The sequence below is a fragment of the Ursus maritimus genome, unplaced genomic scaffold (genome assembly GCF_017311325.1).
Source record: "Ursus maritimus isolate PB19 unplaced genomic scaffold, ASM1731132v1 scaffold_22, whole genome shotgun sequence".
In the NCBI taxonomy this organism is placed as follows: Eukaryota; Metazoa; Chordata; class Mammalia; order Carnivora; family Ursidae; genus Ursus; species Ursus maritimus.
The window spans coordinates 22928728-22998766 of NW_024424675.1; the positions used below are offsets into that span (position 1 = coordinate 22928728).

General features: G+C 47.8%; 2 protein-coding genes across 5 annotated transcripts in view; both read left to right on the forward strand.

The window, feature by feature from the left end:
* The first annotated feature begins 17257 nt into the window (after nucleotides 1-17257).
* Nucleotides 17258-43557, forward strand: DNMT3B (DNA methyltransferase 3 beta). Of its 3 annotated transcripts, XM_040638163.1 has the most exons (21): nucleotides 17258-18195; nucleotides 19145-19206; nucleotides 21294-21401; nucleotides 22555-22680; nucleotides 23351-23560; nucleotides 24469-24627; nucleotides 26732-26839; nucleotides 27744-27888; nucleotides 29564-29689; nucleotides 29839-29883; nucleotides 31490-31569; nucleotides 31878-31990; nucleotides 32330-32513; nucleotides 33115-33199; nucleotides 34152-34297; nucleotides 34797-34887; nucleotides 35198-35346; nucleotides 36186-36271; nucleotides 38876-38945; nucleotides 39692-39810; nucleotides 41383-43557. In XM_040638163.1, the coding sequence occupies exons 1-21, from the start codon at nucleotides 17916-17918 to the stop codon at nucleotides 41522-41524; spliced, it is 2634 nt and encodes an 877-aa protein (XP_040494097.1). In that variant the 5' UTR covers nucleotides 17258-17915; the 3' UTR covers nucleotides 41525-43557. The 3 variants fall into 3 exon arrangements, with proteins under 3 accessions (XP_040494097.1, XP_040494099.1, XP_008701435.1); XM_040638165.1 differs by lacking the exons at nucleotides 38876-38945; nucleotides 39692-39810 and having other exon boundaries at nucleotides 17258-18231; XM_008703213.2 differs by lacking the exons at nucleotides 38876-38945; nucleotides 39692-39810.
* Nucleotides 43558-48636: 5079 nt separating this feature from the next.
* MAPRE1 (microtubule associated protein RP/EB family member 1) overlaps nucleotides 48637-70039 on the forward strand; it is a 28927-nt gene continuing 7524 nt past the window's right edge. Inside the window, exons 1-5 of one of the 2 annotated variants that reach the window (XM_040638166.1) lie at nucleotides 48637-48766; nucleotides 54119-54242; nucleotides 64058-64203; nucleotides 66417-66624; nucleotides 69325-69446. In XM_040638166.1, the coding sequence (XP_040494100.1) occupies nucleotides 54122-54242; nucleotides 64058-64203; nucleotides 66417-66624; nucleotides 69325-69446 (597 nt within the window). In that variant the 5' untranslated portion in view covers nucleotides 48637-48766; nucleotides 54119-54121. Of the gene's footprint in view, nucleotides 48767-49299; nucleotides 49321-54118; nucleotides 54243-64057; nucleotides 64204-66416; nucleotides 66625-69324; nucleotides 69447-70039 lie in introns of those variants that run through there. The other variant, XM_008703210.2, reaches the window with a different exon arrangement.

Consider the following 70039-nt stretch of genomic DNA (forward strand, 5'->3'; position numbering starts at 1 on the left):
GCTGGCTGTCTCTGTCGAATAAATAAATAAAATCTTAAAAAAAAAAAAAATGAACATCTGAGTCAGTTCATGGCTAAAATAGCAACATCCAAAATCCCTGCCATGGCTTATTGGTCCTATAAGACCTGGCCCCCTATTTCTCCCCTCCTCACTCCCTCTACTCCAGCTACACTGGTGTCCTGGCTGTCCCTACCACATGCCATCCACAAGCTGAATCCTGACCAAGGTCTTCCCTGGCTGCATCAGTCCTGTCTCCAAATTATCATCTTCCCAAATTGACCCACACCTGATAGTCTCTTATTTGCTTATTTATGTTCATTTTCCGACACTCCCTACCCAACAGGTAAGCTATGGGCTTCCTGTCTGAATTCCTAGCCAGCTGCCTGCTACATAGCAGGTGCTCAGTCAAGGTCAGGCTGTCTGGCTGACTCACTTTGCACAAGTCCCTCTCTACTCTGGGCCTCAGTCCCCTCATCTGAAAAGGTGCCCCAATTCTCCTCGCCCTGACTCCTCATGGGGTGGCTCTGAGGCTCAAATGAGGTGATAAATATAACCCAGGAACTTTGCAAAGTAAAAAGTTCTATGCCCTCATGAGAAACATCATGCCATTTTTCTTCCACCCGTTCTCCTGGCATTCACCCTCCTTTCCAAATGATAGGACTCAGAACACTTGCTCATTGAAACCCTCTCCTTTTTTCTTCCTGAAATTAGGTGGTCTTCTGTCTCCAGAAATGTCTGCCATGTCCCAGGAAACCCAACCCTTTGGCATCTAAACTAGGCCTCCCAGCCATTCTCAGTGGTACAGACATCTCTTGCCACGTGGTAGGTCTTGGCTTATGGATCAGGAAATAGGCCCAGCAGCCCTCCCCACAGGCCCACCGGCTTACATATTTCTTTCCCCTAAAGGCATACCTCAGATGGTGGGGACGAGCCACAGGCCCTCTTGAGATATCCCCTTCTTCCTATACGGACTGACTGGAACCCAATTTTGGATGCTTGTGCCAGAGGACAAGAAGTTCCTGCCGCTCATTCGCAGGAGGCTGTCCCATCTCACTTTCACATTTCTTTAACCTCCATCCAGGTTCCTGGGTAGGACAAGATCCATTAGGTTTAGAAATGTTTGCAGCTTCCAGAGTATTTGCCATTTAGTTATTTGCAAATACCTGGTAGGAGATGAAGGGAGAAAGCTGTGGTTTTACTCAGAGAGCTGGAGCCTGGGAGGCAGGAAACCCGAGTTCTTTCATTCATTCAACAAACTTGTACTGAACCCCTCCTGTGGGCATTGGAAATAGAGCTTGGAACAAGATAGACAGATGTGGTTTCTGCCCTCATGGAGAATGGTTATAGCGTGTGTGTGTGTGTGTGTGTGTGTGTGTGTGTGTGTAACAAGAAAAAAAAAAACGAGAAAAAGAAAGATGTAAACAAGGAAATATCCAAAACAATGTGAAATAGCTCTGCATGGGGTGCTTCGGTGGCTGAGTTGGTTAAGCATCTGCCTTCAGCTCAGGTCATGATTTCTGGGAGTACTGGGATGGAGCCCCATATCTAGCTCCCTGCTTGGCAGGGAGTCTGCTTCTCCCTCTCCTTCTGCAACACCCCCCCCCCCCATGCTCACTCTTTCAAATAAATAAATAAAATCTTTAAAAAAATTGAAATAGCTCTGCATGCTACAATGGGAATGAAATTGGATAGGAGGGATGGAGTGGGGGGGCTGTTAGGTGGGGTGGTCAGGAAAAGCATCTCTAGAAGGTGGCCTTTCGGGAGAGGACAGAAGGGTGCGAGACTGGCCATGCAGGGTTCTCTGGACAAGGAATGTCCAGGAACATGCTTGATGTGTTTGAGGAACAGCCAAGAGGTGAGAAGGTTGAGTGAAGTGGGGGAGGGGGGAGGATAGGCGAGGCCTGGAAAGGCAGGCAGGAGCCAGCTACTATAGGGCCTTGTAGGCCATCCTGTCATCATTCATTTTTCTTTCATTCGTTCATTCAACACATATTTATTAAGCATCTTCTGTGTGCTAAGAGACACGGAGACCCTGCCCTCACAGTCTAATGTGTGGAGAGACGCAGAATAAGCAGACAAACAAATATGTGAAATACCGGGTGCGATAAATATTAGGAAGTACAGTTTTCCAACAGTTCAACACCCTTTAACGGCAGAGGCACTTGAGACCTAAGAGTGGGGCTTCTCCTTCTGCTTTTGATGCCGGCTGGACCTGAGAACCCAGGCAGCCAAGGACCGGGCCGCCTTTCCCGTCGACTCTCCTCTCCCCTCCCCTCAAGATGGCTGACAAAGGCCCAGCAGGGTGGGAGGAAGGAAGGACCGGTCCGAGGGTCCAGAGGGGGTAGACTGACTGGCTGGGGCACGGCAGCGCCCAGGTGGCATTGCGGCTGGAGGTGGGGGGAGAGGGGAGACTCCGCTGCTGTGTGACTCCAGTGGGGGCGCTTCCCTCTCTGGGCCGCGCATCCAGACCTGAGCGTGCGTGTCCTGCTCAGAGTGGGGGGCGGGGAAAGGGGGCCCCCGACGGAGTCCCCGTGTATGTGTGTGTGGGGCGGATGTCGGCGAGGACCCCATCAGGGCCTGTTAGCCTGGTGGGTGATTTAACAGGCGGAGGGGGGGACAGGAGGCGGCGCCTGTGGAGGAGGGGCGGAGGGGAGGCTCCGAAGTGATTTCAAATTTCCCTCGTCCCCACCCCCCGGTCCCCCCCCGTGCCTGGGGCGGGCTCTGAGTGGCTGCGGCGGGGGCGCCCCCAGGCGGGGGCGGAGCGAGCGCCCGGCCGGGGTTACAAGGGGCCTCGGCACCGCCCCCTCCCCACCCACTCTCGCTGCCCGGTCTGGCCTGCGCTGCCTCCGCGCAGCAGCCGCCCCCCAGCCCCGCGGCCGCTGCCCGCGTGGACGCTCCGAGCGCCCCCCGACGGACGCAACCGGCCCACTGGCAGGCCGGCGAGCGGGCGGCCGCCGCGCCAGGCCGGCAGCGCGGGGGTTAAGTGGCCCAAGTAAAAGTAGCTCGGCGATCGGCGCCGGAGATTCGCGAGCCGAGCGCCCTGCGCGGCCGCCCGCCGGCCTCCCGCCAGCCAGTCCCGACCCGCGGCTTGACCGCGGAGCGGCGCCCGAGCCTGGTTCTCGGCAGGTGAGCGCCCCGTGGCCCCGGGGAGGCTCGTCAGTCCGGGGGTCCGGGGGCTGGTGGGGGAGGGGACAGCGGAGGGGTCCGGGACTGCCAGGGGGGGACCCTCTTCCTGGGACGTCCGGGGGAGGCGGCTCCCATCCGGCTTGAGAGCCGGCATGGTAGGGGAGGAGCGGACCCCTGGACCACCTGAGGCAAGAAGGAAACATGGGGAGGGGAGCTTGTAACTTGAAGGATACGAGTGGAAGGGATACTCATGCTGTATTCCCACGACCCCGAGGGAGAGAGGTTCGTCCCCAGGGAGGGAGATACGGTGACCTTCTTGGGGTCTAGAGTCGAGGGGAGGACGTGTCCCTCTGGAGAGAAGTGGAGGAGGTGGTTTCGGTCATTGAAAGGGGGTGCCCTTACCTGGCCTCGGCTTCAGAGCGAACCTCCTTAGAGGCGGGGGAGAGTTCAGCCAGGAAGGTGGGCGTCCGTCTCATATGACTTGGACCTGTGGGTTTCAGGCGAGGGGCCGTTTATCCCCCCTCCCAGCGATAGAAGAGAACTACTGGTTGTGGGTGCGGGCGAGCAGGTGGGCCAGCGTGTGCGCCAGAGGGGCGGTCTCTCGGGGTCCTCCCTAGATGAGCCACCCAGGCGAGGCACAGCGGGGCTGCCCTCGCCCTGTGCGCACCTGGCCGGGGAGGAGCCTGGTCGGGGCGGCGCCGCCCTGCCGCGGTCACGCTGCCTGCCCTGGGGGCTCACTTTCCATTTTCCCCCTCTTCCGGGATGAAGCTGGTCCCACTTCCCACACTCCACAAATTGTGGTCTCAAAACCTGTAGTGCCACCTCCCAGAAGAACAGCTTCCCTACTCTTGTGATTGTTGGAGGGTAGGTGTTGAGTCCCACCCCGCAGGAGAAAAAGTGGAAGCCAAGATTGACTGTGCGGTGGACTTAGCAAGTTAACAACAGGGAGCCGCTCTTGGGCTCAGGCTTTCCTGCTGGATTCACTCACCTGTGGCAAAGAAGGGCAGCCGTCTGGGCCCAGCCCTAGGCCTGTGGTTCCACCTCCACCTGGCCTTTCCCCCTTTTCCCCTGGCCTGAGAGACCGAGCCCTTGTGCTTCCTCACCCCCAGGCTGAGAGGGCGCATGAAGTAAAGACAGTTAAGGACAGAGTGAATTTCGAACCGTCTCCTGATTCAGGGTGCTGTGGGTTTGGACTGGGAGGCATATCCCTTCCGGGGCCCTCAGGTGGAGGGCCCCAGGACACTGAGCTACCCCTGGCCTCCTCCCCCACACCTGCTGTGGCTTCTTGAGGCTACCCCGCCCCCCCATTGGGTTCCAAAGCTGCCATGATTTTTCCAGGGTGGAAATGATGGTACTTACTCTGTAGGGCTGGTATACAGTAATCAAAGTCTGCCACTGTTGGCATTGTTGTGAGGTAAGCTGGCTGCCCTCTTTAGGGACATGCATAGGTCTTTGCATGTATTTAAATCTGTCCCACCAAGTCCATTTCCCTCTGTGCCTTATAGATATTACATCTGTTAAATAGGAACAATCTTAACTAATATCCCCAGGTTGTATAAGAATGAAATCAGTTTTATGCATTATTTAACCTCTAACCCTCCATGTTCATTAGATGTCTGAGGGGTGTAAATAGCCCCTACCACACTGGGTTTGAGTAAGGGCTTGATGGGATAGTGCTTGGCATAGCAGGTCATGAATGTTGACATCTGTATTAGTTAATCAATAGCCCCTCTTTTTAGGGTAGCCATTAAGAGAACTGGGGATAAAGGGAGGGACCTCTGCTGGCCCCGCCTATCCTGCCTTCCTCTTAGGTACTCTATTCCTCTCAGCTATGAAAGCTTTTTCCAAATCATTGTCCTCAATTTGGAAGTTGGCAGGAAGGAACGCCTTTGTTCCCTTTTCAAAGGACCCAGGGTTTTCTTTTATGGGTTGGGGCCACTTTTACCCCCCCACCCCCCGAAACCTTGAGGCCTACCTTGAAGGAATAATTGCAGAGCTAAGTGAGATCCTTTACCTTTCCCTGTTGGGGTGGAGAGGGCCCAGACAAAGGGGTTGGGGCTGGCTGCATCCTGCTCCTTAAAGCCATAGTCATAGCCCCCCCTTCAAAGGCTAGAAGGGGAGGAGAGTTATCTGGGAGCTGCAGGGGGCGAAAGGGAGGAGCAAGGGAGGTGGGGGTGGGGGAGGCTGCTTTCCTTCCTTTCCTTCCTCCGGCCATGTGGGGCCTGCAACCCAATGGTGCCTGTCACCCCTCACTATTGCTGCCTTAGGGACCTTCCGATTTGGGGTTTGGGCAAGTTCTCCTTTCGGAAAAACTTAACTTTAGGATTCCTTTTGTCTGAGACGCCTCGGCGGCTCAGTTGGCTAAGCGCCTGCCTTTGGCTCAGGTCGATCAAGTCCCACATCAGGCTCCTTCCCAGTGGGGAGCCTGCTTCTTCCCCTGCTTGGGCTCTCTGGCAAATGAATAAATAAAATCTTTAAGAAAAAAGGAGGATTCCTTTTGTCTCCAACCAGCTCTCGTGCCAGCTTTCCTGCCTTCATGCTCAGACACTTTTTCGGATTTCATCAGAGCTGGTCCCTGTTAAATCCCTAACTCCTCCCAGGTCCCGGGTCCTATACCATGACAAGTACCCCCATCCTCCTCCAGCCCTTGATAGGTACAGGGCCTTAGCTGTGGCCAGAATCATTCTTGTGTTAGATGTTTTGTTTTTTGGGTTTTTTTTTTTTGAATTGTGAACTCAGGTTGATTTTTCAGTTTCTTGGTGGACCAGAGAAGTGCAGAATTCCTCATTTCATTTGCAGACCAACCTTTCCTTTGTAAAGTGACGGGCAGATTTGTCTCCCTTCTTGTGGGGACTGATCTCTTTTGTAGCTGATGGGACCAAGGTGCTGAGCAGTCCACTTGCTTCCGCACCTTGGTGGTTAGTGCTTTACAGAACACTGCACATCTACCGCCATCCCAGGGCAGTTCCTCCCTCCAGAAGAGAAAAAGCCCACCGCAGGTGTTCACATGTATCTGGCCCTGGCTGCCGGAAGTGGCCTGGTGAATGTAGAGGGAGTCTGCACATGATCACATTTCTGGAGATCCTCGATCCAGTCTGAAGTGGGGAAAAGTCCACACCTACCCAGTGTAGTTAGCATCAGGACTAAGTGGAATCTAGGTCCTTTTAGTTTAGTTCATTCACAAAATAGAGGGGGGCCCTAAGTACAGTTGACCCTTTAACAAAGCAGGGGTTAGGGGCACTGATCCCCCCTACCCCCTCACTTAAAAATCCAGTTTAACTTGACTCCCCCCAAACTTAATAGCCTGCTGTTGACCACAAACACTGTTAACACATATTTTGCTTGTTACATATATTCTGTAATTCTAAGAATAATACCTAACTTTTAATTTTTTTTTAGTATTTTTAGGCTATGCAGTTCATCTGAGATTTTTTAAATTGTTGGCGAGTCTCCAAAACATTTTTCAATATATTTACTGAAAAAAAATCAACATTAGACACCTGTCGTTCAAACCCTTATTGTTCAGGCTCAGCTGTATTGCAAAAAGCCTGTTACCACTGGATTATATTATCTGTCTGAGGCACAAAGGGGCTTGGGCATTAGAATCAAGTCTGGATTCATGTACTTATTCACTGCATTAATAAGTCACTGGCTTGATCCTCAGTTGCTCCATCTGTACAATAGGCCAACAATGGTTGGCCAATTGCAGGGGATGTTTAAGTCAGCCAAGTTGCTATAGATTAAAAAATTCAGTAAGTGTTGCGTGTTATGGGGGCCCCTGGCTGGGTTAGGCAGAAGAACATGTGAATCTTGGTTTCTGATTGTGAGTTCAAGCCCCATGTTGGGTGTAGAGATTACTTAGAAAAAGGAAAACAAAAAATATTGCATGTTTTGTAGTAAACACTCAAATATTGGCAAGTGGTTGTTATTTACTTCCTGAGGGAAACATCCTAGTTAGCATTCTTGAGTTTTTTCCAGGGAATAAGCAAAGAATGAGGAGGCCCTGCTTTGTGTAGGGAATTGAAATATTTCAAAAAATGACATTCAAAAAAATATTTGAGACAAGCGAAAATCAAATTTACCATCATCCGATGCCAAGAAGAAACTAGACATCACCTGTAATGTCACAATCCCAAGGTAATCAATGTTTTGCATTCAGTTTGGGGCCTCTGCATTTCCATGTAGACAGTACCAGGGGGCCTTTCTAAGAGAAGGGACCTGAACCCAAGGAGAGGACAAAGTGGCAAGGAAAGGTGGCTCAATTGGTGAGGTCCTTAGAGAGCACCGTGGTCACCACTGGGGCTGCCTTACCAAGCAGCTGGCGGACAGTTTTGGAGAGCAGTGGGAAGAGATTCTCTGGAATCTGCCACCATTGGCTTCTGCTATTTTTTTTACCAGCTTGCCTGATCAAAGTTGCCTCACTACCCCTCCCCACCCTGAAGAGATTTTCATTTATTAAAACCTTGCTATCTGTGGGCTCTGCCTTAGTGCAAACCCCTGCCTTGCCCTCCCCCTTTTCTTTCTCTGCTTTAGTGTTGTGTCTCAGGATCAAACTCTTAATTTTCCAGAAAGTTGTCTTTTATTTTTTATTTATTTTTAAAAAAATTTTATTTGAGAGAGAGAGAGAGCACACAGGCAGAGGGAGAGGGACAAGCAGACGTCTCCCTGACTGCAGATCCTGACTCTGGGACTTGATCCCAGGACCCCGAGATCATCACCTGAGCTGAAGTCAAGACACATTATTAATTGACTGAGCCACCCAGGTGCCCTGAAAATTGTCTTTTATTGTGGGAGGGTGGTAGCCATTGAAAGACTAGCAGGGAATTAGAAATGATTTCCAAAACTGACTGAGAATTGATAGGTGAGAGAGAGTTGTCTGTGGCTCAGGGTTCTTAACCAATACATTTCCATTTGAGGACAGGTTGATGGTGACTGGTTGTGGGAGGAGGTCCAGCAGGAAGAGGCCCAACATGGTTGGGGGCTGCTGAGGTTGAGAGAATACATTTCTTTTTTTAAAGATTTTATCTGTCTTATCTATTTAAGATTTTATTTATTTGACAGTGAGAGACACATCAAGAGAGGGAACACAAGCAGGGTGAGTGGGAGAGGGAGAAGCAGGCTTCTGGCTAAGCTGGGAGCCCAGTGTGGGACTCGATCCCAGGACCCTGGGATCATGACCTGAGCGAGAGGCAGATGCTTAACAACTGAGCCACCCAGGCACCTCAAGATTTTGAGAGGGAGAGTGTGTGTGCACCAGTGAGGGAGAGGGACAGAGGGAGAGAATCTTCAAGCAGACTCCCCGCTGAGCTTGGAGCCCTAGGTGGGACTCAGTTTTACCAACCTGAGATCCTGACCTGAATTGAAACCCAAGAGTCAGCATCTGACTGAGCCACCCAGGTGCCCCTCTCCTCTCTTTCTGTAACTGTCATTAATCAGATGTTGAGCTCCTGGCCTGGTGGAATTTTCTTTGACCATTTGTTCTTCTCTCAGCTTCCAACCCCTGTATTTTAACTTTTTTTTTTTTTTTAAAGATTATTTTGGGGCACCTGGGTGGCTGAGTCCTTTAAGCATCTGCCTTCTGCTCACTTCATGATCCCAGTGATCCAGCCCCATGTGGGCTCCCTGCTCAGTGGGGAGCTGCCTTCTCTCCCTCTCTGCCCCTACCCTTCTCTCAGCCCCCACTTATGCTCTCTCAAATAAATCAATCAAAATTTTAAAACATTATTTTAGACAGCACCCATGAGCTAGGGGAGGGGCAGAGGGAGAGAATCCTCAAGCAGACTCTCCCTAGAACTTTGGAACCTGATGACGTTCTCTATCCCAGGACCCTGAGATTATGACCTGAGCCCAAATCAAGAGTTGGGACAGTCAGCTGCAGTGGCCCCTTTTTTTTTGTCTTTTAGGTTTTGAAGAGCTCTTGTCCCAGAAATTCCATGTGCAGTGGTGTCCCCATTTTGTTTTTTGGATACATCTTTTATGTCCCTGAAGATATTATTTCTGGTGTTTAGTTTTCTGTCCAATGTTTCTGAGATGTTGTTGTTGTTTTTACTGTTTTCATTTCTAATATTTAAGTTTTGAACTTGATCTTCATGATTGAGAAGGACAAAAATTGTGTGGGATTTGAACTGGAGCATTGCTTTGTGGGACAGTGACTTGCCCCTACCCTTGGGTCTCGCAAAATGTGAAGGATGCTTTCTGTTTGTTGGGTGTGTCTTCTTCCCCAGAGCAGAGGGATCTTCCAGTGGCCTGCCTGGGAGGTGGAGGCCTGGCTGCAGCGTAAGGGTCCTGGAGAGTTCTCAGCCTCAGGCAGGTAGCCTGTGTTTCAGTCTGGCTGGAGGAGGAGTGGTGGCCTCCAGAACAGGCTGACCTGTTCTTCCCATCCACCCTGCAGCTCCACTGTCTGAGGTTAATTGGGTCTCTTTCTAAGCATCTGTTACTCTTGCAAGTGGACATGCTTGGGCCACAGCTGGGATGGAACCCAGGCTTCTAGCTCCTGGAGAAGGGATGACGCCTTCTTGGTTGGTGTTCCAGCCGCCAGCACAGTACTCATGCCCTGGTGTCTGGCTCCATGAACGTGTGCTCTGTGGCTTGACTAAGGCATTGCTGTGCCTGAAGCTCTGGAAGCCGGAGGAGAAGGGTGGGCAGCAGAAGGAAGCCCGCTGACCTGGCTGTGGTGAGAAACTAGGCTAGAGTGGGCAGGTGCTGTGGCAGAGATTTTCTGGGTTACATGGGAAGCAGTGTGCAACAACTGAATGATAGGTTTTGGAAAATTCTGAGCAAATGTGCACAGAAGTATCGGCAAAATCTTGTCCTATTGAGCTCTTGGCAAAAGGGTCTCAATGGTGGAAGAGCACTAGGTTTTGGGGTGAACCAACCTTGTTGTCTCATCTATCACCTAGCCTTTTCCCTACCATCCTCCTCAACCAGCTGGAAAGCTCTGTGAGCACGGGCTGTCTGGCCTTTGTCTGCCCGTGATTCTCAGTGCCGAGCGTGACCCCTGCCGCATAGCAGGGCCTCCTGTCTGACGCGTGGGTAAGAGTGGCCTTCCCCAGTGTCCGGATCTGTCCTAGCATGGGACGTATTCAGCTGTAAGCAGAGTACAGAGTAATTGCTCAGTATTAAATAAGATGGTCATCATTATGTAAGGCCACACAGCTAAGCAAGGAGGATTGAAATGCTGTTAAATTTTGAGACATTTGTCCCCACCTGGCTTGGACCCAGAAAAGTGGCAGGATGCACAGATGCTGTTGCGTTAAGACATTCTAGAGGACCTGCTTGTACCTATTACTTGGTTGGCAGGCCGCCTCCATCATCGAGTTGAGATGGGCAAACCCAAGTGCATACCCGGTACTTCAAGCTAGTTTTTTAAAAAAGTGGTTTATGTGAGATAATGGGTTTTTGTGAAAAGATAATTTCAGTGTGCAATTCCTTTCTGAATCTCACATAGTTACAATATATTTCTTGTGATGAGAGCTTTTAAGATGTGCTGTCTGCAGCTTCCAGATACACAAGATTTTAGTCACCGTGCTGTACATTACCTCTGCAGGACTAAGGACTGGGGATTCGTACCTTCTGACCATCTTCACCCATTTCTTCTCCTACTTGATATTCCCTAGTTTTTCTTTGTATTGTGACAATTTTGTCCTTTTTTTTTAAAAAAGACTTTTATTTATTTGACAGAGAGAGACAGCGAGAGAGGGAACACAAGCAGGGGGAGTGGGAGAGGACGAAGCAGGCTCCCAGTGGAGGAGCCCGATGTGGGGCTCGATCCCAGGACCCTGGGATCACGCCCTGAGCCGAAGGCAGACGCTTAACGACTGCACCACCCAGGCGCCCCTGTCCTTCTTTTTTAGTTGAAGTAATCCCTACACCCAGCCTGGGGCTCCGACTCAGCGACCCAGAGATCAAGAGCTGCATGTTCCGTCTGAGCCAGCCAGGTGCCCCCGCCAATTTTGTCTTGTAAAAAATATATATATAAGGACTACTCTCTGGCTATAGTAGAGGTGATCTGTAAGTCCTCCCATGCTGAATTAACTAGAAATGCTGTCTAAATTTATTTGCATGCTGAGTTAGGCTCCCTAGAAAAATCTGGGACTAGAAGAGGGAAATAGAAATGAGCAAACCTGTAAACTAAGGGATGTTTGAGACATTTAAGGAGAAAACGGAAACTTTTCAGTAAGGTTGGCAGGCTTGCCCTAGCATATATAAGCGCTGCTGCTGCTGCTTTTTTTAAAGATTTTATTTATTTGACAGAACACAAGTAGGCAGAGGGAGGGGCAGAAGCAGGCTCCCTGCCGAGCAGAGAGCCAGGACATGGGGCGATCCCAGGACCCTGATGCCCAACTGACCCAGCCACCCAGGCACCCCATGAGCGTTTATGCTAAAGCTGTGATGATTAAGAGGGGCAGCAAGGGATAAATATCAAAAGGAAAAGTGAGCCCGGAAATATTCTGCATATATAGGGGAACTTTTTAAGAGAAATGGAGTTGGGACATAAGCATCATTACATGTATTTGACTTGACTTTATAGGGAAAAATGAGATGCCTACCTCCTACCATATACAAGTAACTTTATTTAAATTTTTTTTTTCTTGAAGATTTTATTCATTTATTTGAGAGAGAAAGCGCACATGAGCAGGGTGAGGGGCAGAGGGAGAAGCAGACTCCCCGCTGATCAGGGAACCCGATGCCAGAGTCAGTCCCAGGACCCTGGGGTCATGACCTGAGCCGAAGGCAGACACTTAACTGACTGAGCCACCCAGGCCCCCTTACAAGTAACTTTAGATTGACTAAACTTGAATGGGCATTTTCAAAGGAAGAAATGTTTCTTGGACAGCATCCGACTGTAAACGTAACGCGGGCATATGGTAGTTCACTCACAAGCTACACTCCCAAGAGACCTGACTTTTTACAGTTCGAGAAAAAATGCTGGAGGAACATGGCTTAATGCATATGTTAACATTAACCACTGCGATTGTGTTATTGTACGGACTTTGACTCCACACAGCTTCATCTCCTAGTTGGTACCTCGCTCACTGTCTGTCACCAGCATCACACAGTACGGCTGCATGGGATTTAGCTGGTTGCCTTTGTTGACCGCTTTTGCCATGACAAACAGGGCAGTAGCGACCATCCTTGCACATAGGTCTTGGTGAGAGCTTTGGGCTGGGTCAATTGCTAGCCGTAGAATCCTGTGTGAGAGGATATGGACACTCGGCATTTGGGATCATATTGTTGGGTTGCCATCTCAAAGGCTGAATCTCTGTCCCCACTGCCTCCGTATGTGGACAGTTGAGATTTAAGGCATTGGTATAACAGGAGTAGCCTACTGTGAGGGACAGCACCAAGGGGGTGGCCTTACCGAATATTGGTCTTTCCTTCCCTTACCCCCTGGGGGAGAGGGCAGAGGGTTCTGTGGCTCTAGCTTTGCTAAGGGACACATGGCCAGGGGAGGGGGTGTGGCAGCTCTCAGAATCCTCAGCTCCTTAGGCTGCCCCACCCATCATTGTCTGAGTTACCAGTGGTTTCCTCTTGCACATTTGCACGCCCTTCCAAGAGTCACCCAAATAACTGTAGGGGAACAGGGCTGAGTGCTTTTGTTTATAGGGCAAAAAGCTTGACTCGAAACTCCAGTTGAAGTCGCTGTGTCTTTTCGGATCTTTCTGTATGCCTAGTTTTTTCTTTTTAAGATTTTATTTTTCAGGAATCTACACCCAAAGTGGGGCTCAGACTCACAACCCCGAGATCAAGAGTTGCAAGCTCCACCAACTGAGCCAGCCAGGTGCCCCAGTTTTTCTTTTTCTGTGAATTAGCTAAAGGGTAATTTAATTCCAATGCACCGAGGAACATCTAGGTGTTTTGTTAGTATATTGCTAATGGGAGCAATGCTGTAAGGAAAAGATTCCTATAGCTAGTTTTTTACACTTGTCCAGTTAGACTTCTGCATGGATCAATTGTAATAATTCTGATCAACATACCAATACCCAAGGTTTGACTGTACAGTGACACTGGTGCATGCGACCATGGCCTAAAGGCACTGAGCAATCCTCCACACTCCTCCTGAGTCACCCAGGATGAAGCGATGCCTCCCTTTGAGAGGCAGAGCTGGGAAGTCTGGTGAGATGGCACACAAGAATGTGGGCGCTCCAGCTTCTCGGGTTGTATCCTCTGCTCTGGGATCCCTAGCGCCAACCACCCAGGGCATTAGGTGGGGTCATTTCGTTTCACAAATGTTAAGACCTTGAGGGCTTTTTCATTCCAGCTTTCCTGTGAATCTGGCTATTTCTGGAATTTAGCAAAGATTCCTAAAGATCAGGCAAAGGCCCTGAACCCTGGGCCGCTGTGTCCTGCCACCAGCCAGGTGGGCAGCCTCTCTCCAGCCCCCTTACCTTTGTACTTAACTGTTTCTGCTGCCTGGGTTAGCCCCTTTCTCTCTCTCACCTGGGCGAGGTCTCCCTCTCCAGGCTTCACTTTCATAACTGCCCTTAGCATATTTTAAAATGTCTTTAAGGTCTGGGCTGGTAGGTTAGGCCTAAATCTCCATCACTCAGCTGCTGTGCAAGCCTGGGCAAGCAGTCTGCCCATCTGCTTCCTCAGCTTCACTTGACTCATTTGCAAACTGGGAGACCCTGAGAGCAAGCACTCTCTTTGGGTGAGATACATAGTAATTGCTCCATCTCAACTATTTTGGAATCTTGGACAATGGGAACAGCTGGGAAAGACTTGAGCAGTCGAGGTGGGGAGGATTCAGTAGTCTAGATTTCCCTCGTGCAGCCTGTGGAGAAGGACTTTTTTAAATAGGGGAGCTGGGACTATATTTCAGCCTCCTTTTCTACTGCACCAAATCTCTAAGCCCTGGGGGACTCAGGGAGGGCCAGGGATGCCCATGTGGCCCACCCTTCCACCCATCATGCCCACCATCCCCCCTTCCTGTATTGTGCATTTAATTAACACAATTACCATTTACAAGGTGCTGTGAAATAGCTCTGTTCCTGGTGCCAGCCTGGAGGAAATGAATGAAGACATTTCTCAGCTTTATAGCTGGTTTGGGGGGGGCAAGTCCCTGGGCCTCCTCCCTGAGTCTGATTGGGGGTGCCACCCATCCTTCTGTCTGCCACATTGCATTTGGACACGTCTGACCTGGTTCAGTTGGGACACAGGCACCCTGCACTAATGAGGCAGAGCCTTGCCGGGAGAACCTTGCGGGTAAGCCCACCCCGCACTGCTGCCCGCCCCTGAATCACGTGCTGGACCCCAGCCTCTGGGAAAGGGTCAGAGTTCACCCTGCATCACAAGATTAGACCATCACCTCTTGTGAAGGTAAACACTCAGCTGGCGGATCCTGTCCCTCGGCCATGAAGTTCTGTAGCCCATAGGATGGGTGATGCATTGTTCCTAAAACTAGAATTATCAGCTGCCTTGTCTGGGGCACAGCAGTTAAGGCACGTGCCCTGGACTGCCTAGGCGTGAGTCTTGGCGCTGCCGCCTCGTTGGGTGACTTAATTAATTCATCTGAGCCTGCTGAAAGCAGGTTGATAACAGGACCTGTCTCAGGATTGGGTAGGAGTTAAGGGTGGTTTGTACTGCCCTTAGCTTAGGGTAGGGACCCAGGAACCGTTCTTAGGCTAGCGTGGCAACCATTCTGGAAAAATCCCTCAGGAAGGTGCCACCTCTTTCAGGGAGGTAACCCAGCCAGTTTATCCTCCAGCGCTGGAATAATGACACTAGATGAAGAGGTTGGCTTGTCTTGGGGGCCACATTATCCAGGAAGTGGTGGGAAGAGTTGAGGGTGATTTGTCTCTATCATTACACACCAGTTTCTGATGCTTATTTCTTCCTGTTGCCAAGAGCATGTAGTTAAGTTTGTGAGTTCTCTCATAACTTTTTAGGCACTTGAACACTTTCAACAAGCCCCATTGGTCCAGTGTGTATTATGTTGCTTAACCCTGTGCCTCCGTTTGTGCATCTGTAAAACAGATCACATGGACACATTTAAAGATTAAATGACCTAATACAGGTAAAGCACAGAAGAGTGTTGCATATGTGGTAGTGAATACTGAAAAAAATTACTGTATCATTAGGTGAAAAGATTCGTGCATCTATGTGAGGAGGGCCAGATTATTACTTTTTGGAGCAGAAGTGTATTGAGAGAAGCCTTCCTGACTTTAACCATGTGGTTTTGAAGTCTGAGCAACCGGGAGGTATATGGTAGGGATGGGGAGGGCTTCCAGGCGGAGGGGGCCTCAGCAGCACGTGTCTGGAGGCAGGCTTTGTTCCTCCTGTGAGTAGAATGTGGTCAGGGCGGGGGAGAGGAACTGCCCTGGGTATCTTTGAGTGGGCGCACGTTGTGGACAGTGTGTGATGGGCAGTAAGGCAGCAAGGGAAGTTACTGTAAATGCAAACCCAGGGCAGTGAGGACGACAGGGAAGCAATTTTGTATGAAATCACACGATCAAGTAATGCAGTTGAAAGGAGGATGTTTTTGTTGCCCGGGTGGCCCAGGACACTTAAGAGTTGTTTGATTTCCTTCCTTGCCTGAACCTTCCTCCAGTGCCCATGGGCCTAGTTCCTCGAGGTAGGAGATTTTTTCTGAATGTTGACGTCTGGCTTTGGGAAGGTGCTCTGCTCCCATGTGTGTCTGGTAGACGGGCGGACAGGTTGGCACTGCCGAGGCCCTGGGGGGAAGGCCTGAGGTAGTTAATCATTGGCCACTCTGGGCTGCAGGCTCCACCTGGGCCTGTCTAGGAGGGAGGCTCCTGACTGACAGTTAAGGGCTGTCTAAGGGAATCCTGGGCCCTAGAGTAGTGGGAAGTAATGGCCCTCAGTTTCAGCCTCTGTCCTGCTTGCTACCAGCTCCTGAGTAGAAGCCCTGGCTGCCCCTTCCTCCCCTCAGCTTCTGTGGACCGTTGGTGTCTTGCACCCGTGACCCAGCCTCCCACCCTGTGTTAGGCCACGCAGGTTATTTAGTCACTGGTTTGGCCTGGGGCAAGACACTGGGAATTAATTATTACTTTGAACCACACTCCAACGGTTTTCCTGGGATTTTGGCTGCTTGGCCTCACAGGATCTGGCCATAGTTCAGCCAGCCTGTTCTTCTGGGTCAGGGCTTGGCAGTGAAAGGGGCTGAGAAGCAGCTGATTGGGCTAGGTAGGTATTCCTCTTTTCCCCTGGGCTGGTGAGATTCCTTAACAGGTACTGAGAGAAAACAGACCAGGAAGTGTGAGCCTGCACACCTTGGGCCATGTGGGGTAAATGCCACACTGTGCTGAAGATAAGTGTACATTTAGAACCAGAACAGTGCTGTTTTAATTTGCATATAATCACCCAGGGATCTTTGGAAAATGTTGGTCTTGACTTTGTAGGTCTAGGGTCATGCCTGAGATTTTGTAGCTCTTACCATCTCCCAGATGATTTCCTGGTCCCTGGGCCCTATGGGGAATACAGCCCAGGTCTAACGGCCCCACGCCCAGGCTTGGGGATGGACAGATGCCCAGGCTTGGGGATGGACAGGTGCGGAGGATGAAATTGGCACCCCAGGTGACGTTGCATATCCACCTGGGGGCGCTGCAGTACAATTCAGACAGAGCCCCACATCACCCCCTAGTGGATGTGGTTCCCCATCACCACTGCAGTCTGCAACCCTGTAGCCTTGATGCTTCTAGAAGATACCCGCGGAGGCTGGTGTGGGTCATGTGGTACTGTGCGGTGAGTCCCCAAGATGGGGCGTAGGGCTGGGAGTGCTCAGTGCTGATAAGCAGCCGTTGGCCAGGAAAGCTTTTTCCAAGACAGGGTCCAGAACAATAGGGTGTGGCGCCAAATAGCTCTGGAGCAGTTTGGGGGAAACTAAGGGATTTGATCTGGGGGGCCTTACCCTGTACCTGGGCTCCGTTTTTACCTTGGCCTCACCTCTTAGATGTGATTTTTGACCTTGGAGACTAACCCAGTCTGTGCATCAGTTTTCCTTTTCTATAAGATGGGCCCACGATCACATTATTAGGAAGATTTTGAGGGAAAGGTACAGGCCAACATACATTACAGGCCAGGTCGAAGGTCACAGAGCCCTTGAACCCATCAATGAAGACCTGGCTGAGCTGCTGGTCTTAGCTGAATAGCCTGCTGCTGATGCAGTTACCAAGAGGGGCAGCAGTGGGGAGACAGAGGCCCAGAGATGGGGTGAGGCTGGAGCGGATGGGGAGCATGCCCCTTGTTAACTGCCCCAGTCCTTTGCCTGTGCTGCTCCATCATTTCCCTTCTTGGGAACTTGGGACTCTGAGCCCCAGCTGGTGAGGGAGGAGGGGAGTGAGCGACAGGCCAGCAGACCAATGGGCCCCTGAGGTTGGGGTGGGGCGGGGCTTGTGCTGCCATGGAGAGGAGAGAAGCTGTTCTGTGGGGGAGGAGGGGGCGGGTGGGAAGAGGACCTGGAGATTGAGGGGAAGGGAGAGAGCAAACAAAGGGGTCAGGAGGGAAAATAATGCACTGGCTTCCTGAGGCCCTGCGGAGGCTGGGCAGGGAGAGGGGGCCAGGGGCAGAGGGGACCAAGGCTGGCGGCAGGCAGGCCGGGGCAGGCGGGTCCTAAATGGCATTGTTTGAAGTGGCCGGCTAATTGCACAGAACAGCCTAAGCCTCAGACCACAGCCCAGCCCCCTTCTCTGTCTTGGGTGCTGGTATCTGAGCCTTCGGGCCGCCTGGCCACATGGAACCAAGTCCTGAGCCTCCGAGTTTGGTGAGGGGGGCAGGCTGTGGGGGGCAGCCTGGGTGGGGTCCTTGGGCAGGAATATCACCCGGAGAATATGTCAAGGGGCCTCTGTTGGCCTGACGACACAGAGCCATTGGCGGGAGGTTTGGGGTGTGCTGCCCCCTTGTGCCCTTGTTTCCCTGCTACCCTACCCATTCTGGCCCTCCTGCAGGAAACAATGAAGGGAGACACCAGACAACTCAACAGAGAGGAGGACGCCAGCGGGAGGGAAGACTCCATCATCACTAATGGGGGCTGCAGCGACCAATCTTCTGACTCCAAGGATGCACCCTCACCCCCCATCCTGGAGGCTATCAGCACCCCGGAGATCAGAGGTGGCCGGGCCAGTGGGGAGGAGGGGTGGGACAGGGGTTGCAGACAGCAGCTGGGACATGAGTCTCCGAGCAGGCTCAGGGCAGGTTGTGGGGAGAGGGTCTGGTCTCTGACAGGCTCCGCCACACCTCCAGGGGAAGGGAAGTGGATATAGGGAGAGCCCAGCCCATTTCTCATCCCTGCCCACAGGCCCTTGCACCCCCCCCCCTGCACCCAGCTCAGCTGGGACTCTGAGAAGGTAACCCCAAGGTGATGCGCCTGTTGTTTTGCAGCATGATGGGGGTGGTTGCAGCGTAGGCTGGGGTCTTTGGCCCTTTTGGAGTGGGACCCTTCTTCCCTTGCAGCTGGGATTGGGATTATGCGGGAAGAAGACACTCCAGTGGGGAGGGTCTGAGGCCTGCTTCCTTTCCCATCCTTCCCTTTCCCACCCCTCCCCTGCACAGTTCTGGATCACATCACCTGGGGTCCTCCCCACTGAGATTTTCTGACCCAGCTGGTTTGGAAAACCCTGTATTATTGTCCCATCCTGCTGTTGAAATCCCCCCTGCTGTCCAATAGAACTTTTTGCGAGGGCGAAAGTGTTCTGTTTTCTGCATTGTTCACTATAATAGCCACTAACCACATGTGAGCACTTGAAATGTGGCTGATATGCCAGGCACTGGATTGTTCATTAATTGTAGTTTGGTGGCCACAATTCTGGCAGGGATTTGATGCCTTGCCTCATGAGTACCTTCAGTATTGTTTGGGTCCTATTTATGTGCCTGGCTCTGTGCCCTGTTGCCTTACGAATACATTGACAGGACCACAGATCCTGAGGGACTGGGAATTAACCCCTGAGGATGCCAGTGTTTAGAGAGAGGAGATGACAGGGACAGCAAGCCAGCAAGGGAAGGCACTGCTCCCCAGCCCGGAGCCTCCCTTCCTCAAAACACACTTCGCTCTTTATTCCAGGCCGCAGATCAAGCTCACGTCTGTCCAAGAGGGAGGTCTCCAGTCTGCTCAGTTACACTCAGGTATGTGCTCCACTGTCCCTTGTTCAGGGTTCCAGGGGAATTCCCTTGACCTTTCATTAAATGGGGAACTTGAGGCCCCCCCTAAACTGGTACCCAATAAATACTTGTTGAATGATGAATCCCAACACTGCTAAGCACCAAGAGGGCTTCGAACAACCTCATGAGTGATGGCATTTTTTGTTGTTACTAAATTTACAAAGTTTTTTGTACTAAATTTTTACTTAGCATAATTTTGAAATTATGTTTCTCATCGGATGATTAATTACATGGATAATTTTTTTTTCTTTTTAAGATTTTATTTATCTGAGAGGGAGAGAGACAGCACAAACAGGGCAAGTGGCAGGCAGAAGGAAAGGGAGAAGCAGTCTTCCCGACAAGCAGGGAGTCCAATGTGGGGCTCAAACCCAGGACCCTGGGATTATGACCTGAGCCCAAGGCAGACGCTTAACCGACTGAGCCACCCAAGGCCCCCACCCCCCCCATTGATATATTTCTAATGTAGTAAACTGTCCTTTTTATTCCTGGAGTGAGCCCAGCTTGGTTGTGGTATGTTGTGAGTTAGCATCTATTCATGAATAAAATGGATGTATGATTTTATTGGAATATATTTGTGTCTAGTTTTGATATCAGGGTTATGTGGCCTGAAGGAAAAAAATTTTTTTTTTGTTCCGAGATGGAAAGAACTTGCTTGGCTTGTTTTAGGGGATTTTAAACAATGATTGCAAGATCTTTGAATACTTGCTGCAAGGTTTCTTTCTTTTTTTTTTTTTTTTAAAGATTTTATTTATTTATTCGATAGAGATAGAGACAGCCAGCAAGAGAGGGAACACAAGCAGGGGGACTGGGAGAGGAGGAAGCAGGCTCATAGCAGAAGAGCCTGATGTGGGGCTCGATCCCAGATCGCTGGGATCACGCCCTGAACCTAAGGCAGACGCTTAACCGCTGTGCCACCCAGGCGCCCCATGCTGCAAGGTTTCTACTTGATCCATTCCCCCCCCCCAAGTTTAGTGTTCACAATTTTTTTTTTTTTTTTATTCCTGACATCATTTCTACCTTGTGTTCTTACTAATCATAGTAGAGTTTTTTTCACTTGGGTTACTTTTTTCAAAGAACCAGTGTCAGGCACTGGGGCCAAAGTTATGGACAAATGAACATTCCCATTCACACAGCTTCTGTTGTGCTGGGAGCAAGCAGGGGCAGCCCGCTGTGTGGCTAGTTGGGACCGTGTGCACCGGACAGCAGTTTGAGGTCTGGTGGGCCGTGATTAACAATGGGAATGGAACCTCCTCCTGAGCATTTCCTCTGAGCCTGGGCTTGGGCGAGGCTTGCATCATTTGATTCCTCATTATCACCCTGTTGTCCTACAAGAGATGTTACTGTTAGCCTTTCAAAGAGAGGAATGGACTCACTCAAGGCCACAAGATTGGCAAGTGAAAAATCCAGTTGTTAACATGACAGCTGGGCCTGGGGCTGCTTACCAGCTCCAGTTTCTGTGCCCAGTTTTTTGGTTTTGCTCTGGGGCATGGGACATGTGCTAGGGTTTCTTCATGACTTGACAACAGAATTGGTGCTATTTCTTCCTGGTCATGGTATCAAAAAGCAATTCCCTTGAACCTTTTATTTCTCCCAGACACTTAATGGTGCAAATTGACCAGCGCTCCCTGCTGGGCATAGCCTAATCAGTCTCCCTGTGGTGTGCATACAAGAGTCTTGACGACGCATACTGCATTCACACCCTATCTTGGGCTTCCTGATTTCACTGGGGTTTTATTTTCCCATCGTGTCCTGAATTTGTGGTCCCTGTGATAAGCCATCGTAAAGTATTTTTTGAGCAAAATGTGGTAGTTGAAAATATTTTCAGGTCAGTTGGGCCAATATGATTAACTCTTCTTTTTTTTTTAGTTTTTTATTTATTATTATTCTTATTTTTAATGATTTTTTATTATATTATGTTAGTCACCATACAGTACATCCCCGGTTTCCGATGTAAGGCTTGATGATTCATTAGTAACTCTTCATTCTTAAACCATTTTGGTTGTGTGACCTTTTAATGACCTTTACCTTTTCCTAATGCTTCATTTATAAAGGATCTGACAGGTGACGGAGATGGCGAGGGGGAAGACTGGGATAGCTCTGATACCCCAGTGATGCCCAAACTCTTCCGTGAAACCAGGACTCGGTCTGAAAGCCCAGCTGTAAGTCCCCCACCCCTCAGCCTGGGCCCTTCCAACCACACATAGGCCTGCATGAAAAACCTGTCTTGGATCTTCCTTTCTCCTTGGAACTTTGGACAGTGAGGTGAATAAAAGTTTCGAAATTGAAAAATGACAGCAAGGTTCATGAACAGTTCATGAACAGTCACTGTGAAGGCTTTCTTTCACGTGGCAGGTTTTCAGTTCTGTGGGCACTCCTGGCTTTAAGTGCCCAAGAGTGGTAGTTTGTAGGTGGATGGCTCAAATGCCAATTACTTTGGGAGTCACTTCTGTAAGCGGATTCCGTGACTTAACAGTGTGTGAGGTCTAGAAACAGGAAGGCAGTCTTTGCTAGTGGTCACCCAGCCCGTTAGGGAGCAGGCAGACACTTGGTGATGATTGCAGGTCTAATTTATAATCTTACCCAGCATATGATGAGAGAAGATTCCAGTAATTTACCCAAGGTTAAATAGTAATTCTTTTTAACATCTTTTCAATTTTTTTTTAAGATTGATTTATTTTACAGAGCGAGCTAGCAAACAGGGAGAGGGGCAGAGGGAGGGAGAATCCTGAAGCAGACTCCCTGTTGAGTGCAAAGCCCGATGTGGGGCTTGATCCCAGAACCCTGAGATCATGACCTGAGCCGAAAAATCGAGTCGGCCGCTCAACCGACTGAGCCACCCGGGGCCCCAGAAACAGTCATTCTTGTGAGCAGGATTTGAACACAAATGTGCAACAGCCAAGCTTGTGTCATTTTGAGAAAAGAGGAGCCTAAGGGCTTCTCATCCATCTTGATGACCCAGTACCTTCCTGAAGAAGGCCACAATTATTCCAGCGCTTTTGGGGGGAAAATGTTCAGTTTGGATTTTACTTTTCCATTCAGTCTGCAGGTGCCAGCTCCCTTGGCCAGGCAGCGTGGGATCTGCTGTGGACTGTTGGCAGCCCTGCTGATACCCTACCCCCTTCTCCCACTACTAACTGGGGAGTTTCTGGGGCGGAGATGTGGCCAGTCTCCCAAGTGCTTCCCTAACCTGACCACCTCGTTCACTTTTGTTCATGTGAGGCGACCTGTCAAGTCCAGTCCTCTTGGCTGCCTGTCCGGAACTCCACACCTGTAGTCACCAAAGGCTTCGTGCTTATCCCCTCTTGCTTCCAGGTCCGAACCCGAAATAACACCAGTGCTTCCAGCCGGGAGAGGCACAGGCCCTCCCCACGACCCACCAGAGGCCGACAGGGCCGCAGTCACGTGGATGAGTCCCCCGTGGAGTTCTCAGCTACCAGGGTTGGTTCCCCAGATACCCCCAGTCTCTCTCAGTGCAAGATCTGCCCCTCTCACTGTGCCATCCAAAGTGGCTGGCGCATAACCTCCATCCGTTCTTCACTCTTACCACCTTTTCAGGGCCTGGCCTTTCCTTTCTCTCCTGGGTGCCGGGTAAGCTTCTCTTAAACCCGAGGACTTCTCTCCTGGCCTGATTCTAGGTGGAACTGGGGTGGGAATGTGTGAATTCCCTGCTGACTGGGTTCTTGCTCCTCCTCGGAATGAGCTGGAAACTTCCGACGCTGGAACTGTTTTGTCTCCCTGGTGTCTTCTTTGACTGTGTTGAGGCAACCCCAGTGGTTACTGTAATTCTCCACTCCTGTTGCAAGGCTGGGCACACAGTAAGCATTTAAGGAAACCAGCAGCCCTCTCTGAGCTTGGCTCTCAGAGCCTCTCGGATCCTTCATCATTATTCCGCCTGTGTCCTTGATTCTGTCTCTGTTCTGTTGGAAGTTGCTTTTTCCCACCACTTGTGGGATACTGGTTCCTGGAAAACCGTCCTTGGTGATCTCTGTTCTCTTCAACTTAACGTCTTCACTGTTTCTGCTTGCTTGGGAAGCAACTGGGGGTCCACTGGTCTCTGGTCACCCACCTGGTTTGCTGTGGCCCAAGTTCTGCGTCCTTCTGTCCACAGTCCCTGAGGCGGCGGACAGTATCCTTGGCAGGCACGCCGTGGCCGTCCCCAGCCAGCCCCTACCTCACCATTGACCTCACGGAAGACGATGTGGTGCCCCAGAGCAGCAGTACCCCCTACACCCGCCTGGCCCAGGACAGCCAGCAGGACGGCTTCGAGTCCCCACAGGTGGACGCAGAGGGTAGAGATGCCGACAGCGCCGAGTATCAGGTACCACAAGGACAGGTTAAATAATAGGGAAGAACAAACACATACCCAGCAGGGGAGGCTAGTCCTACCTTTTTGGGGGCACTACTATTATAATAATTGAATTTTGTTAGCGTATAGATTATCCATCTGCAACGTGTCCTACCTTTATCCTACTTCTGTGCCAGACGTCATTCAAACACCTGACTGATGAATTTCCGAACGTCTCGTATTTGTACCCCCAAATATGTGTACGTCATCTGTACAGGTAATAGGTGGTGTGACTCTGGTCACCATATTTTACAGACCATTGTAGTCTAGTTACTTCATCTGTTAGGAGCTGGAGTTGTCTCACTCTCCCGTCTGTGATCTGCTGTGTCACATAATCCAGCTTGTGTGTTCATGATTGGCCAGTCCCCCTGGCTTCTCTCCAGCACTGCTGCGTATGTCTGTATGTACATCTGTCCTGTAGAAATCCTTCTGTCTGCTTCAGGCTGTAGGACTCTGAATAACTTGTTTTTTCATGGGCATTTCATATTTTGTGGTAAGCATTTTGTGTGCAAATGTCCAGAGTTTTTTTGCATTTTAATGGCTTTGGAATAGCCATTGGAAGCATTTGGCCTGTGGTGGGAAAATGCAGGTGATGATCATTGTTGCTCTGATCTTATTTCCTGTGAGTTTTCAGTTGACGTCTTTCATTCCCAGATACTGGGTGAAGTGTTACAAATGTAATAAATCCCGTGTTCCTATTAAAAAACCAAACTGACCCCTTACATTCAAGGGGTTCTCACTCATCGTTCTTATTTTTTTAAGGGAATGCCCCAGGTTGGAGCCTGGGGCACTGGCCATTGGGGTTCGTGGGGTGGGCAGGATTTTTCCTCGGCCCAGGCAATCTGTCTCATTGGGATTCCTTCATGTGGTTTTTCCTTCAGGATGGGAAGGAGTTCGGGATAGGGGATCTCGTGTGGGGAAAGATCAAGGGCTTCTCCTGGTGGCCTGCCATGGTGGTGTCATGGAAGGCCACCTCCAAGCGCCAGGCCATGTCCGGCATGCGGTGGGTGCAGTGGTTTGGTGACGGCAAGTTCTCTGAGGTGAGTCCAGGGCCAGTCAGGCTGTCATGGGCCACAGACCCATTTCCTATGTTTTCTTCACTTACTTTTTTATACTTGACTTTTTAAGATGAGTGGCCTGTGACTGCTTTCTCCAGATGGGTGAGGCTCTTTGTCTCCTTGTGTCTAAGGAGGACAAAAATTTCTTGTTAACTGGCTTAAACAGATGCATAGGGTCTGATGGGCCCAGATCTCAATCTCTCTACTATAGGAGACAAAGAGCTGGAAAAGTCCTCTGAAGCCACTTGTGGCCACTTGTGCTCTGTTGGTTTTTATTCTCAGGGCAGAGTCACCGGGATGGATTCCTGGGCACCTACCCTCAAAGCTCTCCTTGGAGAAGCCTGGAAGAGACAGGAAGGGTGGTCTCTGCTTCTGAGAGCAGTGGGGACGGCCGTGGGAGGAGAGGTGTGCCTAGGCCCACCTGGTGACAGTTATGAAAAAGTTCAACGCGGAGTACTGATTTCAGGGTTTGTTGATTATTAGCATTAACTGTGTGTGTGTGTAAGATTGATTTATTTGAGAGCGAGGGTAGGGGGGAAACAGAGTGAGCCTCAAGCAGATTCTGTGCTGAGCATCGAGCAGGGCACAGGGCTTGATCTCATGACCTTGAGATCATGACCTGAGCTGAAACCAAGAGTCAGACTTTACCGACTCCACCACCCAGGTGTCCCAACCTTTGCGGGTGGGGTTTTTTTTTTGGGGGGGGGTGTTAACCATTTTAAGTTTCTTCTTGGTGAGAGTCTGCGGGTTAAGAGCTCTGTTGGGCATGAACCCAGCAGGTTTGATTTGTACACACCATCAAAGGCACATTCTGAGATGTCGGGTTGTGCTGAGAGCAGTGCTGCAGGCAATCCCTCGCCTGTGATGGTCTCTCTTTGAAATGTTAGTCCAACTTTAAACACATCCCGAGGTATATGAGGAACAACAGCAAGCTAGGTTGGGATGGAGGCAGATGTGAGAATGGAGGACCATTCAGTATGTCTGTGGGATTCGGCCTCAAATTGAGGTTTGTTTTTTCCCATGATTAGGGATTTGCTATAAACACACTGAAATTCCTAGAGGGCAAGATAAATAGGGCCTGGAATCTTTCCTGGTAGGTAGAATGCGTATAGATACTCTTCAGCCAGCAGAGGGAGCAGGATGACAAATGTCCTGGGCCTTTGCTCTCCCTGAAGCATCTTACTGCAGGGATGTGGGCTGTAGTTCTGTGAAATGAGGAAACATGGATTGTTTGTAATTGCTTTGGCCCAGTGAGACCTATAATGAGCTTTGCAAGGCTGGGTCTGGTGCTAATAAGATGAAGTATGGGGATGTTAATGTAATAGGGTGGGATGGCAACACAGGTCCTGGTGCTTGGGCTACACACTGCACTAGAGCAGTTTAGCGCTGGGAGCAGCACCTGCATTTCTGTGTACAACCATGCTGATCCCCAGTTACTTATAAATGGTGGCAGTAGCCCCTCCTGGGAGGTCAAGACGAGAGGTGCAAAACAGGTTGGCATGAGAATGAAGGAGAGGGGGAAGGAGACGTCACATGGCTTTCAGGGCTAATCAGCATCCCCCAACACCAGTTTAATCTTACCCACCAGCAGCCTGATTTATTTCCAGACGGCCAGGGGACATGGAGCATGAGACTGGTAGACTAGAGGTATTTAGCCCCAACGGAAGGCACATAGCAACAAATCACAGTAGCTAAAAATTGCTTACTCTGTGCCAAACACTATTCTCTAAATCCATACATTAAATTAAATTCTGTTAGTAAAAGGCTGCATCACAGCTCTTTGTCGTGCGCTGATGGAGGGAGGAACATGTGTTCAAGGACCATGTGGGTCTGTTGCACTTAGAATATACACAAATACAGGGTGCATCTGATTGTATCTGTTTGGAGTATCCTACCTTCTCCCATTCGGAGTGTTGTGTTCGCCATGCTTCTGGCTACAGGGCATGTCAGAGCCTGTGCTCCATTTGTTTTCTACTTTTCCCTTTTTAGTCTATAACTTGATCCCCAGGAATAAGCCTGGGAGAGACACAGCACACTCCAGACACACAGGTTGTAAATCGATGTTGATGATGGCTTTCTCTTCTAGGTCTCTGCAGATAAGCTGGTGGCCCTGGGGCTGTTCAGCCAGCACTTTAACCTGGCGACCTTCAATAAGCTGGTCTCTTACAGGAAGGCCATGTACCATGCATTGGAGGTAACGTGGTAGTGGGTGGTGAGGGCCTGGCCCCAAGAACAGAGGTAAAGCAAGAGACTTCTAGAAAGCCAGCTCAGGCCGCAGTGTGCCCAGTGATAGCATGGAGGGGACTGAGCCACCAGGGAGGAAGTGTGTGCAAACATGACAGCCCATTGACTAGGAAGGAAAGGAAGGGGTCCCATGAGTTCCCAGCACTACGCCAGCTTCCCTGCCCACGGACAGAGGGAGGAGGAGCCCTTGGGGGCAGAAGACAATATTCTTATCTGTGAATAAGCTTTTTCAGAGCCTCAAAGCGTCTTCCCTTTGAGCGTGTGGTTTGAGGTCAAGACTGGAGAGCAGCTGAGGCCAGCTGCCCCCTCTCCTTGTCTGTGAGGGATCCATCAGGCTTTGACACTCCCTCTACCTTGATTTAGAAACGAAATGGGCCATGGCTTTGGTCAGCATTCATGAGCCAGTCTTTGTGCTTAACTAGACATGTGAAACTTCCTGGTACCTCTGTCATAGGACTTAATACTTGTCACCTCCCCAACTTCATTAGGGAAATAAGAAATCTCAAGCTTCTCAGACGCAGTGAGACATGCTGACCGATGCTTCTCCTATATCCAAAAGTGACAGCTAATGCTGATCCTTTGTCCTTTGAAAGGGAGCTGAGCCGTCACATCCCTACAGGGGAGAGATCATATTTGGTATCTGCATGGAGAGAAATAATTCCCCCTCCATGACCTCCTGCCTGTCTCCCTACACAGGCCCCTCCTCCCTGTCACATACCACAGCTTAGGACAGCTGCTGGGCTATGAAAGGGACCAGTGTGAAGAGGAATGCAGGCCCCAGCTGGGGGAGACCCTGGGTGTGGCCTGGCTAGCACCCACCCCTCCCGTTCATCATAGCCTCTTTATCTCCACAGAAAGCCAGGGTGCGGGCTGGCAAAACCTTCCCCAGCAATCCTGGAGACTCCTTGGAGGACCAGCTGAAACCCATGTTAGAGTGGGCCCACGGGGGCTTTAAGCCCACTGGGATCGAGGGCCTCAAACCGAACAACAAGCAACCAGGTGGGACTGGGACCTGGGCAGCACCCACCATCCACTGCCGATGGGGACCCTCTTGGGGGATGCCGTCACCCCCTGCTGCCACCTCCCCTACCCCAGCTTCCAGCAAGCTGTCAGCTCTGGAGCTCTGTCACCTGTGAACTCCAAGGGAAGCTGGAAAAACCAAACAGCGCAGCCTTTTCCAGCTGCCCTGGTTGCTTTTCCTACTGAAGGTCAAGTACATGTAATTGGGATTGAATCTGTTGCAAAAACTTGAGTAAACAGAAGGCCGAGATGGACTCTTCATTAATTAGTGCCCTTTTTTAAAGAAAAATATAATTAAGCTATGCTTACTGGAGAAAACCTAGAAAGTGTTAACCCTCCCCCCACCCCCCAACAAGCCCCCAAAGCCACCTCCATTCAGAAAGAGGCATCTCCCATCTTGAGGGTTTGACCAATGCCATATTTCCTCTAATGTAAGATAAGTCTGGTTTCACATCGTCACTCTGGAAATCTTGGATGCCTGAAATCCAGGATTTGTCTTAACAATCCATACATTTAACAGTCTTTTCTGTTTTGTTTTGTTTCCCTCCCCCCACAAATAAGTGGTTAATAAGTCGAAGGTGCGTCGTGCAGGCAGTGGGAACTTAGAATCAAGGAAATACGGTATTCCCTTCCCATATTTTGACTATGTACTATTTTCTCTGCACTTTCTTTCGATTTCTTGCATATACAGTGGTCACTGGGAAAGAATCCAATCTGTTAAAAAGTCAGCCTGAGCCCTCACCCACCCCTTCACTCCCAACCCTCACATCTGCCCTCCCGGTTAACTTGGGTGTGCACATCCTTCCAACTTTTTCTGTACACGAGTTGGAGTCCTACTTTCCCTTCATTTCTCAAGGAGTGTATGCACTGTTAAATGTAATTTTGTCACTAAGCGTCCTTATGATTTCTAACGGCTGTATAATTCTCCATGTTCTTACAGATATTTAGAGATTGAATACAAGTATAACAGGAATTTATAGAAATACATAAACAATGGCCACATAATAGAAATTTTTTCTAGTAGCAACATTGGAAAAGGACAAAAAAGGTGAAATTAGTATAAGTCATGTATTTTAACTTAATCCAGTATTTCCAGCATCTTAACATTTCTAACAGTGTGTATAAAAATGAATGACAATGTTACATTTTCTATTAGAGCAGTTTTAAAAATCTTATTATGTTGACGTGTCTTATGATCACTCACGTTTTGTGCTAAGTTTTCCCTGGAAATGTTAGATAATATATTTTTCTGGATGCCCCAAGTTCCAGATGAGCCCTTTGATTGGCTCCACTTGTAGTTCTGGAGTGTACGTCCAGATCACACAAGTCACATCTCAAGTGCTCAGTTGGTACATGTGGCTATTAGTTCACGTGCTGGGCGCCAGAGACCAAGCTTTGTCTAATTTTCCTTGCGCTGGGTCTATGAGGATGTATTCTCTTGCACCCAGCACTGTTTAAACCCCTGTAAGTACATAGCAAGGGATTCTGAATTCTGTCCTCATCCACGTTGCCCACAGAGGGGCTGTAGGACACCTAGCATAGACCCATGTCATGGCCCAGATGCAGGTGGGCACCCAGGCATGGTATGGTTCTGTCCCAGGCCCCAGTTCTCCCCGTACCCTGGCCCCGGCTGCCATCTCCTTACCTTTCACAGAGAACAAGACTAGAAGACGCACAGCTGACGACTCGGCTGCCTCAGACTACTGCCCCCCACCCAAGCGCCTAAAGACCAACTGCTACAACAACGGCAAAGACCGAGGAGAGGAGGACCAGAGTCGAGGTGATCATGGGGTAGTGAGGAGGCTGGGGGAGCGCTCACCCACTGTCAGGCGTGGCCTGTCGGGGGTGGGCGGCAGGAAGGGAGCGTGGCCTCGCTGATTGAGGAACAGGCTCCTTGACTCTGGGTCACACCTTCTCTTTTGTCGACAGAACAAATGGCTTTGGATGTTAGCAACAACAAGAGTAACCTGGAAGGTAATGTGCTCTCCCCTTGTCAGTCTCCCCTTCACGTCCTGGGCAGTGCTCAAGGCCGACCTTAGCCTGCTTGCCTGCCCTGCTGGAGTCTAACCCAGAACTTTGTGCCTTGGCCTCAGTTGGGGTGTGCTATCTTTGTTGCTACATTTAATGGAATGTGTTGCCTGGTTTTCACGAAGGCTGATTCTGCTCCTCTGAGTCAGCGAGAAGGTTGGGGTAAGTGGAGTTGGGCTCAGAGAACCCCAAACCTGAAACCAGTATCTGTGGCATCCTGAGCTTTCCCCAGACAGGAACTCAAATAGGCTTTGAGGTGTAAGGGAGACACACTTCACCACTGTCAGTCTTTCAAGCCAACTCTGGTGTGTTTGTCCTGGCTGGGAATTAGCCACTGGAATTGAAACTCTGCCCAGAATCTATCTAATGGAATTCAGAATGAGTGAGGACAAATGGACTCTCTCTTACTTCCTTAGACTGGTGTCCTTTAGTTAAATATTTACTGAGTGCTTATCTCAGTGCTGGGTAGGAAAACAACACAGCTCCTGACCCAGATCCCTGGGGAAAGCTCAGTTTTGGAGCAGCCCCTGTCGGGTCCTGGAAACCTTGACCCATAATCCTTCCATTCCTCCAGACACCGTCACCCATCTGTGCTGCCTGGCTGGGGATGCTTAGTCTCAGGCATTTTTTGGTTAAGATTTATTTACTTACTTTAGAGAGAGAGCCAGAGAGTGGTTGGGGCAGAGGGAGAGGAATTTCAAGCAGACTGTGCTGAGAGTGGAGCCCAAGGCATGACTCTGTCTCATAACCCAGAGATCACTACCTGAGCTGAAACCAAGAGTCAGATCCTTCACCCGACTACACCACCCAGGCACCCGGGTCTGGGGCACCTTAATGGCCCTGCCCACATGATCAGTGCTTTCGATCAGTCCTGACCTCCTGGTGTGAGGGCAAGGCGGAATATACTAATAGGAAGGTAGCCGTATTCTGCATCGCACCCCTCCATGGCTGTGTGTAGGTTTGGTGTAGGGAAGTCTTACATGATGACCCAAGCAAATTGGCATCACCATGAGTTACCTAAGTTTGTCTTTACAGAGGCTCATACCAGGCCCTCCCAAGCTTGTCCCGTGCTGGAATGGCCTTTGCTTAGCGTCCTTCCCCAGGTCTTCCTACTGGGCCAGGCCTTGGCCTGTCCTTGGGACCTCCTGCTTGGGGCTCTCATTGTGGGCTCTCCCCATTTCTGGAATGGGGTTGGCAACTTGGAAGCATCGCTGAAAGGAACAAAGCGTGAGGACTCCTTATGATTTTGCTAGCTTGGAGTAACTATTCAGAAGCCGTTAGGGGCGCCTGGGTGGCTCAGTCGTTAAGCGTCTGCCTTCGGCTCAGGGCGTGATCCCAGCATTCTGGGCTCGAGCCCCACATCAGGCTCCTCTGCTGCGAGCCTGCTTCTTCCTCTCCCACTCCCCCTGCTTGTGTTCCCTCTCTCGCTGGCTGTCTCTATCTCTGTCAAATAAATAAATAAAATCTTAAAAAAAAAGCCGTTAGACTCCAGGCTTCACCCCTGGTTTTGTGGCCGTCATTGCTGCAAGCTTCATCCCTATCTTTCTTACAGATAGCTGTTTGTCCTGTGGTAGGAAAAACCCCATGTCCTTCCACCCTCTTTTTGAGGGTGGGCTCTGCCAGACGTGCCGGGTAAGTCCTAATCCTGCCCTTGGCCTTCCTGCCCCTTCCCACTACTCCCCTGTACTTCCCCCAGAGAAAAAAACACCTGTGTGTCGGCAATAGGGAAGGTTCTAGTGAAGCTGTTGCCTCGTGGGCCAACTGCCGCAGCAGGGAGGCCGTCCTGCAGTGGCACGTGGCCCCAGTTGGTGGCCCTGGAAAGGTCGCCAAGCCACCCGTGACCTGTTCTGTGGCTGCATCCTGGGGCCTCAGCCAGCGAGCAAGCAGGGCCTGGTGGTCCCTGGTGCCTGATTTCATGGGCGTTTCTCTCTGGCTGCCAGGACCGCTTCCTCGAGCTGTTCTATATGTACGACGACGACGGCTATCAGTCCTACTGCACTGTGTGCTGCGAGGGCCGCGAGCTGCTGCTCTGCAGCAATACGAGCTGCTGCCGGTGAGCGCGGGCTGGGGCTGGGGCCGGGCCTGGAGCGCCAAGGGATGGTCCCAAGCCAGAATTCCATGCAGTGGAACTGGGGTGGAGGGATGGGTCCTTGACGGGGGGAAGGCCCCTTAGAGATGGGCCGATTTTGGGGATGGGTGGGCAGGGTCCATGGGCCCCAAGGAAGAGGTCAGTGTAGCCCAAATCCTGACACCATGCCTTCCAGCCCATTGGATAGAGCAACAGGGGCCCCAAGAAGGTTCCAGGCGGCCCGTTGCCATCGCCAGTGGGACAGTGTGTGGAGGCAGGGGAACTGCGCGATGACGAAGGTGTTCTCCCTTGCTGGCGGGGCAGGTGCTTCTGTGTGGAGTGCCTGGAGGTGCTGGTGGGCACGGGCACCGCAGCAGATGCGAAGCTGCAGGAGCCCTGGAGCTGCTACATGTGCCTCCCGCAGCGCTGTCATGGCGTCCTGCGGCGCCGGAAGGACTGGAACGTGCGCCTGCAGGCCTTCTTCACCAGCGACACGGGGCTCGAATACGTAAGCCACAGGCTTCTTCCCCAGCACTGCCCACCCCCAGAGCTTCAGGGGTCTGGAGCACTCTGCAAGTCTGTTGGCAAGAGTAATGGAAAAGATCCATGGTACAAACGAGCATCTGAGAGATTCAGACCACATCCTCTGTACAATTGTCAGGCTTCTCTGGTGTTCTTCCTCCCCTCCTTCATGGCCTCTCAGTAGGTGTTATTTTCAAGGGCCTGCTGAAGACTCGGTTACAGAGCTAACCAAGCCTTAGTCTTAGTGGAACTGAAGAGGGAAGGGAGGCCCGTGACTTAAATCTTAAATCATAGTGGGAGTGGATTCTCCTGGGCTCCTGCCTGCAGTTCATGGAGGGAGGCTCCAGGTCATTCCTGGGTAGGGAATGTGTTTTTGTGTGTGTGTGCCTCTGTATCAAAGTCGCATCTGTGTTCACGTCTAAGGGCAGAATGGCCATTTTGTGCCAGAGCTCTCCAGGGGGTCCCAGCTAGGACATTGCAGAGCACAGGTTTGTGACTCTCAGAGGGAGGTCAGCCCTCCCCTCCACCAGAGGCTGAGTCTTACCCCTGCACCGTGACTTCCATGACCTCCTTCTTTAACCTGGCAGGAAGCCCCCAAGTTATACCCTGCGATTCCCGCAGCCCGAAGGCGGCCCATTCGAGTCTTATCCCTGTTTGATGGAATTGCAACAGGTGAGTTTGGAGTTCACCTAGGGACGCCCACCTGCTCCAGGTGTCCTGTCATCAGTGCCAAGAAAGACCCCTGGGATGACCTGTTGGTCACTTGTCCTGAGAAAACCACTGGCTCCTTGTTTCTCTCCTCAAACCTCTCTGCCATTTCACCTACTCAGCCTTCTGTTGGGCCTTTTTAAAGACAGGTATATCTTAGCTGTGTTGCATTTTTTTATTATGTGCAGGTATCTTAGGAAATGATTTTCCCGTTCCATTAGGCTAGATTTGTTGGAGCAGAAATAGGCAGCTCCTAGTAACTCCAACCTTGGTTCCCTTCCATTTCTCAGGTTGCCCAGGTATAGAAAAAGCATAGCCAGCATGCATGCTGCCTCGGGGGATTTGCCTGATCTAACTATTTTATGCAAAATAGTATCAGCACATCGCATCATTTGTACTGAATGTGTGTACTTTGATGTCCGGATTCCTAAAACATTGACAGCTTTTCATTGCACCCCTAGGTCATTCCTCGTACTTTGTTTTCCCCACTCTGTTTGGGTCTTAAAGACCTGTTTGTGTTGGTGCAGAACATGCAGAGTAGGACTAAGCCCTGGCCACGCCACCAGGCTTTGAGGTTGTTTCTAAACATGCTTTTGGTGAAGGTTCCTGTCCGTGTGTCTGTGTTTGACTGTGTTGGGTGGTAGGTGCTGGGTCTTGGCTATGTGCCTGTCCGTTTTGGTAGATCCTGCCGGTGGGCTCTACCATTTAACCGTGTATTTTCTTCATGAAACTCCGCCATCCGGGCAGCCTGGTGAAGCCAGGGTGCGGTTTCTTTGCCATCTGCATGGGTTCCCTCGAGGATGACCATGTCCTTGCTGGGTCTGGTCTGAGCTCTGGAGATGGCTTAAAATCACTGGAGGGACGGGGTTCTGGGAAGACAACCCTGATGAACTTTATGTCCCCTGACCCCCTACAGGGTACTTGGTCCTCAAAGAATTGGGCATCAAAGTCGAGAAGTATGTCGCCTCCGAAGTGTGTGAAGAATCCATCGCTGTTGGAACTGTGAAGCACGAGGGCAACATCAAATACGTGAATGACGTCAGGAACATCACGAAGAGAAATGTGAGGGCTAGCCTGCACCCCTGCCGGGTTCTGCCCCACCCCCTCTGCCTCCTCTACGCCCTGAGCCCCAAACATCCTCATGCCCATGTGGTCCCCTTCGCTGTGCCCAGGGTGGTGGTAGAAAGCAAACTTGGGGTCACATCAAGCTGTAGTACCAAGACCCACAAGTTGGCAAATTATTCAGAATCATTTAGATCTTAGGGAATCTGTGGCATTGGGTTATTTTGGGTAACGGCGGGCGTTGGGAGACTTGAATGACCAAGTGAGATTCTAGAAGTGGGTTTTCTTTTCTTTTTTTCTTGAAAGTAGGCTTCACACCCAACATGGGGCTTGAAGCCACGACCCTGAGATTGAGAGTCAAATGCTCCACCAACTGAGCCAGCCAAGCGCCCTGGAAGTGGGTTTTCCTCATAAGGTTACCTGGAACCTAGGCTGTATTCCTCCATCCTCACCCCCAGTAAGAGTGACTCCTCTAGAAGTGACTGTTTTTCTCTCACAGATTGAAGAATGGGGCCCCTTTGACTTGGTGATTGGTGGAAGCCCATGCAATGATCTCTCAAATGTGAACCCTGCCAGGAAAGGCCTGTACGGTGAGCATCCCTTCTTCCTGGTGGCTCTGAGAGACCCTCTGTCACCTGAGTGCTGGTCTCAGAAGGAACTGTTTCTGGCCAGCTTTACCTGTTGGCTCTTTCCTTGTCCATTGTAAGTCCTGGCACCAGAGATACTGGTAAATACTGCACTGCTGATACCACTTTCCTTCCTCATTCCAGAGGAGTACAGGTAGTAGGACTGTAGGGTGTCCGCTCTAGTCAGGTGATCACTGGGAACCCATTGGTGTCAGGATGGAGGGCTGGGCTGATGGGTTTGAACCTGCCTCTACCATCTTCTTTTGTGGCTCAGAGGGTACAGGCCGGCTCTTCTTTGAGTTCTACCACCTACTGAATTACACACGCCCCAAGGAGGGGGATGATCGGCCCTTCTTCTGGATGTTTGAGAATGTGGTAGCCATGAAGGTTGGCGACAAGAGAGACATCTCTCGGTTCCTGGAGGTGAGGGCACCTAGGGTCCTGATGGTCAAGACGACAGTGGGAGGGAAGGCCCTGTTGGCATTGGGGGTTGGTAAAGTGTTTCTATTCTTGAGAGTGACTTCTGGGTTCTTAATGGAGGTGACGGCTAAATCCATTCTTTGTTAGCGTATGGAAAATACTTGATCTCTAACCTCACCCTGAACCCCCTGAAGTCAGATGATGAAATCCTCGTGTACTTTTGGGGAGCCTTGGGAGATTTGACTAAATTTTGTTTACTCTAGGAAGTTTTTTTCTCATCCCTGTTCTGAGAACTGCTTTAGGGGCTGCAGTCGGTTCATCATGAGGCATTGTCATCAAGCATTATAGTAAATGCTTTTTACACATCTCATTCATTTTCTTCAAAACTTGACCGCCTATGTTCTGCTAGAGAGGTTATACAACTGGCTAGTTGCTTCACACTGTGTGAACCTGGCAGATGGGATGACAGAAGTCATGTTTTGTCAACATTGCATTCCTGCAGCCGGGACTCCCATCTTGGCAGATTTCAATTTTGAGCTGCTTTTCCTGCCTGTACATAGTGTATTCTGTAATTATCTGGCAGGTCAGAGGGTGTATCTTCTCTCAGAGCCTGGAGGTCCAATCTGGTCTCTCTCCCCACCATTAGTATCAGGGCACTAGCTGTGTCTTCTTCCAGCCAGATTGTTGATGAGGATTGGTCTGTCTTCTTGCTGGCAGGAACCATGCCTCCTCTATAGCCAGGGGGTGGCCCTGTCACCTACCCAGGTCACACGCCACTCTGGCTGGCTTCCCCATGAATTCTGACATGGGCTCCCAGCAGCTGTCCCTCTCTCTCTCTGCAGTGTAACCCAGTGATGATCGATGCCATCAAAGTGTCTGCTGCTCACAGGGCCCGCTACTTCTGGGGCAACCTGCCTGGAATGAACAGGTAACAAGGGGCTCAAGGTGGGACAGGTAATAGCCAAGTCAAGTGTAACTAATGATGTGAGCCCTAACTGTGAACTCTTGTGACTCAGAGACCCATTCAAGCCTTCTAGAAAGCACTGGCTTCCCTGAGAAATGGCCGCACCTGAGGTTCAGACCAATTCCTGGTGCCATGTTTGAAGCCTTTTGGGAAGCGCAGCAACCACCTGGAACTCTGAGGCCAGGATTCCTTAGTCTTTTCTGACTCATTCCCACTCTGCCCGTGGGCCAGCTTATTAAAAGTGCCTTGTGCTGGAACAGAGCAGACTGAGTGCTGATTCTTCCGTTACCGCACCTCTTCTTGCTGTTACTGTCCCACTGGGAAAGGCGAAGAGATTGTTGGATGAAGTGATCCCTGGCCATGAGGTCTGTGGTGACCAGCCCAGTGGCAGAGCTGAGACAACCTCTCCCCTTGGACTTTCTTAACCAAGAGCTTTTCCCAACTTCTTATCAATCTCTTCATGTTGAAAGCCACACAGTAAGTGGCTTTGCTGAGGATTCATTATCTCCTCCATGTGGTTTCCAGGGGGAACAACCTGCTAATTAAGATACAAAATATGATGGTAATGTGACATCCCAGACTTGCAAATGAGTTAAGCTTAAAAAAAATTCTCTTTTACAAGGAAATTCTGAAAGCATAATAACTTTCGGGCGTTCAGCAAAGTGTGAACAGAGGGGAGAAGATGCTAGAATAGCTTGTAGGATTTCTGTTGGGTATGTTGCATTTTTATTTGGCTAATCAACCAGTGAAGTGGAAAATGTTCATGCCTGGATGAAGTGGGCTCTTCACTCAACACTCGAGCTCTCATACTGTGCCAGTCATTGCTCTACATGCTGCCATCTTAGCGGTGAACACATTAGATGTCAGTCTTGGCTCTCATGGAGTTGACGTGCTAATGGGGGACAGGTAGAGAAGACAGTAAATAATTTCATGGTTCTGGCTGGAGGTGAGGGCATTGGAGGAATTGGTGGGGAGGCTTCTCACTCAAGCAGGCCTTAAATGGAGGAATAGAGCTGTGCAGTTATTTGAGGGAAGAAAACATTCTAGGCAGAAGGAATAGGGAAAGGGGTGATGGTGAACAGTGCATTGGGAGACCAGCTCAGAGAACAGTGTTCCAGGGGCCACAGTGGCTGGGACAGTATGGCAGAAGACTCAGAACTATGGGCCAGGTTAAGTGGCATTTGTGAGTCATCGCATGGGAACTCATGAGCCATTTAAGCAGGTGAGAAGGGTATCTCAGGTTCATGGTAGTTGCTCATAGGAGAATAGACAAGAGCAGGATGAGGGCAGCGATGGGGAGAAGAGTGAGGGTGGGTATTCAAAGGAGGGCCCCGATAGGCACCATCCGTACTACTCAGCGCAGTTCAAGTGAGGCTCTGGGGGCTTGGCAGCTCCGGAGTTCTGTGAAACTTAGCAGGAGGGATCAGATTGTGGTTAATATGAGGGTAGGACCTTGGATGTAGGTTACCCGAAAAAAGGACGAGTCTGTAGAGCCTCCAGAGCTTTCTGCCTGAGTCGTGCAAGTACATGAGTGGCAACAGCAGGTCCCTGCAGGGCTCGAGGTTGGGTGACCCAGCCGTTACCTGGTGGCCACAGACCCAAATCCCGCTGTCCGACCCAGCACCTTGGTTCTGTAGATCTCAGTCCTACAGTCAGCACCAGGTAGGCCTGTCTTGTGCCCCCCAGCTCCCTTGGGCTCATGGAAGAGTTGAGATTGGGGATAGGCAGACATTTGAGGCATGGAAGGTGAGGTCAAGGAAATCTCTGACAGAATCCAGGGGAATGTTTTGTGTGATTCAGTGGCCTCTCTTGTGGGCATCATTCATTCTTACATATGATTTCCTTTTGGCCTTGAGGGTCCTTACACAGGGGTTGCTGTGGTGGTCATCAGCTCTGTGCATTCAGACCTTTTGCTGGTTTTCTGCTCTGGAACGCTTAACCACTTGGTTCCTCAAGTTACAGCCCTTCGCCTTCTCAGGCATCTGCCTGCCTCTCTGCATTTGCCAGTTTCAGTGGTGAAAGTTAAGAGTAATTGTTAGTATTGTCAGCCATCTCCTGTCCTTCTTACCTGTACCTCCTGTTAGCCCTGAAACCATCCAGAGGCCGCATCCCCAGCCTAAGCCACCAGATCACGGGTTTGATGGGCTAGTGGCAGTAAGTAGAACCTCAGAGACCTAATCCAAGCTCCTGAGGCCCAGAGAGATGGCCTGACTTGCTCAGGGTCACTCAGTCCATGAGCAGTGGGGCTGGACTGGAGGGGTCTCCTGACTCACTCCAGTGTGCTTTCCTTCATCCTCTCTTGGCAGGAGGGCTCTGACTAATACTAAAATTTGGGAAGGGGGAGCATTCGCTCCTGGACATTGGGCTGCCCCTTCAAGGGGCTAGTCTGTCTCTGGCTTCAGCGTATTGTCTTGTGTTCTTGCCAGGCTCATTTTTGATCAGGTTATTGTAACAGGTTCACTGCCAGAGCACCTTTTGCAGTCTTTGGCCCTCATTCCTACCTTGGGAAGCACCTAGCCTTGGCCCCTTTAGACTTGGTAGAAAGTAATGGGTTTTGGATGTTCCCAGGCCTGTGATAGCATCAAAGAATGATAAACTCGAGCTACAGGACTGCTTGGAGTTCAATAGGACAGCAAAGGTAAGATGTGCTAACAAATGGTCTCTGGAAACGCACTTGGTGACCTTCAAGCGAGTACTTGACTTTGGTGTCCAGTTTGTCCCTGCCCCTCCCCCCCACATGACTCCCTGGTGCTGGGCCTCTTTCCCCACTTAATTATTCTGTCCCATCTCAAGGCAAAACCACAGAGTAGGAGAGGTTCTTGATACACAAATAATCACTATGAGAAAAGGTGACTAGACTTTCAATTGTGAATACAGACTCCATAGAGACACAGATAATTTCAGCTCATCTTCCCAGTAATAAATGAGTAAATTTGCTTTTGCTACAAAAATTGTCTACTGTTATAGATAATTACATTAAGACCTCTGTAAACTTAATGTTTACATCATGATAGGTTCCATTCATTCAAAACCCAGTTGGCCATCCTCAGAATCTGGGGGGGGGGTTACTTTTGCTTAATCCTGCTTGATCCGTAACTCTGGTGTTTTCTTGGCCCCCATGTGATCTCATTCATGGTCACTTTATCTGTTGTTCTCTGTGAGGCTGGTCCTTCCTGTTCATTAACTTCTTGGTTGGTGTTCATGGGAAGCACAGAATGTTCTCACCTTCCAGCTCTCCTTTTCTCATTCCCTCTGTGAGCCCAACCCTGCCTCCTCTCTCCCCGCCTGCCCTCCCTCCTCCATCTTCCCTAGGTGCTTATGAGCTTTGACTTGACCCAGACCCTACCTCCTGTGCTCACTCCATGATGTCGTTTTGTTCTCCAGTTAAAGAAAGTACAGACAATAACCACCAAGTCGAACTCGATCAGACAGGGGAAAAACCAACTTTTCCCTGTTGTCATGAATGGCAAAGAAGATGTTTTGTGGTGCACTGAGCTAGAAAGGTGAGCAGGGCTGCACGTGAAGAGGGATATCACGCAGGCAGAGAGAAAGGGGAGCAAGATGTGGTTAAGGCAGGCAGCACAAATGGTCAGGTGTTTGCCTTAATTCTGCATGGTCTCATTGACCTATGTTAGTGGGGCTGGGAGTAAAGCTTTTCAGAGTTAGTGCTGATTTTCCTGATAGAAATGGCAGAAGGGTGGTGGTGGTGAGGAATCTGAAACATGAGGTCATTTGACCACACCATCTCTCTCTTCCTGCTGTGCTGCCCTGGCATTTACCTGCCCCAGCATGCTGGGCCTCCAGGGCATATGAAGAACCAGCCAAAGAAAACCCCACTGCCTTGGCCATTGGTCTTTCTCAGAAGATTTCCTCTGCCAAGTTGCTGTTTCTAAAGTTGGTTCCTACTTAGCCAAAGTCTGTCTTTTCCTTCCATTTATTTGGCTAAGTTGGCAGTTTAACTGTTTTGATTCAAAGAATCAGCTTTTGGATTTCAATTCTCCTTTTCTGGTTTCATTTTTTTTTCTTTTGTTTTTCCTGTTTATTTTGTTATTGTTACTAGAAATGAAGGAAGGGCTATGAATATTCCTCTTTACATTTTTGGCTGCATCTCAGGGATTTGATAAGAATATTTTCATTCAAGATATTTCAGTCCTACAACTGGTTTTATTTCCTTAACAGTAGTTTTCTTAGTCTAAAAGCAAGTTCTGATTCATAGAAACTGGCTGGTAACCTTGCCCATTCATCTTGTGGGTTATTTTGTATTTTGAGACCTAAGCCTTACATGCTGGGCTGGCCCTGTGATACTAGGTGGGTACCCACTTATATAGGCACTATACAGGCCTAAGGTGTTACATCTTTGGCATGTTTCTTAACATCCATTCAGCCATTGGCCCATTGGTGTGCTTTTTAGTATTAGATTGTAAACCTGGGAAAGACTGAGGTCTAGTGTATGTGTAGCCTCTTGCCAGGCCTGGTAGACTCCCTTAGAGGAAGCTCTTGGTATATTTGGTTGCCATCTGCCATTTAAGTCCAACTTGGCCCTTGATCTAACAACTGGCTTTTAAGAGGGAAAGAAAATACAGGATACTTCAGTGTTCTTATGGTTAATTGTCTCAGCATCTCGTGATTCATTTCTGCAGGAGTCCTTATTTCTTATTAAGGAAATTCCCTAACTTTCCTCCTCTTGTGGTTTGAAGGCAGATACATCTGTGTTTGCTTGCTGTCTGGCTTTCTTGCCATTCATTTATTCACTCACTCACTCACATGTGAAAGGTCCACTGAGCACCAGCTATGTTCCAGGAGCATAGTGCTAGTTCTTGGGGATGTATGAAACAGGCATCTTCCTAGAGGAACCGTGCCCTCTGGACCGTCATTTGTATTCTGAAGAACCAGTTGATCTGGGGGTCAACGAGGGCTCATGTGAAGGCCCGGTTGGCCTTATGGAAAGGATGGGGCAAAGGGCTGAAGGAGCAGTGCCATGCTGTTCATGTGAGGATCTCCCAGAGGCAGTAAACGTGCTGGAAGGGTCACTTCTGACTCCCTGTCTTTTTATTCTGGTGCCTCCCCCTCCCCAGGATCTTCGGCTTTCCTGTACACTACACGGATGTGTCCAACATGGGCCGTGGTGCCCGCCAGAAGCTGCTTGGGAGGTCCTGGAGTGTGCCTGTCATCCGACACCTCTTCGCCCCCCTGAAGGACTACTTTGCCTGTGAATAGCCCTCCCAGGCACCCTGAGCCCAGGAGCACTGGGGCACGTGGGGCAGAGCCAGGACCCAGTAGGTACAGCCCAAACTCTGCCCTTCCCCTGCTCAGCATTGTGGGGTCACGCCACATAATCTTGGCAGGAGCAGAGCCTCGTGACCCCTTCTTGGTAGGGGGAGCCCGAGGTGACACCTCCTTGTGCACAATTCAGACCTGGCCGCTAGGACCGGCCAAACACGGTGCTCATTTTGTCTAATTCGAAATCTTTTAAAACTTGAAGTAGGTAGTAAGCTGGCTTTTTTTCCCTGCTGGGTTTACCGCTCAGAGAAACAACGGCTAAAATACCAAAACCACAGTGTGACAGGTCTCCAATACTCAGGTTAATGCTGAAAAATCACTCAAGACATTTATTACAAGACTGATTTTTTTTTTTTTTAAACGTCTGTGGCTCCTTACTTCCAGGAGCATACAGTGGTAGACATGTAGCTAAGGGACATTTTAAGGGCCCTGGGTGGTGTTTGTTCTCTAGGGCTAGCAGAAGAGGAAAGGATGCCTGTCTTGAATTTTACCCAGCACGTTCCCTGGCCTCAGTAGAAAGGGCTGGGACCTGCTGTGACCTGCTGGGGTCCATGTAGAGTATTTTCCCTAATGATGATGATTTCAGCAGGGATGACCTCATCATCACATTCAGGGCTACCCTCCCCCCGCCAAACCCAAGGGGACAGCCCCACCCTTAGCTAAATCCCCTCCCAATGACTGCAACAGAACCCTCCGGGGAGCTCAGGAAGTGGTGGGCTGGGTTATCCGCTGCTGTATATTCTGCAGACAGGTGTGGCTTCTCTCGTCTCCCTCTTCGTCCATGTCAAGGGAGCAAAGGAGACAGGTTAGGGAAAGCATCCCCCTCCACCCCCAAAATGCACCCTCCAGACTACTCTGCAGGCACAGGTCCCCACATGAGAAGTAGGACACCCCGAATCCTCAGCCTTTTTCTAAACTGAGCAGCAGTGACAGCCAGAGCAGAAGCACATTCCCCGCCCTTTCCCCTCATCTCAGAGAATGCAGGGGGAAAACTGCAGTAAAAAGCTTGACCCTCCCTCCAGAGATTTTAGAGTCCTTTTGTATCCCATGAGAAGTTTTTAGGGGACCGGGAGGTCGGGCAAGCTGCATTTCAGAAATGCTGTCGTAATGGTTTTTAACAACTTCTACTCTTCTTACTGGTGCTATTTTGTAGAATCAGGAACAACATCGACAGGTTTTGTGGGAATTTTTTATACACTTTTTTTTTTAAAATCACAGACTTCTATTTTTATGTTGTAACATTTTCATATATATATATTTTTTTTTGTAACTGGAGCCACATAACAAGTATGGGGAAAAATTGTGCCTTGTTTCAACAGTTTTGCTACTTTTTAGGCTGAAAGATGACAGATGCCTAGAGTTTACCTTATGTTGAATTAAAATCAGTATTTCTCTAACAGTCTGGTGTCCCTTTCCTTTTTTCCAGGTCAGATGGGTGGGATGTTGGGAGGGCTTGGTTAAAGCAGAGAGGTGGGAATTCACGCAGCAAGCACAGAGCAGGAATACCGGTGTGATCCCATGCAGTGGTCTAGAACACTGGTCCCCAAACTCTGGTGTACCAGCCTCTCCTGTGAGGCTCATTAAAGCGGAGATTTCTGGGGCCCAACTTTTTTGTTTGATTCATTATCTCGAGTAGAACCCAAGAATTCTATGCTACCGGTCCAGAGACCACACTGGGCTAGTGAAATGGTTTTCTAAACCTTGGTTCTCAAAACGAAGTTCGTTGAAAGTCTTGAGGGCTGGAACAGCCATCTGACATGCTCTTGGGGAGCTGATCAAGATGATTGACTCAGGAATCCCAGGGCTGCTGCTCCCAGTTCTCCATGCCTTTGTTGGATTCCCTTGCACCTGGTTGCACTGCTCCCAAGTTCTCCTGTCTCAGTCCTTAACCGGGCTGGTTGGGAACGGCCCCATGATTCCAGCCTAGCTCCCTGTGGCCACAGCTCTGTGTGTGGAGCGTGTACCCACTGATCTGCAGTTTACCTGGACCAGCTAGCCCACTGTCCCAGTCCCCCAGCCCATCCTGCCATAGTCCCGTCACTAGTCTAGCTTTTGGTATCTCTGTGCCTCTCCAGCGGCTCCTTCTGGTCACCTGGTGCCTGTGGACGCACGTGGGATGGATCAACTGGAGTTGAGTTGGATGTGGCAACAGTATGAGCCTCTCGGCTCCTTCAAATGTAAGAAAGGCTCTAATAGCTGTATGCCCTATTAAACTGGAGGATGAGAAGTGTTGTGGGTGAGTCGCCATGGTGAGACCGTTGGCAATTAGCAAGTGGGCCGGCACTCCTCTGAGGTGTTGGGGCCCCAGGGGCCATCTTGTGCATGGTGCTGCACCAAATACCAGGACAGGATGAAGCAAAGTAAACAGCCCCGGCCTCGAAACCCCAAGAGAGGAGGTGGACTCTCCCTCCAGGTGAGGGGCTCTGGTGTTGGCCCAGTCTGTGGGGCAGGCGGGGGTTGGCTTCGGAGCGGCTGTTGGGACAGCTATCTGTTCGTGCACGATGGGGGTTATGTTTGGATCTACGTGATTCCAGGCACAATGGCAAGGGGGGCATCCGAACATTCTGATCTTGGGGATGGGGTTAGACCTTGTGTCATGTGTAGGCCTTTTCAGAAGCAGTCTCCCAGTTTCCTGGGGCTTCAGCCAGGGAGATTTGCATCTCAGGTAAGGACCATAAATCCTGCCTACTTCCTAGGGCTGCTGTGAGGGTTTAAGGGCATGATGTGGGCATGCAGTAAGCCCTCACATGTCCTGGATGGCATTGTGATAACAAAAGCCATTAGTCAATACAGTGTTAATGCCCTGGTGCCGGTAGTGTTGGTGACATCCAGTATTTATCCGTGTTTAATAATAGGATCTTAAAAAGGAAGGGCAGGGCAGTAATCTCCCAGGTGTTCCCCAATAGCTGGGCTGATGATGTCAACTGTAGCGACAGTAGTATTTGGTGTGTTCATCACCGCCCCCCACATCATGTTGGGGTCCCCTTGTCCTCATCTGCCACCCCAGAGGCCTGCGGAAGGGATCTTGCAGGGACTGGTCCATAGCTGTTTGGTGGAGGGGGGTGGTGGTCAGTGCCAGCTGGACGGGGTCTCTAACCCAATCTCAGTCCCTCCAGTTTTCCAGCCAACTGCTTCTTGAATGAAACTGTGTTCAAGGCCTGCACCTGGTCCTTGATGACTCTGCAGCGTGCCTGGGTGTCTGCCCTGTCTTCACCCACTCCTAGCTTGTGACCTTGGGGGTGCTCCATATCCTCTCGGTGCCTTAGTTTGCCCAAGTGTGAAACAGGGATGGTAATAACCTTCTAAGGCTGATTTGTGGATCAAATGATTCAAGGCATGTGAAGCATGTGGGAGAGTGCTGTGGCTAGCAAGCACTGGGTAAATGGCAGCTGCTTTGTTAACTGTTCCTAGCAACCCCGAAGTGAGGCCCTGATTACCATGATTACCTGGAGGGGAACTAAGACTCAGGAAGGTCCCATAACTGACCCAAGGCTACTCAGCCAAAGGCAAAGGACTTGTGAGTTAGAATCTGTTCTGTGAAGCCAAAGTAGTCTGCTGTTTCTTCTTGGTCCCACCTGCACCTGTTTATTTTTGGTGTGTGTGTTTTGTTTTTCTGCTGGGGCTTGAAATTATCTGCTGCCCTGTGCAGCCTGGAGTACAATTTGCCTACCTGCCTTGCTTCTTTCTCTAATTACCTTCTTCCAGCCGACCTCCTCTATCCCTTTTCTTCCCTCCTTTCTGCCTTCTCCTTTCTTCCTTCTTTCTGTTCAACTTTATTGGTTTCTTAAATTATTTTTTATGTAAAATTTCAGATTTATAGAAAAGTTGCAAGACTAGTACAAAAAATTCCTAAATACCTATCACCCAGATTCCTCAAATGCTAACATTCTGCCACGTGTGTTTTGTCATCCTCTCTCTACATTTTTTTTTCCTGAATCACTTGAGAGGAAGTTAGAGATGATGTCTCTTTACCCTTAAATCCTTCAGTGTGTATTTCCTAAAAACCAGAACATTTCCTTACATAACTACAGTATGTTTATCATAATCAGGAAATGAACGTTCATTTACTTCCTTATCTAATCTATAGACCTTATTTAGATTTTGCCAGTTGATGCAAAATGTCTTTATTGAGGAAGATAAATATATATATATTTTCTGGTCTAGTATCCATTCCAGAAACACACATTGCACTTGGTTATTTTTTATTTTTAAAACTTAATTGTGGGCTATACAAACAGCTGTGCATAACTCCTGGTATTTCAGGCCTTATAACCTACCTGTGCTCTGTGAGCATTGGTTCATTCTGAGGCCTCAGCATTGCAGAAGGGAAACAGGCTGGCGTTACGGGAGCTGGCGATTGCTTACATGGAGTCTCTGCACATGCTGTTATCTGCCTGGAACAGCCTCCTTGGCAGTTCTTACAGTCCTCCAGTTCTTACCTTTTCCAGGAAGCCTTCTTTGCCTCCATTCTAGGCAGGATTAGGAGCCATTCCCTCATTTGAGTCCCCCTTCCCTGTGGATATATAGAGAATCTATCTCAGCACAAAACACCCTGTATTAGAATTTATTTTTGTAGTCATCTCCCCTTTGAGCTTGTGAGGTCCCTAAGGCAGCTGAGACCTCCCAACACCATGTTTTTGTTCAGTAAACTTGTCATTGTCATACATTTGGAAAACTTAGGCCTTGAGGTCACAGGTTTTGTTTCGTTTTTGGCAAGGGGATTCACAATTTCTACCTGTGATAACAAGATCACCTCCATGTTAAAACAGTTGCTTAAAGACACATATTAAAGTCTCCACAGCTATTTCTCCTGCTGGGTAGAAACTTTTTTTCTTATTACTCTCTGGCCTTTTGCAGTCAAGGCTGCATCTGACCCATATAACCTTGGCTAGCCGCCTCCTGAGGAAGAAAAGTAGATCACGCGCCCCTTTCCCATCTCTTTGGGAGTAGATCCTGGGAGGGAAATGAGTTTTATTTTGGAGGATCTTGCTCAGAAAACTTAGGTGATGTCTTGTGTTCCCAGAATCAGGTCCAAACTCTAGTCTGGCACTGGAGGCTTTTCTTGACTTGGCTTTCTTGTCTCACCCCCACACTAATGCCCTCCCCCAACCAAAGTAGCCTTTAGGTAATGCTGACGCTAATTGACATTAATGAAATATTGACATTAATCAAAAGGGATTCAGAAACCACTAACATTTACTGAGCACCTACTATGTGCTAGGAGTGGGAGAACTTTACACACATCTCACGTGACGCTCTTAACAGGGTCAGAATTTGAACCCAGACTTGCTTGCTTTGTTACTTATGAAATTCACTTAGCCTGTTGAAAACTTCATGTCCTTGTGTACAAAATGGGGGTAATTCACATGGCCCCACAGCACTTGTGAATGTTTTTTTCCAGGCTTCCAATCAATTCCCTATGATGCTAATATTACCATTATTGCTGTAATCATTTGGCTACTGAGCTCTTTGCTGTATACTCTGTTTGCCGTTTCCTACTCCAAATCTTTTTTTTTTTTTTAGAGATTTTATTTATTTATTTATTTGACAGACAGCCAGCGAGAGAGGGAACACAAACAGGGGGAGTCGGAGAGAAAGAAGCAGGCTTCCAGCAGAGGAGCCTGATGTGGGTCTTGATCCCAGAACGCGGGGATCATGCCCTGAGCCGAAGGCAGACGCTTAACGACTGCACTACCCAGGCGCCCCTCCTACTCCCAAGTCTTTTGCTAGGTTAACATTTCATCTTTTAGGGCAAATATCATCTCTGGGAAGCCTTCCCACACTGCTCAGGTGAGGTCAGGGCTCCTTGTGATGTACTCTTGGAGCGCTGCCTTCAGGAGACACAACTAGAGGTTCTGGTGGTTAAAATATTGAAATGCTCCCGCCCCAGCTCCCAGGGACTTTGGCAACTAATTGGGTAAGACTTCACCCAGAAGGAGGCTTCCAGGACCCTACTTCATTCAACGTTGGGCTGTTACCCCTGCCCCACATGGCTCCTGCCTAGCACTAAGTCTGGTTGGTAATTAAACAGTGATTTGAGCCCTTGGTCTTGTTCTCTGCCGCTCCTCCTAGACAGGAAACTTTTATTTATTTATTTTTAATTTATTATTTTTTAAGATTTTAAAGTAATCTCTACACTCAACATGGGGCTTGAACTTACAACCCCAAGATCAAGAGTTGCAGGTCGTATCCATTGAGCCAGCCAGACACCTGTTAGACTGGAAAATTTTAAAAGCTCAGAGGCTAGGGGCACTTGGATGGCTGTTGATAGAGCATGTGACTTCTGATCTCGGGTGGTGAGGCTGACGTTGGGCATAGAGCTTACTTAAAACACACACACACTCACACACGTAAACGCTGAGAGCCTATGTCTGGTTTTTGCTCACTATCAAATCCCTTAGGACCTGGTTGATCAGGGAAAATATTTGTGGAGCACATGAATAAGTAATACCTAGACAAAAACCCAGCTTCAGCTTCTGTGATGCTGGGCAAGTCAATTGACCTCTCGAGCCTCAGCTTCCTTTTCTGTAAAGTGGGTTTAATTCATTTTTTCAGCAAGTCAAGCACGGGGACACAAGACTGAGAAGATCCTTGCTTCTGTGGAACTTAAGGAAAGGCAGACAATTAAGGCATAAACAAGATCATTTCACAGGTACTAAGAGGAAAATAAACGGATGATGAGATTACAGGGTCATTACAAAAGTGGTCACAGAACGTGTCTCTGAGGTTACTTTTAAGTTCTTCCTCAAGGCGCCTATCAAGTATCTTTATTATCAAATAACCCATTTTGCTAGAAATTCATTGGAAAACCAATTCTTCTGGCTCCTGTAGTGCAGAATTTGTAACTGGATCCCGCCTTCTAGGCGGAGTCGCACTCGGCCTCAGGTGGGATCTCATTGGCTTCGTCAGACCACGTGATTGAGCGCCTCGGCGGCCGGCGTCCCGCCCCTTGGGGGCCTCAGCCGTCGATCACTGACCAGGCCCCGCCTCCGGCGCGCGGCTGAGTCCCTCTCTATAAAAGGAGCCGGCGCGCAATGACGAGCCTATACGTCGGCGCGTAACGGGGGGGTGCGTGTGAGGTCATCGCGCGGGCGGGCGGGCGGGGTCGGGCGGTTTGAACGAGACGAAGACGGAACCGAAGCCGGGCACAGGCAGCGGACGCGGTCCCGCCGAGAGCCGGTGAGCCGGCTAGTGGGCACGGGGCGGCGGCCGGGGGACGGCCGGGTGGGCCTCGGGCCGGACAGGCGCCCGCGGGGTCTGCGGGCGGTGCCTGGGCCGTTCCCCACAGCGGTGCCCAGCGGGGCGGGTGGGGGAAGGGCGGGGCCGTGACCCGGCGCGCGCGGGCTGGGCTGGGGGCGCGCGCTCAGTTCTGCCAGGGGCGGGGCCTCGGGCCGGAAGTGGGGGCTGCCTCTCGGCGGCGTGGGGGCTTCTGGGCCGCGGCCTAGGTGTGGGACTCCGACAGCGGTAATGAGAGGTTCCGGGTTAGTTGGGCCCTAGTAGGGGGTGTGTGTGGTTGAAGTGAGTCCTGCTGGGAGCTCTGGGGACTCCCACTGTAGGAGGCGGTGTCGCCTGATGGTGAAGAGTTCGGTTTTGAATTCAGACCTGGGTTCCATTCCCTGCTGTGCGACCTTGGGCAAGTGCTTGAACCTCTCGGCCTCAGTTTCCGCATCTGTAAAACGGGGACGACGATAAGACTGTCTGCGGAAAGCTCTTATCACAGCACGTGGCAGAAAGTAAGCCAGCTCAATGGTCTCCTTCCTTTCTTCTCTGGGTATTTGATGAGCGCCTAAATGCTGGGCGCTGTGCTGAGCAAAGGCCTGCTCTCCGGGCGTCTGCATTGTGGTGGGGAGACAGATAGGAACTAAGAAAATGAATACATGGACAAGATAATTTCATATAATTACTATGAAGACAATATAACAGGGTGATATGAACAGTGCTTTTCCAGTCCCTGCTTCACAACTGCCCTGAGGTGCTTCAGGACAGAGTTTGGCTTCTTCCCCATTTTGAGGATGAGGATCCTGAGGCCCACTGAAGGGAAGGTACACCAGGTGTGGCATTCACTTCCCTGTTGTGGAGCTGTAAGATAATAACAGCAGCTCTTTGCTGATTGGGCACTTGTTATGTGGCAGGCATTGTGTTAGGTACTTGATGTGGCACTCTATCATTTAATATCACACTATCGCTAAGAGATCCTATCTTCATTTTACAAATGAGGGACTGAGACTCTGAGAGGTCAGGCGATTTTCTTTATGCTGTCCAGCAGTTGGCTGAAACCACATCAGTGAACATGAGTCCAGGCTTTTAACCTCTATATTATGCTGCCTCCCTGAGAGCTAGTGTGTTTCATTCCAATGTGCCCTTGGTGCTGGTGTGTCAAAGTGCCTAGAACAGTTTCTGGCACAAGGAGAAGCTTAAGACATGATGTGTTTTTCACGAAGTGTTTTCACTTAGATTCTCATTTAATCCTCACCATCACCTTGTGCAGAATATGTTGTTCATCTTTTACAGGTGAGCCATTTGTGATCCAGAAAGGTGAGGTGTTTACTCAGGGTCACATGGCTGTTTTCTGGTGGTGTCTCCCTCCCTTTCTTTCCGTAGGGCTCGATATGGTGCCTTGAAAGTAATAGGGTGCCCCTCAGCCAGCATCCAATCAGAATGGGTTTGAGAACATGCTAGGAGAACTGTTGAGGAGAGCCTGGGGAGGTAAGAGCTTTTTCAAGGCAGTTGAAACCTGGATCACGGAGCCTTTTAAAGGTGAGGCTTGCACAGTGGTCATGGGGTTTTCCATTGAGGCCAAGCAATGGAATCCTTATGGAGGAAGAGTAAGCTGTAGCTAGCTGTAGCTGTAGCCGTAGCCCTGAGAACTAGACTCTGTTTTGACTGCCTGGAAGAGCCAATTAATTGTGAGTCAGTGGATGTTTATTGCATATCCACAGGGTGCCTAACCCAATGTATTTAGTGCTGCAGAGTTTGCGGAGCACATGGGGCCAGGTATTAATGTACTGCTAATGAAAGAGTTTTAAATTATAAGATGATGAAAGGCCATTAACGTTTTCTGAGCTGGGGTGTGGTCAGGAGACACACGTGGCTCAACCAGCTGCTTACATTTTATGGTAGCATGACCCATACAGTACCCAGTGTATGTATGAATGTCACCAAAATAGATTACAAGTGCTTAGCCTGGGACTGTGTTTTTTGTTTAGATGTGTCTCTCCTTGGTACCTGGTAATAGTATGTTGCACACAATATGCATTTCATTTATTCATTCATTCAGAGATTTTAAATAGGGGAGACACTTGATCTGATTTGTGATTCAGAAAATTTGTTGTGGTTGCTATGTAAGAACAGATTAAAGCAGTGAGACTAATTTGAAGGCTGCTGCAGTGGATCCGGATGGGAGATGATGGTAGGTCAAATACCCAGAGAAGAAAGGAAGGAGACGATTGAGCTGGCTTACAGTGTTTGGCACTGGAGGTAGGAGGATGAGTGGGACTAGGTCTCCCCTGCCCTGGATCTTGTTTGTTTAACACCTGTTATGTGTCAGATACCATGCCAAGTATTTTATGTACTTTATCTCATTTAAACCTCACCTCATGATTTTTAGATAGGTGGAATTAACTCATAAGATAACTGAGGTGTATTGAAGTTAAGTAACTTGCCCAGGGTCATACAGCAAAAGAGTGATAGCCTCACACTCAAACACAGATCATCTTGGCTTGAAATCCTCAGGTCTTTTCATAGAGCAAATTGCTTCCTGGCGCAAATCTGGTCTGGGAATGATTCAGAAATGAGAGATAATGACAATCCATTGTGATAATGCCTATCGTAGAGGTTTGAATGAAGTGCTGTGGGAACAGGAATTAATTTCCCCGTGGAGTCAGGAACTAAATTGTGTTGGCTTCTTGTATAAAATGGTTTTATCATCTGAGTTTTAAAATGTAAGAGTGTTGATGGTTTACTTTCTGAAAAAAGTTTATATAGCTACAGTTTTCTGTATTTGACACTGTCCTGCCAACCTGAAAACAAATAGCATTTAACGAGTGCTCACTGTGTGCAAGGCACTGTGCCAAGTGCTGTGGAGGATGGGCAAATGTGGGATACGAGGGCACAGACCTGATAAGTTATTTATCCTGCCAGCTCTGTCAGCCCACTTATAAAAGGGGGATTGGTTGGGTAGATCTCTGTCTCTTCCAGCCCTCACATTCTGTAGCTCTATGACTCATGAGGCTTGCAGCAGACTAGTGTGGGAAGACCAACTCATATACTAGGCACTAGGTGGATGGAAGGAAGTGTCACAAGAGAGCATGGGCTCTCATGATGGTTCCAGGTTTGCTCTGAGTTTTTATTACCCCCCATTGCTAATATTGGTGTCTCAGGAAATGAGGGAAATTATAGGTGTCAAGGTCACTATGAAATCTGGTGATTTATACTTAGTTGTGTGTCCTCATGATAATTGACCAGGAATTTCATTAGGTCTGGATCAACCTGCCCTTCCCTCCTTGCTTGAGTTTTCCTTTCCCACTGTCGGGGAACCAGCAGTCTACCAGCAGTTGGGGTGATCTTTTTCATATGTTGGGGAGCAAGAATTCCTCTCCGCTCCAAGATTCTTCTAGCTGGACTGAGAATCAAATTGACATGAGACAGATGAACAGGAAAAAATAAAAATTAATAGGTGTATGTATGGGGAATCCGCATAGATGGGGATGCCAAAGACAGGCAAAATGAGGTCTATATGTTACTCTCAGGAGAAGCAGGTAAGGGGTCTGGGATTTCAGAGGAAAGGAATGCATTTCAGAGGGTGATAAGAGCAGGTGTTTGGCGATTAGGTGTTTGCCCTACCATATGGATGGGTCACTCAGTTTCTCTCTGCTAATACAGCCCCTTATTCTGGGAAAGACCCCCAGTTTAGATTCTTCTCTGTGGTTGCAGGAGGGACAGAAGTTTTTCAGCTCAGCAGGGTCTCAAGTGCCTTCAGTTCAAAATGATCCACTTGCCAAAGTGGCACATTCGGGGGGGGGGTGTCCTGAACCCCTTCACAAACTTAAAGGAGGGTGTGATTCTACCCTGTTTAAATCCCAGTGGATTCCTTAACAATTACAGAATAAAATCGAAACTCCTTACCATGGCCTGCTGAGTCCTAATATGATCTGGCCTCGTTACTTCTTTTCCCACTTCTGTTCCTGTTCTCCCTCTTGCCTGTTGGGTTACAGCCACCTTTCACATCTCCATGTGGCTGCTACCTTCTGATTGTCAAGCTCAAACGCCAACTCAGAGAGACTTTCCCTGACCACATTCCCCACCACTTCCATTTCCTAAATGGTCTACAGGAGATGACATTTGTTTGTGTATTTGGTCCGTGTCAGACTTCCACTACTAGAACATGAACCATCTGTGGACTGGCAACTTGGCTCTCTTGCTTATCCGTTTCCTTGGCCCTAGAAGGGTGCTTGGTAAACATTTGTTGACTGAATGAGGATGGTGATGGCATCCATATTTAACAGCATTTTAAGTTACTGTGTTTCTGTGTGTTTGTTGTTTTGAATTTGAAAGCCTAGCAGAACAATGAAGGGCACCATTTTCTAGTGGCAGGGAAAGAATGTGGCTGGCAGGGCTGCGCAGGTTTGGCTGCCCGTTCCTGGGGCTTCTGAGTTGAGCCTCTCTTTCCTCATCTGTAAAATGAGGAGAATGAGGTGAGCCTTGCAGGAAGTTGTCAGGGTAAATGACAAGTATCTGTGAAGCTCCTCAGATGTCTTCCTGTCCCCAGGTGCTTCAGGAGAGTATTAGTACCAAGGACCCTTCACTGTAAGGTCATTTCCCACCATGTTTGTAGTAGGTTCTTGAAAAGTTTATTTACTATTTTGATTATAAAAAGTGGGTATAGTCTTTAAAGAAAAGTTGGAAAAAGTTAACTATAAAAAGGAATTAATAAAGGCCCACCATCTGAAGGAAACTGCTGTGAACATTTTGACATTAATGGATAAGTTTTCTGAACAGAGAACGTTGTTTGTGCATCAGCCTCCTTCATAGAGCATTTATATTTTTAAAGATTTTATTTATGAGAGAGAGTGAGAGAGCATGAGCAGGGGGTAGGGCAGAGGGAGCAGCAGACTCTCTGCTGAGCAAGGAGCCCAATGTGGGCCTTCATCCCAGGACTCTGGGATCATGACCTGAGCTGAAGACAGACGCCTAACTGACTGAGCCACCCAGGCGTCCCCTTCATAGAGCATTTAATCATCTCTTTACTTAGTGTCTCTGGTTCCTTAAAATTTAATACTAATCACATTAGAATGGGGCCTAACTTTTAGGCTGGCGGTGGTTGGACAGTTCATTTAGGGTTATGCTTATGTGTGGCAGTCCAAGTTCCTGACTGGAATCCTAGTGTCTGATTTGGCCTCTTGGGCAAGAAGGCGAGGCTTGAAAATTGAGTCTACTACGGATCTGCTCTGGGTGACTGACTCTTCAGGAAATGCTTGCTCTCCCTTGCATGCCTAATAACGTAAGCCCTTCTCTTTTCCTCACGTATTGTAGAAGATGGCAGTAAACGTATATTCAACATCAGTCACCAGTGATAACCTAAGTCGACATGACATGCTGGCCTGGATCAATGAGTCTCTGCAGCTGAGTCTGACGAAGATCGAACAGTTGTGCTCAGGTAAGAGAAATCCAGTAGACCATTTTTCCAGTAAAGCCTTCAGGTCCTTCAGGAATGTACAGGCCTGTATCTGACTGCAGAGGCCACGGGTTTAGGTTGTGTGTCAGGGCTGCCCTGTTTATTCCTTTCAGCCCCACCCCAGTTCCATTTCTGGAAGGAACGATGCTGAGAGTGGATGTGCTTCTGTGCCACCATCTTTACTTTCCGAGGCCTGCCGCTTAGCCCAGCTTCTCCATCTGCACCCTTGTGCATCCAGATTTGAAATGTTTTCTTTGAAGATGACAATTGTAACTGTTCTAGTTTAATAATAGCTTTATCAGTGGCATATCTTATTCCCAAGTAGCAAAGTCAGGCAAATGCCATTCCAGCCACAATTTTATCGAACTGTTATTTAATAAGGATTTTACAGAGAAGTAATGATTTAGAACAAGAATAGAAACATGGTTTGTTTGTTTGTTTTTCTGTGTACACTAATTGACATTTAAAAAACTAGAAAGAAGAAAATAAAAAATGCTGATAGTTCCATTATTCAGGGAAAGCCGCTGTTGGGATGTTTTCTTTCACTTTTCTGTGCGCATATGTATTTGTGTATATCCCAGCTTTTCTCAGTTAACTGTATTGTGGATATTCTTGAGTGTCATTCATTATCATAAAAATAACTTATTTTTAATGGCTGTGTGCTATTTCTGTGGATATGCTGGAGTTGTTTAATATCTTCCTGATTTGGGAACATTTAGGTGGTTTCTGATTTTTCCATAGTGATTTCTAGAAATGGAATTAACTCGATCAAAGGGTATGGACTCTAGGTTCTTGGTAATTATTTTTTGTGAAGATGTTATTGGTTTCTACTTCCTCTAAAGACTTCCTGTCTCACCTTTGGGGGTTCTGCTGACTTCCCGATTCTCCTCACATGATAAGGATTGTGTTGGAATTACCAGACTGGGTCTACCACAGATAGAGGTGGTGTTAAGAATATGCCAGAGGAATGAGATGTACATCTTGCTGCTACTTCAGTTCTTACCCTATTTGTGGGAGAGAATTAGAATTATTCCTGGTTGTAACAACAATGGCCATTTAGCTAAACACTTAACATGCCAGGGTCATGTAAATGCTTTTCCAATATCTCTTCATGCAATTCTCACTATACCTCCCATGAAGTAGAGATGTTTATTAACCCCAGTTTACAAATGAGGAAATGGACTTAGAGAAACTGAGTAACAAGTCCTGGGCTTATACGACAAAGAACAGAATTGAGACTTGAACCTTTGTTCAAATCAAGAGCTATATTATTCAATCCCCGTGCCCTACTTGCTCTCCACACTTTTCCTTTACTGGTGCCATTTGGATTTATTTATTTATGAATGATTTGTGATTTTATTTTTAATTGATCTCTATATCCAGCATGGGGCTCAAACTTGCAACCCTGAGATCAAGAGTGCATGCTCCACCGATTGAGTCAGCCAGGCAGCCCCATTTAGATTGGTTTAAAATTATTGCTTTTGGGGTGCCCGGGTGGCTCAGTTGGTTGTGTGTCTGACTCGTGATTTTGTTTCATGTCAGGATCTCAGGGTCATGGGAACAAGCCCTGTGTCAGGCTCCGAACTCAGGGGGGCGTCTGCTTGAGAATGTCTCTTTGTCTCCTTCTGCCCCTCCCCCTGCTCATGCATGCTCAAGCGCACGTGCTCTCTCTCTCTCAAATTAATAAATAAAAAAATAAAATTACTGCTTTCATTTATATGATTTTTTAAATAAAATGAATTCAGCTTCTGTACTTTCTTATATCATAGCTGGATCCTAGTCTTGCTCTTAGTTTCATTTGCTCATCTTGTTATATCCTCTGAGGTTTAATTTCCATTTTGCAGATGGTCAGGGGGAGGCTCCATGCAAAGTTGTATAGTGAAAAGATGGTGCTCGTGAGTCATGCTAGTTTCTCACTAGTTACTTTAGTTGTAGCAGGGACAGGTTAGTTGTAGGCACAGGTTGTTAGCTTTAGATCTGTACTGCCTCCCCCCCAGTTTCTGTTTTGTTTCCTCAGTCCCATCACCACATCCTCATTTGTTTGAGGCTCTTAAAGCACTTGTTTGCCCCATGATTTGTGACTAATGTGGGGATGAGGTCATCCCAGTTTTCATTGGAGCCAGCTTTTTCACCAACAGTTTCTCCCTAAAATTTACCTCTTTCCTTAAAATACTCTGAAATATATTTCACTTAATTGGAAAATCGGATCTCTCTTTTTTAAAAGATGTATTTATTTTTAGAGAGAGGGAGAGAGCGTGTGGGCTTGGGTGGGGGAGGAGCAGAGAGAGGGAGAGAGAGAATCTCAAGCAGAGAGAGGGAGAGAGAATTTCAAGCAGACTCCTTGCTAGGCTCCATCTCACAATACTGAGATCATGACTTGAGCCAAAATCAAGAGTTGGATGCTAACCGACTGAGCCACCCGGGTATCCCTAGATAGCTTTTAATGTGTAGATAAGTGGTACATTATGGGCTCCAGATTTATCTCATTCAGACAGGGAGCTGTTGTGGGTAGTCAGGACTGGGTATGAAGAGGCTTCAGTCTGCAAGTCATGTGATTTTGGACGAGTCCCTTAATGTTCTAGTTCCTCATTTGTGAACTGGAGTAGTAGGACTAGGCCTACCTGTAAAAATAGCTCTCAGATACTGATTCTGTGCCAGACTCTGGACGTGTAGATCCCTCAAGGGAGTGTGCATATGCTCATCTTACGGATGAAGAGACTGCCCGTGGGCACGGCTTATGGGTTACAGAGCCTGCTTTGGAACCCAGATCTTTGTGACCACAGAACTTACACTCTTTCTGCTGCATACGTGCTATCTTTTTTTTTTTTTTTCATATTATATCTTTTTAAAAGAAGCATTTGGAAGAGAGTTAAACAAATGTAAATTACATATAATTAATTACAATGATATTGTCTTATTAAAAATCCCTGTGAAGAATTTCAGCTTTGCAAGCTGCCTGCCATTTTCTCATCCTGGATAAAGTAAGTGCTTTTCCGCAGCAGAAAGTGCTAAGTGCAGGACCCTTAACTGTGATTTGTAAGCAAACTTTTATTCATTCATAGCTAGTTTTCCTCTCAGAGTTGTATATGACTTCTCTCCAAGTATGTAGACGGTTGTATCGTGTTTCACATTGATGTTTAGAAAACCAGGTCTCAGTTTTCAGTATGAGACCAAACAGGATGAGCTGCAGACACTGTGTCCCTGGAGAAGGCCTGCTGCCAGGGGATTGGAGTCCTAGAGAAAGTAAGGTTCCTTAGACCCTTGCATTTTCTGAGGCCTAAGCAGCATCCTAGTAGCCTTTAACACTGGTGCCTGGTCCCTCCCAGTCTTATCTCTGATGAGCAGAGGATCAGGCTGGCTAGAATTTTCTATGAAACCCAAGCCTTGAAGGGTAGAAATAGGTTTTCCTCTTGAGAGAGCAAAGCTCTGAGGTCCTACACTGTTAATGTGCTGGTTGCCTATGAAATGGCTGAGTTTTGTCAGCATTGTGACCCCACCCCATCCCGCCCCACCCCACCCACCCTAACAGTGAAATAAGCCTTTGCTGGGCTCTTGTGAGGTAAGGGGAGGGTAACTTTCAGTCACAGTTGGTAGGTTGTTTCAAGATGCATTTCCATTCCATAGTCTCCCTGTTTTGGGGAGCTATTTATCAAGTATTTTGGAAAGATAGTCATCAAGGTAAAAACCCTGATCCCTGAAAATGGTTTGGATGAGGGATTGCTTGTATCAGAAAGGAGATGCTGGTTGCTTTTTGTCAACCACTCCTCTGTTCCCTCAGTTCCATTCCATATTCAAGCCTTCTGCATATTTCCAAGGACCTAACATGGTTCTTTGAATCTGGAGTGGCCCTCACTGAGTGTTCTCAGCTCCCCCTTCTCTTCTTGTCTTCTCCGCTCTAGCCTGGCCTCCAGAGTTCTGTGCTGCACAGAGTAAGAGAGGTTCGTGGTATGCAGACACTACCCAGCAAATGCTAGATTTCCTTATTTTTCAGCTTGTTGTAGGGGCCCCTGAGTTTCTCTAAAATGGCCTGTCAGTCTTGCTCATGCTGCTCTGAGTGTAACCAGGCCTCCCCCACTTCGTTTTCTCCTCAAGTTAGCTCCCTTTTCCAGACACTCCATTTGGCCTATGATTCCACCATTCATTTCCAGTGTTGCAGGCCTCCAAAGAGACTAATACACCCAGTTCTGAATGTCTTCTAATGGGTGTTTTGGATCTAGCCCCCTCTCCGTTTGTTCACTGTTGCCACAGTGGCCTCCTCACCAGGCACATGTTCCCTCCAGATCCCCCCCCCACCCCACCCAACCCGGGTTCCCCTGCCCCCACTCTGGCGCCACAGTCTGTAGCCTTTCTTAGAGACCGTTTTTATTGAGTCACTCCTCTGCTCAAGGAAGGATCTCTTCCAACTTTTTTGCCTGACTCTTCAAGTACCTCCTAGTTTTTCTTTGCCTTAATTAAAACAAAACAAAAGACAAACTTTTCTAATTATAAGTTATTAGGTCTTATGAAACATACTAAGAAGAAAACTATAATCTGCTGTAATGTCACAAGCCTAGTGGTAGTCGTTCTCTTTTAGATGTATTTTTATCCCCTAATTATGGCTTTATTTATTCAGCACTTATCATAGGCCAGGCACTTTCCAAAGTGCTTTACATATATAATCTGGAAGGTAAAAACTATCATCCCCATTTTATAGATGGAGAAACTGAGGCATATTGAGGTTAAACAGCTTGCCCAAGGTCATTTATTGTAGCTGTACTTTCAGTATTTAGCTATAATTATTAAACATAATCGAGATACACTGTATATATAGTTCTTATTTTTTGAATATTTTGAAATAACCGAAGGTCTCAAAATGGTTTAAAATTCAAAAGAAAGAAAAAGATAAACAGTGAAGAGTTTCCTCCTTAACCCTGTCAGCTAGCCACCCTGCTAGCTGCTCCAGAGAGAGTGTATATGTATAAGCAAAAACATCTGTCCATATTTTGTGTTTTTTCCCCTTTTTTACACAGATGGTAGCATGTTTAATCATACTATATATATTCTAGAAGGTATTTCATATTAGTATATCAGATGCCACTTTTTTTTTTTTTTTTTTTTTTGGCTATGTAGATTCTAATTTCCTTGCAGCAGTCCCCTATCAATGGACATTTGGTTTCTTTCCAGTTTGTTGCTCTTACAGACCATTACATTAAGTAACAAGCACACGTGTATGCTGGACAGTTTTGTTTCCTGCTTTTATTTTTATTTTTTTTTAAAGATTTTATTTATTTATTCGATAGAGAGACAGCCAGCGAGAGAGGGAACACAAGCAGGGGGAGTGGGAGAGGAAGAAGCAGGCTCCCAGCGGAGGAGCCCGATGTGGGACTCGATCCCAGAACGCCGGGATCACGCCCTGAGCCGAAGGCAGGCGCTTAACCGCTGTGCTACCCAGGCGCCCTGTTTCCTGCTTTTAAAATTAAAATATGATTATTTTTCTCATGTTAAAATATTTTGAGACTGATTTTTAATGTCTGCATTAATGACTCCTCATAGCCCCCTGTTTCCAAATTTTATTCATCCTTTAAGATGACTCAGACCTCGCCTGTTCCCTAAAGTCTGAACATGCTTACATTTAGTTGTCAGTGTGTTTCCTGTGTGCTGTTAGAACTTTGGGAGCTTTTCACCTGGAGTCTTCTTATAGGGAAGGGAAGCATCTCTTCTGTATTGAGTGTTGGCTACGGTTTTCATCTAATTCTCCGGGGGTCTTTGGACATGAAGGGGTTGAGAGCCAGTGCACTTGAGTGTGAGGTTTTGGAAAGGGGGTTGCCTCGTTTAGTGTTCTCTGCTTGCAGCATGGAACTTGGTAGGGTGAGGCCACAGCAACCGGTGAGGCCACAGCAGCCGGTGAGACTTGATAGTTGACGCAGTGACATACAGCTGGTCCTGTCCTAAGTCTGTCTGCATCCTCAGGCCACAGATTATGTGGGCCCGTTCTTCTGTCACAGATCAGTGGGTCAGCAGCCATCTGAGAGAGACCTGCTTGTGTTGCCAACCTTTGTTGTTAAGGCAGACTGGAAGGCAGGCTCCTTTTTAACCTGTTCTGTACCCAGTTGGGACATTTATAGGCCAGGAGTTTTCAGCCCTTTTGTGAAAAGGAGCTGATAGATTTTTTTTCCCTTTAAACATTTACCTTCTTTTTTTGTGTTCCGATAATAAAGTAATATTTACTGGGGCACTTAGCTGGCTCAGTGGAGCATGTGATGTGACTCTTAGTGAGTTCAACCCCCATGTTGGGTGTAGAGTTTACTTAAAATGTTAAAAATAAAAATATTATTTAGTGTAGTACATAATTGAATATCTAAAAAATAGAATGCACTCATTACCACCCTCCAGAGATGGCCACTGTTCAGTCATTTTTGATCTACAAAACAGTAATTTCATATGGTTTAACCTGATTCATTGTGTTTTTTTCTATGCATATATACATATATATATATATGTATTAGAAAGGCTGTTTTTATATATATGAAGACATTTTATAGGTATGTTTTTGTATCTTGATTTTCCTTTTAATATTAAATCTTGAGTCCCCCCCCCCAAATGTATTTTGAATGCTTGCATAATATTGTCTCAGGCAGCTGGTGTGCTAATTGATTGCTTCTACTGTTGGACATAAAGGTTGCTTTCGTTTTTTACTCCTGTGAGTAGTTCGCTAGCCAGTTTTGTAAGTGAATCTTTGCCCTATTCTTTTTTAATTACTTCCTTAGGCTGAATCCCCATGTGTTTATTAACCACTTATATTTCTTTTGTGAATTGTCGGATTGCTTTGTCCATTTTTAATGATGTCTTAATGTTTGTCTTTATGTATCATCCCTCCGTTTCAGCCAGTTACAGCATGGTATGTCTTTTCCCCCCATCCAGGAAAGGCTTCTTTATTCAGCTACAGGGTGTTGTAAGAGGATGTCTGATAACACTGTGGAAGAGAGCAGTGGACCGGGAGTCAGGATACCTGGAGTCTGGTCCTAAGCTTGGTCTCTGGCCTCTGTGGTCTTAGGCCACAGTTTTTTGTCCTCCGTTTTTAAATTTATAATGGCTCTAAGGATTCTTCTAGCTCTAAAATGAAAGAACTGTGATAATTCTTCAAGCAAGTTTTTTTTTTCTTTTTTAAAGATTTTATTTGAGAAAGAGAGAGCATGAGCACGGGGGAGGGGTAGAGGGAGAGGGAGAAGCAGACTCCCCACTGAACAGGGAGCCCCCACGAGACTTGATCCCAGGGCCCTAGGATCATGACCCGAGCCCAAAGCAGACGCCCAACCAACTGAGCCACCCAGGCTCCCCAAGCAAGTTTCTGTGAGAAGCAGATGACTGCTGCTTTTAAGTGGTTGTGGTTGACTTTAGCGGGAAGTCAATGGCTGGCTTGAGAATAGTGTATGTTTAGTAAATGCACATGATTTTGCTGTTTCAGAAAAATATCTTTCATGTATAACACAGTGCTGTGGGTATAGATGCTTAATAGATTATATTGTGTGTGTGTGTGTGTGCAGTTGTGCACGTTTTGAATTGATTTGTATGCATCAGGATCCAAACATTGCAATTGGTAAATTATGACTTTAAAATCTCTTTTAAAATATAACAAGGGCGCCTGGGTGGCTAAGTTGGTTAAGCGGCCAACTCTGGATCTTAGCTCAGGTCTTGATCTCAGGATCGAGAGTTCAAGCCCTGCGTTGGGCTCCGTGCTGGGTGTGGAGCCTAAAAATAAATAAATAAATAAATAAAAAATAAAAATAAATAAAATGTAACAGATTACCCTTCTTTATGCTATGAGTTTGTTAAAGAAACTGGGTCATTGTCCTCTAGAATTTAGGAAGCTATTTGTGTCCCTATTTTAAAAATATAAATATTGCTAATTCAGTGCCTGGTACATAGAATTCCTTCAGTATATTTTTGTTGGCGAAGGAAGTAAATTGGGCACCTCGAAAAACCAGGCTTTCACTTTTTGATGCTATTTTTCTACTCAGAATGTCACTTTGGTCACAGAGGTGCTTCTGCTCTTTGCATCTTCTTTCCAAAAATAATGATAATGGCACTGTTTATGCCAGAATTGGCAGGGAGCCAGATTGGTCTGATTTAAAGTAAGTTGAATATGCATATGATGGCAGTCTCGTTCTGCAGAACACCTTTTGCTTAGTCACTGGATTTCTTGCCTCCTTCCCTGGCTGTTTCCTTTGGCACATCAGCCCTGCAAGGGCACTAAGTACACAGTTGAAGCCGACCCTGTCTTAGGAGGGTGCAGTTTGATAGGCATTAGGGAAATTACATTCATGGAAATTTTAAGCACAAAGAAAATGGAGGTGGTGATGGGAAAGAATGGGCAAGTGGGGGAAGGAATGGAATTGGAAAGAAATGGGATGAAATATATGTAATAACTTTCTATAGTTGCTTTTAAAATAAAAAAAAATAAGGGGAGGAACAAAAAAATTTCTTGTATTTAACTTTGTTTTTAATAACTGATAGGTTAAGTTTATTTAGAGATGTAAAACCTCAGGGAGACAGACATCTTAGAAAAACATTTATTTAACCTAGGTCAGGGGATGGATCTTTGAAATACTTGGGAAATCCCTACTCCTGCCAATGGGGAGGAGGTTGTGTCCTTGCAAAAAATCAGACGGAATCACTTCTGTTTCCCTTTCTCTTCTAGGGGTTCATTTTTCTTTGTAGTGGTCATTTTATTGTCATGCTTGTTTCTTAAGTTTTAACATTTCGTAGCAATATTTCTTCTTTCCTCATCACAGGCTTCCAGATTGCAAGTATGTTAGAACTTAGGTGAAACCTGTCTTGTTATAGATTTTGAGAAATTGACTCTGATGTCAAGTGGTAATGAAGTTTTTGGGTTTTGTGGTTCACTTTTTTTTAATTTATTTTATTTTTCATTTTATTTTTTTTTTAAGATTTTATTTATTCATTTGACAGAGATAGAGACAGCCAGCGAGAGAGGGAACACAAGCAGGGGGAGTGGGAGAGGAAGAAGCAGGCTCATAGTGGAAGAGCCTGATGTGGGGCTCGATCCCATAACGCCGGGATCACGCCCTGAGCCGAAGGCAGACGCTTAACCGCTGTGCCACCCAGGCGCCCCATGTGGTTCACTTTTTTTTTTAAAGTTGTTGTTATTGTGAGTAAACTCTGCCGCCAACATGGGGCTTGAACTCACGACACCAAGATCAAGAGTCACATGCTCTACTGATTGAGCCAGCCAGGCGCCCCAATATAGGTCCACTTTACAACTTTTTAAATTGTATGTGGGTTAAGTAGGTTTGGGGAAAAGTTCATCTTGCTTCTTTATTTATTTATTTTAAAGATTTATTTATTATAGAGAGTGCATGGGGGTGGGAAGCAAGCAGAGGGAGAGAGAGGCTCTCAGGCTGACTCCCCACTGAGTGTGGAGCCCAACCTGGGATTGGGGAGGGGGGCGCTCGATCTCACAACTCTGAGATCATGACCTGAGCTGAAATCAAGAGTCAGATGCTCAATCTACGGAGCCACCCAGGCGCCCCAGTTCATCCTGCCTTTTTTTTTTTTTTTAAAGAATTTATTCATTTGAGAGAGCGTGAGATATCACAAGCAGGGGGAGGGGCAGAGGGAGAGGGAGAAGCAGGCTCCATGCTGAGCAGGGAGCCCACGTGAGACACGATCCCGGGACCCTGGGATCACAACCTGAGTAATCACGCTTAACTGACTAAGCCACCCAGGCACTCGATCCTGCTTCTTGAATAATAGTATTTAATGATGTAAGTTATATTAATCTTCTGTTGTTCATTCAGGGGCTGCCTATTGTCAGTTTATGGACATGCTGTTCCCTGGTTCCATTGCCTTGAAGAAAGTGAAATTCCAGGCTAAGCTAGAACATGAATACATCCAGAACTTCAAAATACTACAAGCAGGTTTTAAGAGAATGGGTGTTGACAAAGTAAGTAAATTTTACTCTTTCATTTAGGTTGTTTCTTAATTAGTAGCTGTTACTAAGGATGTAGATGCCGGCCTGTAACTTTGGATGTTTTCTGCCCCCTCCCCCAATTTATATAATTATCTTTTCTCCAGGTAAAATAAGATTTACTAGGAGCAGCATTTCTCTGTACCCTCTTATCCCCAGTTCCCTTGCTGTCTTCTTCCTTTATTTTGAAGTTACTAGCGTTTGGGGGAGTCAGCCTGTAAATCTGTACTCATGATATTTTTCTTTAAATAATACTGTTTAATCTTTATTAGTCTGAGATCTAATCCTTTTTATCTCTGGATTTACTTCTGTAAAGCATACCATATGGTAGAGTAAGTAGTTCTAATAGAAAAGATTCTAGAAATACTTGCTTTTTATAGTAGGGTATAAGGAAGATCCCTTGTGTGTGCTGGCAAGTTCCCTTTTGCCCCTAATGGTATTTGAAAGTATCAGAAGCAGTCCACCAGGCTTCACTAGGACAAATATCTCTGTTTTAGTAGGTAATGTATTACACAAAATTAAGCAGCGCCCCCCATTAGAATGGTTTATTCTTTTTCTTTTGTTTTTTAATTCTTTTTCTTTTATTTATTGAGAGAGAGTGTGAAAGGAGGGAGGAGCAGAGGGAGAGAGAGAATCTCAGACTCCATACCGAGCATAGAGCCTGATGTAGGGCTCAGTCTCATGACCCCGAGATCATGGTCTGAGTCGAAATCAAGAGTTGGATGCTTAACTGACTGAGCCACCTAGGTGCCCCAGAATGGTTTATTCTTTTAAGCCATTTTTGGGGGGAAACATTTTTTAGTAAAGTTTGTAGTCACACATTAATTATCTTGCTGGTGTATCTGGTCAATATTTACTATGAAATTAGCCTTTTATTTTAGTTTTGTCTCCGTACAATATATGAAATATACATTTGTATTGAACGAATATCATTTAGGTACCAGCCATAGTTTAAACTAGGTGTAGCTTACTTATGTGCAGTAATTCGTCTTTTTATAGAATTGTATTTAATTTTTTTGAACAAGGAAAATTTCTAAAGCATACAAAAGTAGAGCAGATAGTGTGATGATTCCTCTTTTACCTCAGCGATTATCAAATGATGGCCAATTTGTTTCAGATGTCCCTTTATCCCACCTGCTATACTCATGGATTATTGAGAAGTGAGTTCCAGATAACATTTTGCTTATAAATGTTTCAGTATCATACAAAGTAATTTCTTAAAATTTTATTTATTTGCTCAGAGGGGTGGATATAGTTGAAAATGTTACATATATTCTTTTTTATAGAAACACCATTGCAACTGGAATCCTTGAGGAGTTAAAAGATAGTTAAACTCTGGCCGACAGTCCAACAATTTGAAGTAATACCTGATAACAGGTATTCTTGTACAGTAAAAAAGTTTACAGGGTTCTGTTCTAATAGGATTGGAATTACTTGAAAAACATACCGGGGGCGCCTGGATGGCTCATTTGGTTGAGCGCCTGCCTTTGGGTCAGGTCATGATCGCAACGTCCTGGGATTGAGCCCCGCATTGGGCTTCTTGCTCAGCGGGAGCCTGCTTCCCTCTCTCCCCCTGCTGCTTCCCCTGATTGTGCTTGGGGGATAAAGAAATAAAATCTTGGAAAAAAAAAAATAGAAAGAAGAACATACCATTTTGTAGAAATCTGTTGTGGGACAGATTATGTACCTTGATCTATTTTTAAGACAATTTTTTTTCCTTTCATTTTTTTTTTCCCCCCAGCTTTATTGATATATGATTGGCAAGACAGAATTTTCTTTAACACCATTCATTGTAGAACCTGTGGTTGGTTTGTGCTCTGGGTTTCCTACTTTGTGACGGGCACTGTGGCCATGCAAGTTGCCTGGGAGATTTACTCTTTTCAGTGGAGTGATATGTCTTACGATGTGCTTGGATACGTGTATGTGACTAATACATGATACGTGTTCTTTTGCATTTCTGATTCCTTTTGATGGACTGACGGGTTGGCAGGTCTAAGTACCTGTGGAAGGCAAACTGATTGAAACTGGCTTTATAAACTTTCAGGGGCTTACTTAGCACTAAATTCTTGCCTCTAAAAATTTTTTTTCTCCTTTTGGCAGAGCTTTATACTGATTCGATGCATGGACACGTTTGATGCTTGCCAGAAACCTCTTGCTTTGGGCTAAATAGTCTTGATATTTTTCTGCAGATAATTCCTGTGGACAAATTAGTAAAAGGAAAGTTTCAGGACAATTTTGAATTTGTTCAGTGGTTCAAGAAGTTTTTTGATGCAAACTATGATGGAAAAGACTATGACCCTGTAGCTGCCAGACAAGGTCAAGAAACTGCAGTGGCTCCCTCCCTTGTTGCTCCAGCTCTGAACAAACCGAAGAAACCTCTCAGCTCTAGCAGTGCAGGTAAAACAACAAAACAAAACATTTCCAAGTAATAGTATTCCAAGTATTCGTTCAGTCATTTGTTCATTCAGCCTTCAATCAGAGGGTTTTGAGCAGCCATAAGCTTAGGGAGATTAAGGAGTACAATCCCAGCCATGTGGCCAGATCGTGGATTGTGGCATCAGGCAGACCTATGTTTGTTTTTAGGTCTCTGTAGCCCTGTTTAAGCCACTTTATCTCTTCCCCACACTTTCTTCCTCTGTAAAATGGGAATTTCAGTGCTTGCCGCAGAGGGTGGTTCTTCAGGCCTGAATGAGTTATTACTGTATGTAACTTTGTCAGTACTCTAGTTGCGTGGGATTGAAATTCCTCAGGTTAGCTCACAGAAGGAAGCTTTAGTTTGAACACAAGGACTTTCCACAGGGCCCTGGGATGGGAAGTTATAACCGCACCTCAACACCCAGGAACTGAAGGAGATTTCTAGGTCTCTTAGGGACTGTGCTTGGCTTTTTGCATCATCATTCTGTCTGCAAACCAGCTTCCTATGCTTACTGTGGCTTCCCTGCCCTCCCTAGAATTTGAGCTGCTAAGTGGCTTTGGCTTGCTATGATGCCAGCAGAATCTGGGAGGCAGTTTTTAGAGCTTCTCTAAAAGGTTTTGGCCTGGTAGGTTTCCCAGAACCTGTTTGCAGGCATGTATCCGTAGAACATATGTATACTTAGGGGCAGGGCAGATGTGCTACAGATGCTAACTCCTCCTTTCCAGAAGGTGGAAAGAATATAAGTTAAGGTCCCATAGTACCTTGAGAGAGAGAGAGGCTGATCCGTCTGCTAGGTAGAGAGGGACATTGTGTACTTCTTAAATTTCATAGCTTTATTGGGATATAGCTTTATTGAGATATGATTCACTTGTACAGTTCACTCATTTAAAATGTACAGTTGAATTCTTTTTAGTTGAATTCTTTTTAGTGTATTCACAGATATGTTCAACTATTACCACAAACAATTTTAGAACATTTTTATTACTCCCTTAAAGAAACCTCATATGTGTCCCGTAGCAGTCACTTCCCATTTTCCCCAGTTCCTCCCCCTCCCCCTCCACCCCAGACAACCACTAATCCACTTTGTGGATTTACCTGTTCTGAATGTTTCACAACAGTGGGGTCATAGAACATGTAGTCTTGGTGTCTGGCTTCTTTCATTTGGTGTAACGTTTTCAAGGTTCATCCATGTCATAGCACCTTTCAGTACTTCATTTTTTTTAATGGCTGAATAATTCTCCATTGTATGGCTATACCACATTTTATTTTTTTATTTTAATTTTTTATGGGGGGCAGAGGGAGAGGGAGAGAAAGAATCTTCAGCAGACTCCGTGCCCAGTACGGAGCCCGATGTAAGGCTCGCTCTCACAGCCCTGAGATCATGACCTGAGTTGAAATCAAGAGGCGGACGCTTAACTGGCTGAGCCACCCCGGTGCCCACACATTTTATTTAGTCATCAGTTGGTGATCATTTGGGTTGTTTCCCCTCTTGAGCTGCTAGGAATAATGCTGCTTTGAACATCCTATACAAGTTTCTGTGTGGGCTTGTGTTTTCCTTTCTCTTGGGTATAAATCCAAAGGTGTATACTTCTGAAGCACAGTTCTTGGGTCGTATGGTTCCTCTGTTTAACCTTTTACAGAACCACTGGACTCTTTTCCAAAGTGGCTGCACTGTTTTATATTCCCATCAGCAGAGTGTATGATGGTTCTGATTTCTCCAAATACTGAATGCTTAGCTTCCTGGAATGGGGATCTGCGTAGATGCTGGTAATAGGCAAGTGGAGACTTGCAGTAAGCATTTGATCTTGGGGATAAACATATTCTAGAGATCATCGAGAGGAAGTGCCTGTACCTGCGGGGGAAAGGCCTTGTGGTTATTGAACATGTTGGGGTTTCAGGAAGATCAGCTCTTTCTAAGCCTGGCATCATGTACAGCTTTACAGAATAATTGCTAAATAAATGATTAAAATCACGAATAATAAATTTACCTCAAGGTAGCCCATTCTTGATTATCTTGATCGTTTTAACTTCACTACTCTTCCCTTAACTTTGTCAACTTTTGGCTCTACTCACAGAGAAGTCCGTAAGTCCTAGTCAGGGCGCTGCTTTCCTCTCCTCGCCCTCCTAACCACCTTCTAAAAGGTGAGCAAAATGCGGGTTTTGAGGTAATGAGTGATAAGAGCAGTCTCTGCCACCCTCCTCTTCCCAAGCCAGGGAGTTTGAGGTTCTAAGATGGGGGGCATCTTACTTTCCAGATGGGAAACATTGGGCACCCGGCAGCAGCTGGGACTGTGAGCCCACTCCTGGCATGAAGTTTGCCTTTGCTCCTTGAAGTTGCCCTCTTTGTGGACTTGGTTGGAGCTGGGTGAAGGTAGATCTTATGCGCCAGAATGACTGTGTCTCTTTCAGATGCTAGTCCTCTTTACCCCAGCGGAAAAAAGACCTCACAGAGGGACTCCTTCCCAGCACAAAAGATGGTGGCTAAAATTGGTACTTAACTCTGCTGCCATAACAACCACTTTGGGCAAACGCGGGATTGCTGTCTTGCATGCGGGGCTCTCTACGTTGGGTCCCTTCACTGCATAGCTGTGGAGGGCATTTGGTCACAGCCTCCTCTTGTCTGGTGGGTTTTTTTGCCTTGGAAGTTTCTCCTCTTAAAAAAAGCTCTGCTCCTCTCTCAGCCCCACAGAGGCCCATTGCAACACACAGAACTACTGCGACCCCTAAGGCTGGCCCGGGTGTGGTGCGGAAGAATCCTGGTGTGGGCAACGGGGATGACGAAGCAGCTGAGCTGATGCAGCAGGTAGGCCCCTCTGCCCGAGACGGGAGGCGCTTCGGGAGGAAGGATGCTGGGCAGCACCGACCAGGGGAGGCCCGTCTGTGTTCTTGGAGGAAGGCCTGTCTGCCTGCTGAAGCAGTCCTCGTGATTTGTGAGCACTTTGGGTGCTGTGTGGGGAGTGTGGGGGTGTATGCGGAAGAGAGGGATCGGGCGTTTCTAAGATGTGTTCGTGTGACAGAAACCGATGTCTTTGGAAACCCGCCTGTACAGTAGAACCCTGTCGAAGATCTCTGGAACGCGTCTCGGGGTTCTGTGGGATTCAGAGAGTGTCTCTTGAATTTTGGCTCTGACAGAAGATAAAGGAGAGTTCTTTTCTAAATAGTAAATAATGAGAAGATTCCACGGTATCTATGCTGAAATCCTGGGTCACTAGAGATCCAAGTTAGAGTGGAACAGGTATGGAGAGCCTGTTACTGCTCTTCTGTTCTTAGTTCCATGATTTGAAATGTATGCTTCCAGATTAAATATCCTGAGGGTGCTTAACAGAGGTCTCTGTGGATCTGAACAAAATTTAGACTTAGACGTTTTTCACCAACCCTTATAGTTCTGTTTGTTTG

What these genes read in the sequence shown, in the direction of transcription:
- DNMT3B (XM_040638163.1), top strand. Translation starts at nt 17,916, where the DNA reads ATGTCAAGGGGCCTCTGTTGGCCTGACGACACAGAGCCATTGGCGGGA. An exon ending in ACCGAACAACAAGCAACCAG is followed by an intron (nt 27,889 to 29,563) that starts GTGGGACTGGGA and finishes TACCTTTCACAG; the next exon opens with AGAACAAGACTAGAAGACGC. An exon ending in GCGACACGGGGCTCGAATAC is followed by an intron (nt 32,514 to 33,114) that starts GTAAGCCACAGG and finishes TTAACCTGGCAG; the next exon opens with GAAGCCCCCAAGTTATACCC.